The sequence below is a fragment of the Silene latifolia genome, chromosome 3, assembly GCF_048544455.1.
Source record: "Silene latifolia isolate original U9 population chromosome 3, ASM4854445v1, whole genome shotgun sequence".
In the NCBI taxonomy this organism is placed as follows: Eukaryota; Viridiplantae; Streptophyta; class Magnoliopsida; order Caryophyllales; family Caryophyllaceae; genus Silene; species Silene latifolia.
Genome location: NC_133528.1, coordinates 34,382,538 through 34,454,626, shown reverse-complemented (window position 1 = coordinate 34,454,626; position 72,089 = coordinate 34,382,538). Strand labels below are relative to the sequence as shown.

Genomic DNA, 72,089 nt, shown 5'->3' with positions numbered 1-72,089 from the left:
GGCCCATGGGCTTTTTTGGGCCAAAACTAAAGGCCCAAGCCCTTCAAAAAACCGGGCCGGGCCGGGTAGGGCCAATGGGCTTGGACCATTTGATCAGCTCTACCTCTTTTCGGTTTCTTGGCTCCGGTAGGTCTAGTATTGCTTGGACTTTCTCCGGATTGGCATCAATTCCCCTGGCGCTGACAAGCACGCCGAGGAACTTGCCGGCACGGACACCGAAGTTGCATTTCATTGGGTTAAGCTTCATCTTATATTTCCTTAGTGAACAAAATGTCTCGCTCAAATCGGCCAAGTGCTCGCTGTCAGACTTGCTTTTTACAATAGCATCGTCGACGTAAGCCTCGATGTTTCGCACTTTTTGATCTTGAAACACTTTGTCCACCAGCCTAATGTAAGTTGCGCCAGCGTTCTTCAAACCGAACGGCATCATTTTATACATGTATGTGCCGTTACCGGTGATGAATGCGCACTTAGGCATGTCTTCTTGACCATAAACACCGATGATACCCTGAGAAGGCGTCTAGCAGGCTTAGCATGGTGTAGCCTGCCGTTGCGTCAATTAAACTATCTATTCGAGGCAAGGGATAACAATCTTTAGGGCACGCTTTAATAAGATTGGTAAAATCAACACACATCCTCCACGCCCCTGACGATTTCCTCACCATTACAACATTGGCTAGCCACTCAGGGTAAGTACAAGGCATGATAAAGCCCGCCGCTAATTGTTTGTCTACTTCAGCTTTGATGGCCTCATCCTTCTCGGCCGAGGAGTTCCTCATCTTCTGCTTGACGGGCGGCGGTGGAGAGTACGTTCAACTTGTGAACGATCACCTCCCGGCTCACGCCTGGCATCTCGGCGGCTGAGTATGCGAAGACATCTTTGTTCTTCCTTAACAGGTCTAGGAGATCGGCTCTGAATTTTGGCTCCAGGCCGACACCGACAGTTACGGTGCGCCCTGGGTCAATTTCCACTTCCTCGGTCTCGGCTCCTTCGACCATGCCGACGTTTGTGTCCATCGATTCGCCCTCCTGCTGCAAGGATGGGCTCTTCCCTTTCTCTGATTTCTTCGCCACTTTGAGGGATTGCATGTTGCACCCCCTGGAAGATACTTGGACATTGACTATTTCGTCTCTTTCGTCCTTTGAGACGAGCTTTTGTGCTTCCGCCCGGTCTGAGGCGTACATCAAGGTCAGGGCCCGGATGGACATCACCGCATCGGCCTCGCTCAAAGTGACTCGGCTTATGAGAACATTGTAGGCAGACGAACCATCAATAACCACGAACTCAGACAAAACATTTTTGGCCGCATCTGCTTGGCCGAACATCACCGACAGTCTGATTGACCCCAGGGTAGAGCTGATCAAATGGTCCAAGCCCATTGGCCCTACCCGGCCCGACCCGGTTTTTTGAAGGGCTTGGGCCTTTAGTTTTGGCCCAAAAAAGCCCATAGGCCGGCCTAAAAAGGCCCAAAATATTTTGGGGCCGGGTTTGGGCCAAGCGTTTGGCACAAATTTTGGCCCGGCCCGGCCCATATTTATTAATAATGAATATTTTTTCTAATAAAATCTATTAAAGTAGCGTTAAAGTTATACTTAACTCTTTACAAACTCAAGTATATTTTTTTAGATTTATAAAACAAAGTATACATAACATAAATCATATCTAAAAATGCATGATTAAGCATTCTAAAGTGGCGATTTTTGTCATTATTTTACTTTAGAGAGCAATTAATATGCATTTCATTATATTTTGTGCAATTTTATACACTATGTATGTTTTAAAAGTTGTAACTGAAGGTATTACGCTAATTATTTCCTAGGGTAAGTCGTAAATTTTAGGGCCCGAAAAAGCCCATTTAGGCCCAAAAGCCCGCATTAGCCCATAAGGGCCGGGTTCGGGCTTGCTAAATAAGCCCACACATCTGGGCCGGCCCGGCCCAGCCCACACAAATGGGCCGCTTTTGTTAGAAGGACCCGGCCCAAGCCCGCATTGGCCCGGCCCATGATCACCTCTACCCCAGGGGTACCAGTCCGGCCCCAGAGAAGCTGTATAGCGGGTTAGCGCAGGGGCTCAGGTCTCCAATCTTCAGACCGAGATTAAGAAAGTACTCTCTGAACATGACGTTCGTGTAGGCGCCAGTGTCAATCAGGCACCTTTTGACCAAGTGGTTGGCTATGTCTAGGTGGACTACGAGCGGGTCGCTGTGCGGGGCGACGACTCCTTCGTAGTCCTTCTTTCCGATGGTTATATCGGGGATTGTGGAAGCGGGGATCGCTGTTTTGGGCACAAAGTTGATGACTTGGTATAGCTCATTCAGGTGTCGTTTGTGCCCGTTAGCTGACCCACCGTTCTCGTTCCCCCCGATGACAACCTGGATCACTCCCATCCGCTGGAATACTGATTTTCTATTCGCCCTGTCGGAGCTTGTTTCTGGGCCTCCAGCTACATACTTGCTGAGGGCCCCCTTTCGGATCGGCTCTTCGATGGCGTTCCTCGGATGCCGATTTGTCGGTCTTATGGCCGTCCGGCCGTGGTACTCGCAAAATCGGCTTGTGTCGCCGTCCCCCTCGCCTTGGGGGCCTTGCCCATTTCGCCCTTCGGTCTTGCTTAGGGTAAAGACCTCGGTTGATGATTTGACCGGGGGTGAGACTACTTTTGCACGCTTCGGGTGTATGGTCCCGAACTCCCCGCGCCCGCCGAGTTCATTTCCTATTAAATCTCTCAGGCCGTGACCTATTCGCGTCACGGCGTCCTTCATCTACGTTGTCCGGCGGCTCTTCCTCTCTCGGGTGCCCGGCTTCACGTGTGCCTACCCGTCTTGTGATAGTCCTCCACCTTTACGACTCGGTCGGCCATCTTTCTGGCGGTGTCTAGGTTGAGGTCCTCGCACTTGATCAGCTCGTTTTTGAACTCGCCTTTCGGGAGGCCTTTCATCAGTGCGAAGGCCGCCAGTTCGGTGTTTAGCTCTCGGATCTGCTGAACCTTAGCGTCGAACCTCTTCACGTAGCTTCGGAGGGACTCGTCCTCCCCCTGTCGGATAGTTAGGAGATCTGAGGTCTCCACGGCCCTTCTCTTGTTGCAAGCGTACTGGGCTACGAAATTGTCTCTTAGGTCGGCATAGCAGTATACCGAACCATTAGGTAGCCCCTTGTACCAACTCTGAGCCATCCCATGCAGGGTCGTTGGGAAGACTCGGCACCATACCTCATCAGGCTGCTCCCATACCGACATGTACGACTCGAAAGCCTCGGCATGGTCGGTTGGGTCGCTATCCCCTTTGTATGATAGGGCGGCAACTTGATTTAGTCGGCACGGGGACTTCGAGGACATAGGCACCGAGGGGGGTCGACCACGTGTCGAATGACACGCGGCGATCGGCTCCTCGCAACCTTAGTCCGGCTTCTCTCCCTCTGGCGGGAAGGGCTTCTTATTGTCCGACTTTGGAGAGTCGGACTTCTTTCATTCCTTCGGGGCGGGCCTCGTTGTTGCCGCGGCGACGCTGTCCTCCCGCGAGTGGGGGAAGGACTTAGGTCTGCCACTGGCACCATGGGCTCCGCCAGCGTCCTAGCATGGCCAGCTCCTTGTATCGCTCCGGACAAGTTGTTTGGAGTCACTTTATGGGCCCTGGTCACCTGTGGGTGCGCTGCCGTCACCGTCGTCGTGACAGGGGTGACCGGCGTACTACCCATCAGGTCCAAGAACAGCTTCAATTTCGCTGCATCGACCACATGTCCCATGACAAAGACTTGGCCGGTAGGCGTGGCGTTCGCTCTTTTGGCATCCCGTACACCGGTTCGATGACTCGGCGGTGGGAATCGCCGATTTCGAATTAGGGAACGTGTCATCCTGGAAGAATGCGGTTCCTTCACTCATAGTTTCTTGTCGCTTTGACATCTTCTTAGCTTGCTGAGTGGGTTTTTTTTTTTTTTTTGTAAGGGAGGTGACTAGCTTTTAGTATCTATCCCCACAGACGGCGCCAATTGTTCCGGGTGTAATTCCGGAGCAGGATTATGACCACTTAAGCTTGTAGAATGACGTCGTTGCTTGTCTCTTCCTTTAGCTCTCTCCTGTAAAGATGAACAAACTGAGGGCTCGGCTTGGTACCGAGCGTACTCACTCTGACGCTCAAGTCAGTAAACTTAAAGAGATAAGTTGTGTGTTAACTTGGCAAAGTATATTGTAGAGAGATAAGGGAGTTTATACCAGATTTTCGGTTAGTTTTGGGATCCTTTTCTCAATGAGAGAAGTGGAGTATTTATAGACTTTCACCTTTTGTCACGTAGTGGCCAAGTGGCTAGCAGGTGGAAAGACTATCTTACCCTCGGCCGAGGGACCCATGCCGGGCCGACAGGCCTGGTTGACTCCATGCCGAGGGGACTGGATGTGAGTACGCGGATATGTCTCTCGGCCGGCTAGTTGCCGAGACCGAGACCCAAGTGACAGGCCGACAGGCTATGTCGGTTAGGCTGTCTAATACGTTGACTTGCTGTCTTTTGGCTTTGACCTTGCTCAGTATGTTGACTCGGTCAGCGGGTGCAGAATATGCCCCATCAACTAGTTTTTGAACTCGTACACTACACGGGTGGTAATGAAAAGTATCATTAACAGTAAAAAACTTACGTATTTTCTTATTTCGTACGGAGTAAATAACTAAACTTTAGAAAAATTAATCACCCTTATTTGCCACACACTTTTATAAGTTTATATATGTTGCTTAATTTTATTCGAAGTGCTCTGTTTTTTTTTCTCTGAATATGAAAAATGAATATAAAATTAGTGTCGATTTCATATATGTTTATCACGCCCAACACATCAGACCACGAAGTCCCTCTCAACCTCTATCTCCGCAACCCCCTCCCCCCAACCCAACTAAACTAACCGCCCCTCTTCAATCCATATCCTACGTGTGTCCTCCAACTACGCCTACCCCATCTTGCCTCCACCATGTCCTAGCTTATGTCTTCTACCTTCAGCATAATCACCATTCCGCCCACACCCCATGCTTGACCCCTAACATTTCTCGTCACTGTATGCGACTCCGCACATGTTGTCTTTAAAATTAAATTATAAAAATAAATAGGCAATATTTTTAGTATGATTGTAGTCTTCCTAATTTATAGAAAAAATAACTCATTTTATGTAATTTTTTTTAATTGTTAATGAATGACGCTTAGTCAACTTAGCGGCTACTACTTCATACAAAAGAGGCGCCATTTCATATTCACATTTTCTAAATATCCTTTGTGATATTCGACACCAAATAATAATTTATATATTAACAGTTAATTAGGATGAATCTAGTACTTCGTAATAGTTACGTAACCATATGTATTGATGGCTAGGATTAATAGAGTAATAGTATAGTATAGTTGTTTTCGGTGCGTCTTGCTTCAGACGGTTGTTTCCCGTCTGAAATAAAACGGGTAACATGTTATCATTTTACAATAAAATGTTGTTATTTTCCGATAATATGTTACCATTACTTTTCAAATCATTTTAAGGGTAAAAAGTGACACCTGTAGTCATAACATTTTGTGGATTAAATGGTTACATTTTCTTAAAAAATGGCAACATTTTATCCGTCTGATTTCAGATGGGAAAATATCCCGTCTAAAATAAGAATTTGCATAGTTTGTGTGCTTCTTAATGTTATTTATTTTCCTTTTATTTAAATTTTCAATGGGGCAGTAGTGTAGTACAACAAACTACTGGGGGTGTTTGGTAAACGACATATTGACGATTTTTAGCATATTCAAGGGGTTTAACATGTTTGACCAATCAATATGCTAATTTTAGTGTTTGGTAAACAACATATTGAAACAACATATTTGGGGTCAATATGCTGTTTCACAATATGCTGCTTCCCCCAGCATATTGGTTAGCATATTCTAAAATAGGAAATTTTACAACATTTACAAAGAAAACTTACAATCTACTAATCGTAATATGTCAATTACCAAACACTCAAACTAATTCTGCTAATTATAATATGCTAGTCAAACCTGCTCATAAAATCTATCATTTATAATCTGCTTTTGCAATCTACTTATGCTGAAATTAATCCGCCGTTTACCAAACAGAGCATTAAGTACATTATTAGTTATTACTCCATTAGATTTTCAATGTTTCAGTAATTTACTAAAAAAATTAATTTTTACTATAAAAGTACGACGACATATGTACGTACATATACGTGCCCTTTTATAATTCATTAAAATACTAGTTATAAACCCGTGCAAAATTGCACGGGTATGTATTTGGGCCGGTATTAATGGTTTAAGATTTTGTACGGGTATGTATTTGGGCCGGTATTAATGGTTTAGGATGATCTTTTTTTTTTTTTGCATTTGTATTGTAATTATCTAGTTGTTATAAATCAGCGATCTACATAATTAATGTTTACACTTGTTTCAAATACGTGTTCACATGCAATTGTTTAAGAGGAAATAACATAATATACTATTGTAAATAAAATTTGCATACATAAAAATCCTTACACCCCGAAAAAAGAAATATAATTTAACAATCAACTTTAGCATATGCAAATTATTCTAAAAATTGAAAAATTTCATGATAGACTATATTAGTAGTCGTAGTAGAAATACGCATATCATTGTCACCTACCATTTTCGGTGTGCGCGGCTGATAGAAAAGTTGCGGAGTTTTTTACTGTAGTAAATATTCCGTCATGATTTTTTTTTAAAATATATCGAACTATCTAGTTTTTAAAAATTATGTAATTTATTCGCATTATATGTAATTCATTTCCATAATTAAATGTAATTTCTTTTCGTAATTATGTAATTTTATTATTACGTAAATTTTTTTAATTATGTAATTTATTCCGATTATTAGAAATTTGTTTCATTTATTTTGATTTGTAATTCATTCCGCTTATATGTAATTAATTTCATTTATTTTGAATGTAAAATTATTTCATAGTATTTTTGCTAAGACGGAAACTATCGCGTGTTTGTATTGGTGGACAATTTGAAGAAAGTAATACTTTGTACACCAACGGCTCCCACCATAACCTGAATTTCCAAAAAAAAAAAGTTGTATAAATGATGTGGCGCATCCTGGATTCAACATTGTCTGCTAAATTAATAAAGATAAGATAGTTTTAAGCCCGTTCAAAAGTGCATGGGTATGTATTTGGGGCGGTATTAATGTTTTAGGATGATTTTTTTTTTTTTTTTTGCATTTGTATTGTAATTATCTAGTTGGTCTAAATCAGCGATCTACATAATTAATGTTTACACTTGTTTCAAATACATGTTCACATGCAATGGTTTAAGAGAAAATAACGTAATATACTATTGTTAATAAAATTTGCATATATAAAAAACTTTACACCTCGAAAAAAGAAATATAATTTAATAATCAACTTTAGCATATGTAAATTATTCTAAAAATTGAAAATTTTCATGATAGACTAAATTATTAGTCGTAGTAGAAGTACGCATATCATTGTCACCTACTATTTTCGGTGTGCGCGGCTAATAGAAAAATTGCCGAGTTTTTTACTGTAAGTAAACACTCCGTCATGATTTTTTTTAAAATATATTGTACCATCGAGTTTTTAAAAATTATGCAAATTATGTAATTTATTCGCATTATATGTAATTCATTTCCATAATTAAATGTAATTTCTTCTCGCAATTATGTAATTTTATTATTATGTATTTTTTTTTTAATTATGTAATTCATTCCGATTATTAGTAATTAATTTCATTTATTCCGATTTGTAATTCATTCTGCTTATATGCAATTAATTTCATTTATTCCGAATGTAAAATTATTTCATAGCATTTTTGCTAAGACGGAAATTGTCGCATGTTTGTATTGGCGGACAATTTGAAGAAATTAATACTTTGCACACCAACGGGTCCCACCATAACCTAAATTTCCAAAAAAAAAAAAAGTTGTACAAATGACGTGGCGCATCCTGCATTCAGCATTATCTTCTGAATTAATAAAGATAAGATTTTTATTTCTTGTCTAAGTTAAAAGTCATTTATTGCATCAAATGAGCCCACCAGACCATAACCTAACACGTACTCCGTACCATTTTGGACAGAAATTACCTAGCTTGAAGACACGTTATGCTTTATTCGTGCACCATTATCCACTTTCTATATATCTCAAGTATAGACGACTTTGTGGCCTTGATTTATTGCTTTGTTATAGGATTTACTACGATATTGAACATCGAAATTTAAACGCCGTAAAAGCGATCTATCTCATTTACTTGAAAATAGATTAGTGGATACTTATTAAACCCAATAAATCTAACTAATGATGAAGCAAACATCTCAATCAACTACATCAAGTTAATGATTTGGCGACAATCATATCTTGTATCTAAATCCCACTTTATCAGAATATGTGACTCCCAGAATTTGAATATAAGATTTTGAACTCACTCGGTTATTTTGATACATCGGAAGACAGTTATCTCAATTAAAAGTCTTAGTTATTGATTATGATCAAATTAACAAAATTACATCTCAAATAATAATATATTCAATTTAATTTGACTAACAAATGCCAAAATTTAAAAACTGCAACCACATGAATTGATCGAGTCTAAATTATTACAAATAACCGATATTCAATAATCATAATTTATTAAAAGTTATTTTTTATATTAAAAACTCCAATAATTATCAACTCCATAATTATTTAATATTGATTTGTAACTCACCTGACCAATTTTTTATATCAGACTATTTCTTTCAATGAATGAATGACGATGCTCAAACCTCCCTTAGATTCCATCTTTGTCTCGAGACGATGAAGTGTCTGGTCACCGTGAATATCTATATTTTACCTGTCAGCAAAAATGTTATGTCAATGAACTAAAGTGATCGATGTTTCTGGTTCAATAGACAATATAAAAAGTAAACAAATGATTGAGACAAATAATAGAAAAAAAAAATTATTCTTCAAAAGCCATTATATGTACAATCATTAGGCCTCAAACTCGACTCTCAAACTACAACCCATACACTCGTAAATCAATCTACGAAGCAGCAATCAAATCGTCAAGTCCCTAGAAAATCGAATTATAAAGTAGATATTAGATGAAATATTTCAATCTACGAAGCAGTAATTGAATCGTCAAGTCCCTAGAAAATCGAATTATAAAGTAGATATTTGACGAAATATTTTAAAATAAAGTACGTAATATTAAAATCAAGAAAAATCATTTACCAAAGGGAATAAGATAGGGGGGGTTGAGATATTCTAATAGCAGAAGCTAGGTTAATAGATTAATTATGATCACACATTATATGAAAATTCCTTTACGCCTAAGATTGTAAATATTTGACTACATCTTGTTAAACTGGGTACTCATTTCAATTTTGAGAAAATTGATTTTATACTTTCCATGAATGACGGCTTAAATCTTGGATTTATTTATTATTTACATTTTTAAATAATTTTAACTAAAGATTTGTTATAACTGCCATAAATAGATTAAGTATTCAATGTAACTATTAAACTTGGAGTTGACACGTGGCAAAATTTCTCAGCAAATGACATGTGGCAGACTGGTTTCTGCTTTAATATAATATACTAGTTTTAGAACCCGTGCACTGCACGGGCAGTAACAGAAAGTATTACTCCCTCTGTTTTTTAATACTTCTCTCTTCAATATCTCTTAAAATATAAGACTAAATATTATAATATGTATACTCATATGAAATAGTTTTTCGTAAGGAATTTAATGGTACCATTTTTATATTTTTTGAACAAATATATTTTTGTAAATATTAAAGTCAAAGGCTTACCTCGTAAATGGAGGGACTATTAAAATAAAAAAAAATCTTACTTTGTTTACACACACTTTTGATAAGTTTATATTGCTTAATTTTGTTTACTTCACTTTTTTTTAATGAGTTTTTAACTTATGAGATGTGGAGTTGAAAAGTGAATATAAAATTATTATAAATTTCATAACCAGTTCATCTACGCAACATATAATTAATTTTACTCTATGTTGTACGATTTTTATCATATGACCCTTTTTTATTGTTCTTTTCTCAATTGTTTACCTTCTCTCTTATCTCATCTCCCACCTATAGTCGAGTGGACGTGCGAAAGCAGCGTTCTATCTCGTGACCCACCAACAGACCCTCCACCGTAGTGGTAAACGCACCCAACACCTCGGACCACGGCGTCCCTTCAACCTTTATCCCCCCCCCCCCCTAAACCAACCACCGCTTTGCAATCCATATCATATATACGTCCTCCAACTACCCTACCCCCTACGTCCTCCACCGTACCTCCGGCATAACTACCATCCTGGCCCATCCCGTGCGCGACCCCTAACCCTTCTCTTAACCTTATGCTACTTACCACCCCATCATTACGCACCTATCGCGACCCCTCCACTATCACGACCTCTTATCATTAACATCGCCCATTTATTTGCCTTTCTAGTCGCCAAATACTAATTTTTTTTCTTTTCTTTTGTTTATTGAGTTCAGGTTAACACTTGCCTCTAAATATTGTAAATCATTTTGTATGCAACACAGTTAATTAATGCTAATTTAAAATGGGAGATTGAACAAATAAAATTAAAATGGTTAGAATATTTTTTATACTAACACCTTATTTACTCATTACCTTTCAATGTCATCATGTTATGCTTTATAAATTGATTTTTTTTGTTAATTCTATATTATATATTGCTTATGACCTAACATATATTATGGAATTACTTTATAAATTTCAGCTAATTTATTATTTTTCTTATTTTTTATGCTTTCTAAAACTCAATATCAGAATAAAGTACGATTGTTTCAAGATAATGAAATATTATCATCAAAATAGCGGGTTTTTACCGAGAAACCAGAAATACATAGTAGGATATTATGGAGTAACTCTAATGCCAGTGTCGTTACGGGGTACCTCGTCGTTTATGGGAGCAATGAAGTAAACATAATCTACGTATATATTATATGGTACAAAACTACTACAAATTACAAAGTACTCCTGTTAGGTATGAGAATAGTTAGTTAGTCACCCGTCATCACCCTAACTCCCTAAGTACCTAAGACAATCTATTATGGCAATTAGGATCCTCTCGATTTATTTTCCTCTCTATTTCCTTTCATTACCTCTCAATGACCTAGATTTTATCCCGAAACGATCCAACGGTAAACTATTTGGTGACATAGAGAGTAAACAATGATTTAGGCCCTGTTCTTTTGGACCAAATTGTCCAATCGAATCAATCAATCAATCAATCAACTTAATGGAGTGAAATGAATCGAATCAACTTAATGGAGCTGAATCAATCAATCAATCAAATCGAATCGATCGAATCGAATCAATCAAATAATAATAAAAAGATTATATTATAATAATAATAATAATAATAATAATAATAATAATAATAATAATAATCTAATAAGATATATAAAAAATAAAATGGGTTAATATAATAATAAAATAATAATAATAATAATAATATATTAGTAATATAAATGATAACATTATTAATAATAATATAATATATTAATAATAATAACTAAAAAATAAATAATATAATAATAATAATAATAATAATAATAATAATAATAATAATAATAATAATAATAATAATAATAATAGGCCTAATATAATAACTTATTAACATAATACTATTAAATATTGATGGGACATATTCTGCACCCGCTGACCGAGTCAACATATTGAGCAAGGTCAAAGCTAAAAGACAGCAAGTCAACGTATTAGACAACCTAACCGACATAGCCTGTCGGCCTGTCACTTGGGTCTCGGTCTCGGCAACTAGCCAGCCGAGAGACATATCCGCGTACTCACATCCAAGTCCCCTCGGCATGGAGTCAACCAGGCCCGCCGGCCTGTTATGGGTCCCTCGGCCGAGGGTAAGACAGTCTTTCCACCTGCTAGCCACTTGGCCACTTGGCCACTACGTGACAAAAGGTGAAAGTCTATAAATACTCCACTTCTCTCATTGAGAAAAGGATCCGAAAATCATCTTAATCTGGTATAAAACTCCCTTATCTCTCTACAATATACATTGCCAAGTTAACACACAACTTATCTCTTTAAGTTTACTGACTTGAGCGTCGGAGTGAGTACGCTCGGTACCAAGCCGAGCCCTCAGTTTGTTCATCTTTACAGGAGAGAGCGAAAGGAAGAGACAAGCAAACGACGTCATTCTTCAAGCTTAAGTGGTCATAATCCTGCTCCGGAATTACACCCGGAACAATTGGCGCCGTCTGTGGGAATAGATACTAAAAGCTAGTCACCTCCCTTACAAAAAAAAAACCAAAAACAAAATCATTCAATGAGCTAAGAAGATGTCAAAGCAACAAGAAACTGTGAGTGAAGGAATGGCATTCTACCAGGATGACACGTTCCGTACTCGAGATCGGGCAAGCGATCCCCCACCGCCAAGTCACCGAGCCGGCGTACGGGATGCCAAAAGAGCCAGAAACACCGCTGCCTACCGGCCAAGTCACTGTCATGGGACATGTGGTCGATGCAGCTAAACTGAAGCTATTCCTGGACCTGATGGGTAGTACGCCGATCACCCCCTTCACGACGACGGTGACGGCAGCGCATCCACAGGTGACCAGGGCCCATAAAATGACTCCGAACAACTTGACCGGAGCGATACAAGGAGCTGGGCATGCTAGGACGCCGGCAGAGCCCGTGGTGCCAGTGACAGACCTAAGTCCTTCCCCCACTTGCGGGAGGACAGCGTCGCCGCGGCAACAACGAGGCCACCCCCGAAGAAATGAAAGAAGTCCGACTCTCCAAAGTCGGACAACAAGAAGCCCTTCCCGCCAGAGGGAGAGAAGCCGGACTAAGGTTGCGAGGAGCCGATCGCCGCGTGTCATTCGACACGTGGTCAGACAGCCCCTCAGTGCCTATGTCCTCGAAGTCTCTGTGCCGACTAAACTGAAGCTGCCGCCACTATCATACAAAGTGGATAGCGACCCAACCGACCATGCCGAGGCGTTCGAGTCGTACATGTCGGTATGGGAGCAGCCTGGTGAGGTATGGTGCCGAGTCTTCCCAACGACCCTGCATGGGATGGTCCAGAGTTGGTACAAGGGGCAACCTAATGGCTCGGTATACTGTTATGCCAACCTGAGGGATAATTTCATAGCCCAGTATGCTTGCAACAAGAGAAGGGCCGTGGAAACATCAGATCTCCTCACTATCCGACAGGGGGAGGACGAGTCCCTCCGAAGCTATGTGATGAGGTTCGACGCAAAAGTTCAGCAGATCCGTGACCTGAACACCGAACTGGCGGCCTTCGCACTGATGAAAGGCCTCCCGAAAGGCGAGTTCAAAAACGAGCTGATCAAGTGCGAGGACCTCAACCTAGACTCCGCCAGAAAGATGGCCGACCAAGCCGTAAAGGTGGAGGACTATCACAGGACCTGGGTAGGCCACAGTGAAGCTGGGCACCCAGAGAGGAAGAGCCGCCGGGACAACATTGATGAAGGTCGCCGTGACGTGAATAGGTCACGGCCTGAGAGATTTAATAGGAAACAGAACTCGGCGGGCGCCAGGGGGAGTTCGGGACCATACACCCAGAAGCGGTACAGTAGTCTCACCCCCCTGGTCAAATCACCAGCCGAGGTCTTTACCCTAAGCAAGAATGAAGGGCAGAAGTGGGCAAGGCCTTCCAAGGCGAGGGGGGACGGCGACACAAGCCAGTTTTGCGAGTACCACGGCCAGACCGGCCATAAGACCGACAACTGTCGGCATCTGAGGAACGCCATCGAGGAGCTGATCCGAAAGGGAGTCCTCAGCAAGTATGTAGCTGGAGGCCCAGAAACAAGCTCCGACGGGGCGAATAGAAAATCAGTATTCCAAAGGATGGGAGTGATCCGGGTTGTCATCGGGGGAAACGAGAACGGTGGGTCAGCTAATGGGCACAAACGGCACCTAAATGAATTGTACCAAGCCATCAACTTTGTGCCCAAAACAGCGATCCCCGCTTCCACCATCCCCGATATAACCATCGGAAAGAAGGACTACGAAGGAGTCGTTGCCCCGCACAGCGACCCGCTTGTAGTCCACCTGGATATAGCCAACCACTTGGTGAAAAGGTGCTTGATTGACACAGGCGCCTACACAAACATTATGTTCAGGGAGTGCTTTCTCAATCTCGGTCTGAAGATTGGAGACCTGAGCCCCTGCACTAACCCACTATACAGCTTCTCTGGGGCCGACCTGGTACCCCTGGGGTCAATCAGACTGCCGGTGATGTTCGGCGAAGCGGACGCGGCTAAAAATGTTTTATCGATTTCGTGGTTATTGATGGTTCGTCCGCCTACAATGTTCTCATAGGCCGGGTCACTTTGAGCGAGGCCGATCTTTGTGATGTCCATCCGGGCCCGACATTGATGTACGTCTCGGACGGGGAAGCACAAAAGCTCGTCTCAAAGGACGAGAGAGATGAAGTAGTCAACATCCAAGTGTCTGCCAGAGGGTGCAACATGCAATCCCTCAAAGTGGCGAAGAAATCGGAGAAGGGGAAGAGCCCATCCTTGCAAAAGGAGGGCGACCCGATGAATACCAATGTCGGCATGGTCGAAGGAGCCGAGACCGAGGAAGTGGAAATTGACCCAGAGCGCACCGTAACTGTCGGTGTCGGCCTGGAGCCAAAATTCAGAGCTGATCTCCTAGACCTGCTGAGGAAGAACAAAGATGTCTTCGCATACTCAGCCGCCGAGATGCCAGGCGTGAGCCGGGAGGTGATCGTTCACAAGCTGAACGTACTCTCCACCGCTCGCCCTATCAAGCAGAAGATGAGGAACTCCTCGGCCGAGAAGGATGAGGCCATCAAAGCCGAAGTAGACAAATTGTTAGAGGCGGGCTTTATCATGCCTTGTACTTACCCTGAGTGGCTAGCAAATGTTGTAATGGTGAGGAAGTCATCAGGGGCGTGGAGGATGTGTGTTGATTTTACCAATCTTAATAAAGCGTGCCCTAAAGATTGTTATCCCTTGTCTCGAATAGATAGTTTAATTGACGCAACGGCAGGCTACGCTATGCTAAGCCTGCTAGACGCCTTCTCAGGGTATCATCAGGTATTCATGGCTGAAGAAGACATGCCTAAGTGCGCATTCATCACCGGTAACGGCACATACATGTATAAAATGATGCCGTTCGGTTTGAAGAACGCTGGCGCAACTTACACTAGGTTGGTGGACAAAGTGTTTCAAGATAAAAAAGGGCGAAACATCGAGGCTTACGTCGACGATGCTATTGTAAAAAGCAAGTCTGACAGCGAGCACTTGGCCGATTTGAGCGAAACATTTTGTTCACTAAGGAAATATAAGATGAAGCTTAACCCAATGAAATGCAACTTCGGTGTCCGGGCCGACAAGTTCCTCGGCGTGCTTGTCAGCGCCAGGGGAATTGATGTCAATCCAGAGAAAGTCAAAGCGATCCTAGACCTACCGGAGCCGAGAAATCGAAAAGAGGTTATGATGCTGACCGGAAGGATGGCGGCTCTCGCCCGCTTCATCTCTCGGGTCGGCCGACAAGAGCACTCCTTTCTTTAAAGTGCTGAAAGGGAATAAAGACTTTAGCTGGGGGGAGGAACAGAGCACGGCTTTCAAGCAGCTGAAAGCCCACCTTCTAACACTTCCGACCCCGTCCGTGCCGACGCCGGGGAGACGCTATATCTATACTTAGCGATTACCTCGGCCACGGTCGGTGTCGTAATCGTCAAGGAAGAAAATAAGCGAACACCCAATTTACTTTATCGGCCCATACACTCTGGCGCCGAAAGAAATTACCCACTAATCGAAAAGGCAGCCCTCGCCGTCGTCGTTGCCGCAAGGAAACTGAAACCCTACTTCGGCGCGCATCCCGTGACGGTCTTAACCGACCAGCCATTGTAGAAAGCGTTAGAAAAATTCGAAAAATCCGGCAGACTTATCAAATGGGCGGTGGAGCTCTCCGGCTTTGGCATTCAGTACAAGTCGAGGCCCTCAATAAAGGGGCAAGCGCTTGTAGACTTCCTAGCTGAGTGCACATATCAAGAAGAATCACATCCCGGCGTGTGGGAAGTGTATACCGACGGGTCCTCCACGGCGAACAGCTCAGGAGCCGGCATCCTTATCACCAACCCTAACGGAGACGAGTTTGAGTATGCCTTGAAGTTTACCTTCTCGGCCTCAAATAACGAATCCGAATATGAGGCGGTGATAACTGGAGTCGAGTTAGCTAGAGCTGCCGGGGCGGAGCATATTGTGTTGAAAACAGACTCGCTCTTGGTGACTAATCAAATCAGAGGAGAGTATGAGACTCGAGACGATGGGATGGTAAGGTACCTGGAAAGGATAAAAGCTGACACCTCAAAATTGAAATCTTTCCAAATACAGTGCATCCCCAGGTCTGAGAACAACCGAGCCGACGCTCTCTCAAAACTTGCCAGTTCAAGCATCAAAAATGTCAGTCGAACCGTGCTGGTGGATATCAGGAATGCTAAAAGCATCACTGAGACCGTCGGCATGGTGGGCGACATTGAAGCCGAGACGACGTGGATGACTCCGAAAATGAAATACAAGCTAACAAAAGAGTTACCGGAGGACCGCAGTCTCTCTCAGAAGATAAGTAGGATCGCCGCAAGGTACTCGGTGTTCGAAGGAGAATTATACAGAAGGTCCGTGATAAGACCACTCTTGAAATGTGTCGACCCAGCCGACGCGGAGCTTATACTGACAGAGATTCACGAAGGCATCTGCGGACACCACATGGGGGCGAGAACGCTAGCCCACAAAGCTCTCCGAGCCGGCTACTTCTTGGCCTACCATGCTGAAAGATTCCAGGGCAAAAACCAAGAAGTGCAAGAATTGTCAGATGCATGCTCCGGTGATACATGCACCTTCCCGAGACTTGCAACCAGTACTTAGTCCCCTACCATTTGCACAATGGGGGATGGATTTACTAGGACCATTTCCGACGGCCTCCGGAGGAAGGAAGTACCTGATCGTCGCCGTTGACTACTTCACCAAATGGGTCGAGGCTGTCGCGGTACCTGCCAAGACAACGGCGGCCGTAAGAAAGGTGATTTGGGAGAACATCATAACTCGTTTTGGGTTACCCCAAGTCATTGTATTTGACCACGGCCGAGAGTTTTGGAGCGACATGGTGATGAATTGGTTGGAAGAGCTCGGTATCAAATTTGCATACTCCTCCGTCCGCCACCCTCGAGCAACGGGCGGGCGGAGGCGGCTAATAAGACAATACTTTGAACGGGTTGAAGAAGAAGGTTGAAGATCTAAAGGGAAGATGGGCTGATGAACTACCCGGCGTCCTGTGGTCACTTCGAACCACGGAAAAAGAAGCAACAGGTGCATCCATTCCACCTAGTCTATGAGTCCGAGGCCGTCCCGCGAATTGAAGCGGCGGTGCCAACATTCGAACGCAAACCTTTGACCCAGTCGAAAATGAGGAAGGCCTGAGAGCCTCCCTAGACCTGGTCGAAGAAAGTCGAGACACGGCACAGCTCAACTTGGCAGTCTATCAAAACCGAATGAGAAGAGCATACAACCGTAGGGTCCAAAAAAGGGACTTAAGAGTAGGAGATCTAGTCCTGAGAAAGTCGGCCGCGACCAACAAAGGAAACATCCATGGTAAAATGACGGCCAACTGGGAAGGACCCTACAAGGTGGTTGAAGAAATGAGGCCGGAGACATACCAGCTGACAGACATGGAGGGAGTGCCTCTAATGAGCCACTGGAACACAGACAACCTTAGGAAATATTTCATATAGCGGCGGAGGTGTCCGAGACCGTTGTGGGCACCCCAACGCGTGATTATATCTAATGAAGAGTGATCCAAGTTTTCCATCAAAATGAATAGTCCCCTCCGTAGTCATACCAAGGTAGACGCCACAGACAAAGCCGGGCAGTCACTAGTAGACGCCACGGCCAAAGCCGGGCAGTCACTACATCGGCAGTTGATACTCGCGAAAGCGACCAACATGCTTAGTAGACGCCAGCCGGGCAGTCACTACCAATGCAGTTGATACTCGCGAAAGCGACCAACATGCTTAAGAACGTATAAGTACAGTTGAGAACGCAAATCTGATCGCCCCGGCCAATCCGGGAGTGGCAGAGGAAGCGATCAATATGTCTATAGATACGAACGCTGTCGAGCCGTAACCCCGATTGCCTCGGCCAAAGCCGGGAGTGACGGGGAAACGACCGATACGCTAACATGTTCACAACAGCAGTTGGGAAGCGCAAATATGACCGCCCCGGCTAAGACCGGGAGTGGAGGAGGAAGCGACCGACATGCCAACATGTTTAAAAACGTTTAAGTACAGTTGAGATGCGCAATCTAACTGCCTCGGCCAAGCCGAAGGTAAAACGAAAAAGCGCTCAATATGTTAAAAACGTAAGAAGACAACTCAATGGAGGATGAGATCAAAGCCTCGGCCAAGCCGAAGGCAAATAAACAAACTTTATTAAAAATGTTTATAGGTGGGGCAAAACAAAGTCGACGGCCGTCCCCATAGGGATAGCCTAAACACAACCTACCAAAGTTTATCAAAAAAGAAGGTACAACAAAAGGTTACAAACATTAAGACTCGAAGCGCCAAAAGGATGGCAGGGAGGAAAGGCTCAATAGTTGGCCCCCGAACAGCTGAAGCTGTCAGAAGGGCCGGGTGAATCTGGTGACGACCGCCCGTCTCCCTATGCTTGTTCTTTGCTCGCCACGGCAAAGCAGAGATGCAAAGATCACCAACGGTGGGCAGCCCAGAGGAAAGCTTGGCAGCTTCACTCGCCTTTGCCCTCTCAGCCTCCTCTCTGGCCTCCTTCACCTTGGCATCCCGGGCCGCCTTCTCCGCAGCCTCCTGAGCGGCCTTCGCCGCCTTCGCCTCGTCCGCGGCCTTGGCCTCCGCAGCAGCCGCCTTCTCATCCAGAAGCCGGTCAAAATCTTGCCACGGGAAGGTGCCTTCAGGAAGGAGCTCTTTAATCGCATCCCTGGTAGCATCTTCAGCTTGGTCCCGGTACCGGGCACACATGTCAGGGATGATGACGGTTTTAAGCACCTCAATATCCTTCTCCCTCTAAGCAAGGATAGCCTTTGTGCCCTTGTGCTCCTTCGCCTCGGCCGAATGCAGGGACTTCCATCTATCCCTCTGCTCAACCATGGTCTTATAGCCGCCTTCAAATTTGGTTTTCTCCTCCCGCAGCTTAGCGGCATCAGCCAATGCAGCCTCAACCTTGGCTCTCTCGGCCAGGACCAGCTTCCAGCTTCCTCCTTAAGCTTTCGCTCAGCGAGGAAGTCCTTCATGGCGGCCTGGAAGTCTTTCTTCGTCCTCTCGGCCTCCTTCTTAGCAGCGGCAAGTTCGAGCCTAAGCCGTTCAAGCACAGGGGCAGTTTGAGCCATGATCTTTTCTTGCTCAACGAGATGAGTGCCGGCTAGTTCAGCCCACTTCACCAGCCTCTTGGCCAACCTTATGCCTTCCGCCCTGAGCTGAACGGGGGAAACCTTCTGGGATGAGGAGTCGGCGGTGACATTTTGATCGCCCGTATGCACAGGCTGCTTCTCCAATTGACGTTCGGTGAGAACGACAAAACGACACGATCTATAAAAACCCGCACAAAGCATCCATGTCAACATTCATTGACATATCAGAAAGCCTGTCATCAGGAACGCCTAAAGAACCTGCTAAATCCGAGCCATGGGTTAGATCCGTACCAGTCTTAGACTTCTTGGGCAGAGGGTCGGCTGACCCCTTTTCTTTCCCTGCCTCGGTAACAGCAGCAGCAGGCGTTGCTTCCTTCCTCTTATTTGAAGTAGGAGGACCCTCCAGAACGGTGACGTCCTCGTCGACATTGACGACCACCTAATCCTTTTGGACTGCGGGGATTGGAGATTGAGTGGGAGTTGGCGTCGTAGCCGCCGTAGACGTTGTTTTTGGTCTCCGGCGCGGCACGTTACCACCAATCTCCGCTTGAGTCGCCGCCACATCCATTGCCTTCATCGCCTGCTCCATAAGCTCGTGCGGGGCCGGTCTGCGATCACGTGGCGCGGCCTTAGGGTGCAGCTCAACAACTCTCCCGTCCTGGTCGAGTCCCAACTTGTTTAGAATAGAGACGGAGAGATCCCGGCCAAATCGATCTGCAAGAAACAAAATCAACAGTTAAGCAAAAGAAATAAACCAAGGCTCAAATACAGAAGCATAAAAGCAAAGGTGGGCCTCACACCGACCCCACTCATCCTGGCCGAGGGCCGGTATGAGGCCGACGTGGCAAAGCGGCTCGTCTTGAAGGACGATCTGCGTCGGGGGCATCCATCCCTTCGGCGTGCCATCCTTCTCAACCTCAAACAGGCTCATTGCCCGCACTTCGTCCTCCTTAAGATAGACCTTCTTGGCGTCCATCTTAATCTTATTCCGGGAGACATATCTGTCATGCTCCCCCTGACTCTCACACCGCAAATTGACGCGGCTCTGGAAGGACCGGGGCAGTGGATAGTCCTCCGGAACCTCGACATATACCCACCGCCCCTTCCAGTCTTTGCAAGATGTCAGCTTGGAAACGGTGACATAACCCGGCTCGGTCTGCACGCTGTACCACCCCGAGCCGCCTAGGGTAGTCTGCCGAAGATGGTGAAGCCGGCGGAAGAGGTTCACCGTTGGGGCCTCCCCTTTAAAAAGACATAACCATACAAAGCCAATAATAGTCCTAATGGCCAACGGATGCAGTTGCGCCACGGCGACATTCATGGCTTTGATTATAGCGGCAACGTGTTCATTAAGAGGAAATCGGAGCCCATACTCCAGATGTCTGATGTACACGCCGATACAACCTTCAGGAGGGCAACAGACTGCCTGATCACCCTCAGGGACAATGATTCTATACCCCCTGCCGAAGGAGTAATGGTTTTCAAAAAGATCAGGCTCGGAACAACTAGCGAACTTGTTCGTCCAAACACGATCAGGATTGATCGAGCAGGCTTCGCCGTGCCACGAATAATGCGGCCTCTCTGAGTCGGATTGGGTCTTTTCATCATCATCATCATAGAAACCCTCCAAGAATTTCTCATCAACTTCAGGAGAAGGCGACAAGCGCCCCCCGAACCCTATCGGGGTGACAACCAGTGGGTCCTGTTCATCAGGATGCGTTGGTTCGCCCCCCGGAGTAGAGGTACTAGGAAGAGCATCAGCAGCAGACATGGTGACAACAATTAATTAACAAGTAAAAAGTTGGGGAAAAATTTGTTTGTTTACCTTGGAAGAAAGTGTTACGCCGAGTAACGCTTCGAAAACTAGAGAGAAGTTTCTTCGAAAAAAAGCTAGAGAGAGGAAATTTTTTGAGAAAATGAAGTTTGATGGTCAAAATGAGGGCCACACTGCTCTATTTATAGAGCAAAGCCCATTCAGTGGACCAATCAGAGCGAAGCCCATGAAGCGTCCACCAATCAGCACCAAGCCACGTGTCAAGCATGCAGCCACGAAATGTCAATCGACATACAGTAACAAATCTTCTTTGACACGCTCCTTGGTATCTACTTGTTAACGGCCAGATGATCAACCAAGCTTGGCAGCACCGGCCGGGGGCAATCAAAAACAAACGGCACTCTCAACCTTGGTCTCGGCCAGCGCCATTTTCTTTTCCACATCGGATGTCCATTACACAACCATGTGGAGGGGGGATATGGTACGACCTGAACAGAACCAAGCCGAGGAAGAAGTTCAACATGCGCAGAATACGCTCAACACACATCGAAGATCCATACCACGGCATAGACTACGCTGGGGGCAAATTGATGGGGCATATTCTGCACCCGCTGAACGAGTCAACATACTGAGCAAGGTCAAAGCCAAAAGACAGCAAGTCAACGTATTTGACAGCCTAACCGACAAAGCCTGTCGGCCTGTCACTTGGGTCTCGGTCTCGGCAACTAGCCGGCCGAGAGGCATATCCGCGTACTCACATTCAGTCCCCTCGGCATGGAGTCAACTAGGCCTGCCGGCCCGGCATGGGTCCCTCGGCCGAGGGTAAGATAGTCTTTCCACCTGCTAGCCACTTGGCCACTAAGTGACAAAAAGTGAAAGTCTATAAATACTCCACTTCTCTCCTTGAGAAAAGGATCGAAAACGATCCCAAAAATCATCTAATAATCTGGTATAAACTCCCTTATCTCTCTACAATATACTTTGCCAAGTTAACACACAACTTATCTCTTTAAGTTTACTGACTTGAGCATCGGAGTGAGTACGCTCGGTACCAAGCCGAGCCCTCAGTTTGTTCATCTTTACAGGAGAGAGCGAAAGGAAGAGACAAGCAACGACGTCATTCTACAAGCTTAAGTGGTCATAATCCTGCTCCGGAATTACACCCGGAACAATTATAATAATAATAATAAATATGTTATTAATAATATTAATAATGAGTATATTAATAAAATAATAAATATTAAATAATAACTTATTAATATAATAATATTAAATATAATAATAATAATAAATATGTTATGAATAATATTAATAATAATAAATATATTAATAAAATAATAAATATAATATAATAATAATAATAATAATGATGATGATAATAATAATAATAATAATAATAAATGTATTAAATATAAATATAAATAATACGAATTAATTATTAATAAATATAATAGTAATATAATAAATATAAAAATAATATAATAATAATAATAATAATAATAATAATAATAACAATAGTAAATACATTAATATAAAAATAATAATAAGAATATCAATAAGAATAATAATAATAGTAATGTTGAAATGAACTGAACTGAACTGAACTGAACTGATCTGAACTGAACTGAACTGAATTGAGCTGAACTGAACTGAACTGAACTGAATGGAGCTGAACTGAACTGAACTGAACTGATTAGAACTGAAATTAAGTCCAAAAAAACAGGGCCTTAATATTGTTATATTAGAGGAAATGGAAAGAAATGGAGAGAAAGAAATGGAGAGGATCCATACTATAGGACACATGTGAAGTAATTTTCCGAAATACAAATGAGTTATAATGATAGGATATTGAAATCAACACAAAACCTACAACCTTGCACCAAAAGTTATCAATCAAGAGAAAATTCTCGACTAAAAAACACTTATCACTATTTGAACATTTTATCCACTTAATCCAAATTAAGACAATCGTATCAGAAACTAACCAATCACCATGCCCAACATTCAAAGTAAATATTTTCCTCTTTGTTAATTCATTCAACCGTAATTCTTATCGAAGCAACTACAAATATTATGAGAACCTAAAGCTCTCTTGTAATATTAATTTAACCATCCTAAATTGTAGGAGTATGGAATAATCAAATAACAGTGCCCATCAATTTAAAGCACCTCAGACGGCACATCTTGTATTCATATAAAAAACGATACATACGACTAAATACTTACAAACATACTCCGTTATAAACATACTACGAAGTACTAATTTCATAGTTAAATAGGCAATGAATCAAATTCAACCCCAATGATTGAAGGTTGTTTACAAACATACTACGGAGTGTTAATTTCATAGTTGAAAAGGCTAAAGTTATTTTAATTTAAGAGTATGTTTTTGATACTAAATGATTACCAAAATTAAAGAAATCAGACTTCATGTCTCCCGGGTTGATGCCAACAACTCGGGCATTCGACGTTCGATTTTTGAAGGGATTTTATTGATTGCCCGTTTAACCTTAGTACTTGATGACCTCGGTTTTGATGGCGGAGGCATACTATATGGCTCTTCTTGGGAAAATAATTAATTATTCTTCTATGTATTTAACAGTAAACAGCCTTAAAAGGGAATGAGATTTGGAGAAAATAGGAAGGCAGAAAGTAGAAATGGAATGAGCCAAAGATCACGCAGAATTAAACGCTGATGATTTGTAATACTCCGTTTATATGTTTAGAAAAACTTACCCCAAAATCAGTTCTTAGAATCATGGGTAAATTATTCTCTTAGTAATTTTTTCTTCAAATAACGTAATGAAGCTAAGATTACGTAGATTTGATATATGGTAACAAATCACTATATTATTCGGTTAGTTTATAGATGTGATTGCACATCTCATATATATTTTTTTTAAAAAAAATAGAGAATGACACGTGGCATTTAAAGGAGTTGTGACACGTGGCGTATGATGGAGTTGCCGGTTATTACTTTAGTATAATATATGATATGATGATAGTATGAATATATTATGAGTCAAGTCATTCTCAAATAATAACATCAATAAAAGATTTAGTAGTTTATAGTTTTATATTATTTATACTTTAATTACAATATTATAATTTAGTGTTTAGTGAAAATTATATAATTTGATGAAAAGATTAATTTTAGTGAAAAGAATTATATAATGAAATACATTATAATTATTAATTTACTTATTTAGTGAATACAATGAATTTATCAATAGCTTCCTTATTTAAAAAGATGCTTTTTGGAGGAAAAAATTGTGAGTTCACTTATTCTTCTAGTAGATTGGAGATTTTATTTATATTTAAATTAAGAGATTATAGTTTAGAGATTATTTAAATAATATAATTTGATAAAAATATTAATTTTAATGAAAATATAATAAATTAATGAAATAAAATATAATTAGTAGTTTCCTTATTTAGTGAATCTTATAAATTTTAATTTGTTTTTTATTTAATAAGATGCTTTTTTGGAGGGAAAAAATGAGAATACACCTATTCATTTAGTAAATAGGGAATGTGATTTAAATTCTAATAATTTATAATTTTATATGTGAAATAATTGAGATTGATTTTTTCATAAAAACTCAAATTAATGGAACAACTAGTTTTGGGACCCGTGAAAATCACGGGTTTTTTTGTTTTAAGTTTCTTTGTTGGGTTTCTTTCCTTAATCCTTTGTTTCGATTTTTCATTTTTCCCGTTTTTGTCCATTTTAGAGGCCCAATTAGTTTTATTTTTTTGTCGTTATTTTCTCCTTTTCTGTTTTTTGGTTGATTATGACTTATGAGAACTAACCCGATTTTGAATTTCCGCTTTCATTTTAAAATTTGGTTGTATCTCTGTCGGTGGAACCAACACAAAACAACAGTCGTTCTTCATTTTTGCTCTCTCTATTGTTAGTCCCGTTTTTTGCCTGAGTTGTAGATCTCGTTAAGGTTAAATTGTCGTCATTCGGATCCTTTGGTCAACCATTTTATGCTCTTCCCCACCATCCCCAGTTTAGATCATGGTATTTGTTGAGATGCATGAATAATTAATTAAAAGGTGAATACATTAATAATTTTGTATGTAATTATGTCAAAATTTATGAATACCAATTTATAACTACCAATAATTCATGAGACTTCTATATTATAAAATTGGTTTAATAGTGTTATTTAATTTGCTCCAAAGTTTAAATTGTAATAAACAAAGAGAAATGTAGTAAAATATGCATTTGTAACTCATCTAAGTTGGCAACAAAACTAATTCTTTTTTTTTTGTATATTCAGGGAAATTATTTTCTCTTACTTTTTCTATTTACAACAAACAATCTTAATATCAATGATTTACAACAATTGTGATTTGAGAATTTAAGTTGGGATAATAGAGAAAAATTAATTGTGAGAGGGTTAAAATTTCCAAAATTCATAAGGTACGAAATTGGCCTAATTTAATGCTCATATGATTACAAATATATGTCCATTGATAGAATATGAAAAGCTAATAAAAACAAACAACGATAAGGACTAATGTCCACCATATTTGTAGAGTAAGAGTCACCTTTTTTTATATATATCTATGAATGATAAACATATAAATATCAATTAATATCACGAAGTCAAGTTTACAACAAATCTCACCTTGATGAAAATTTAATCACCAATTTATGTTTCAAAACTTCATTAAAAATACAAATACTTTGACTTATATGGCAATACATTGTTTATAAAATTGAATATTTACATGAAATATATTAGAAAATTAAAAACCAAGTTAAAAGAATAGGAAACCATAAAGCTATAATAAACCAAATGTGTTAGATTGGAAGTCATGAATAAGGGAATGAAAGTTACAAGAGCATAAACCATTAGTTCATAGACTATACATCTGAGGTAGTACCTCTTATTGTTTATTTTCTGAGTTTTATTTTAAAGTTTTTGAGTTCTGCTTTAGTATAAAGTTTTTGAGCACATTTACTAAAACATTACACTAAAAAAATATAATATTGCTCAAAAACTATATTTATAAATGGTAATATGCTCAGAAAAAATGTGTATATGTTCAAAAACTACAAGGTCTGAGGTACTACCTCAGATGCGTAATCCTTTTTCTCATAAACCATCACCTAAATTAATTTCTCACATATATAATAAGAAAATACCCTTAGTTGATGTAGGTCATTTGTTATCATAGTTTGAGAATTGTTACACTTTCGCATTGTTACAAATGGAATTTTAAGTAGAACCTTAACATGAATGTATGCACATGTTTCTGCTTAAACGAAACTCACAAAATTTAGCATTTGTTTGTGGCAATCAAATTAATCAAACCAAAAATATTAACCTAATTGAGGGCCAAATGGATCAAATGCTTAGTTGCAAGTGTCGAAACTCTTGAGGCAAGTAAACCTGAAAATCCAAACACTTTTATTAGTAACTTAAAATCTCATATCTACAATACACCAATTAAAAAAAAAACTAATTAATACAAAAAAAATTATATATTGAACTGTAAAATAATACTATATTGAATATTAAAATATTTTAAATGATAAATATAACTTCGCCAACCTAAATTAGCATATGGAAATATAAACATATTAATTAAAAAAAAAACTAATAGACGAAAATATTGGCAAAGAGAATATGATATTGAAAGAAGCAGAAAACTTGTATATTTATAAATTTTTTAAGACATTAAAGTTTGGGTACGCCTCTTCCTCTTCCTCTTCCCCAATATTAAAACATAAAAATGAGTAAATTAATTATATGAATTTATGAGATTAAAATTTGTTAAATTAATATAAAGATTCTTTAACTATGTGATTAATGAGTTCTTAATTAGTTTTCCTTTCTCTTGAACTTCTACTAATGTAAATACATAATTAAACAATAGGTAAAGATGGAAGATGTAAGTTTATGTAGACATAAGTAAAAAGAGTTTAGTGCTAGCATGAGATCCGATGATGTCACATGTCCTTTAGTTAGATGCTCTACATACTTTTTTTTATATTATTGTATGTATAGATGAGTGAATTAAATTAATGTTGTGTCACAATAAATTATTTTCATGTCACATTGTGGCTGAATAGAATCCTAAACCAACGGCTGCGTCAAGGGGACTCTCTGAACTGGCTATCTTCGACAACTGTGTGAAGGTCAAATTGGGGGAAGATGATATTTTGGAGGTTGTGTAGGTAGTAAATTCATGTGGGTTGGCTAAAAGAAGCTAGATTAGAGGGGATTAAGAAGGTAAGAAAGGGGGTGTTAAGAAATGACAGACAAACATGGTATATGTCGATTGTGGGTAGGCAACGATAGCTAGGTCCACTGTAAGTGAAGGTGGTGACGTGAGATTTTTGTAATGCAAGGTGACATTTAGTCCATGTCTACGTGGCTTTTAAGGTGGTGACGTGGGATTTTCGTAATCCAAGATGGCATTTAGTCCAGGTCTACGTGGCCTTTAATGGTTACCCTTTTAATAATATTTATAGACGGTGTGAGTGGAAAACATGTCTGCGTGTCAATAGTTAGAGGCTGACGTTTACATAGAATGTCCTACGTGGCTTTTTACAAGCCTATGTGGCTTTATCTAGGTGGAGTTTATTACTCATTTTAGGGGAGACTTTTAATTATATTTTATAGATATATGTGGAATAATTTTTTCACAAAACCTTACCTTTGGCATTATCTAATCCAAACCTACTTTTAACTATATAGTGAGAATTATGTTTAAAGCAACTCTTTAGTGGGAATTAATCTGTGTTGTAGCCATATGTAGGGAAATCACTCGTTTACCCATTTTCATCTTACTCTTATGATTTCAACTAAATAACACAGGTTATAGGTATTGTTCGATATTGAACCACTATGTTTAGGTTGTTGCGTTTAAGCCGATAATGTAACACCCCCTCATACCAAGGTACCTTACCAGGACCACCCAAGTATGAAAGACTGTTACCATCTCGGTTGCCCGAGGATTAGTACATATCAAAAGCGTCTGAACTGAGCACATTTATTAAAGTAATGTAAAATGCAAAGTTTACAATATCCAAAACCAAATCCTGTCTAAAGAAATACAACTTCAAAGTCTTAATAATAAAAGAAAACTCGCTAAGACTCAGACAGTGATGCTATGACTCGTGGTGGCAAATCTCCCAAGATAATCCCCAAGCTCTCACTAGCAAAACCTGTCAAGCCTGCTCACCATCCCCGAATGGATCACCGCAGATTCCACAAACAACAACGGGGTCAGTATTATGCAACACACAAGACAAACAAATGCAATACTCGTCTGATCATCGTCAACTCCCAATCACCCTGTCTCACATAAGAATCGACTACACACTAAAGTGTGTAGCCCCGCTGCATTACCCATCGCAACAAGTAATCCTCGCCGCCAGTGGGTGACCGCAGCCGATCCCACCTAGTCCAGCTCCTCAACGAGCGACAATAATCCCTGTCCCTTAATGTGCACATCCCCTCCCGTGGCGGGTTCCACGGAGGGCGAACTAGGGTGTGAAGCCACTCCCGCAAGTGACTCCACCACAATCACAATCACATGACATTACTGTCATCTCAATCCCCTCACACCAACACTGTCACAACAATCTCCATATTACGATGATCAATAGACAACGATAAATACAATAATATGTCATGCAAAGCACAAAGAATCGAGTAGTAGGAAACCCTACCTTAGCAATCACAAAGAGATGCAAGCACGGACAATCAAAAAGGCTCCTCTACGAAGTCTTCTCCTATACAATGATCACACAACACAATTACACTTTGTACAATTCCCGACATTCCCTTCCCATATAAATGTACAGTAGCCCAAAAGATACAATAATTACAAAGATAGAACTTACCAACAATGCAACAAGAGTTTATACGGAATAATCACCGCAACTATCCACACAACTATGCTACGAAATGCTCAAGGAAGGGATTAGGGAATGATTTGGGTAGGATTAGGGTAACGTAGAAATGATAATGTGTGAAAAGTGATATTAGAAACTGACGCGGAAAATATAAAATACCCTAATCACTCTTTAATCAAACCGTCGAAATATAACTTCGCCAAACCGGACACTCGGTCGAGTGTGACGACACTCGGCCGAGTGGCCTACACTCGGTCGAGTATTCACTATACTCGGCCGAGTGTTCCTCGGCAGAACCGAAATAACTCACACAAAGAGCACTACTCGGCCGAGTAGGCTCTACTCGGTCGAGTAGGCTCCAAAGGAAATCCGTAGTGTTACAATCTTTCCCCCTAAAAAGAACTTCGTCCCGAAGTTCACACTCAACTACACACAAACACAACACCACTACACAAGACTCTAACAAACACATGAGACAACTCCAAGGAACTACACAAGCATCACAACAAGTTACCCCAAACACATCTCCCGACACGAATCAAACAAAGCAAAGAAAACACAAAACACAATTGCGACCATCTCCTACCCCCTTAAAAGACAACGGTTACGTCCCCGTAACCAAACATACCTGATCAAAAAGGTTAGGAAAGCGGTCTCGCATAGCTTCCTCGGGTTCCCATGTGGCTTCCTCCACATTATGATTAGACCACAGAACTTTGAGTAAGACCGTCTCACCCGTCCGGGTCTTACGAACCTTGCGATCAAGAATCTCTTTTGGAATTTCGGCATATGACAAGGATTCATCAAGTTCGATGTTCTCCATCTCGAGAATGTGTGACGGGTCACTCACATATTTCCGGAGTTGAGACACATGAAAAACATTGTGCACTCTATCCAAAGCTGGTGGTAAAGCTAACCTGTAGGCTACCTCGCCAATACGGTCCAGAATCTCATAAGGGCCTATAAACTTCTGGCTTAGCTTACCCTTTTTCCCAAACCTCATAACACCTCGCATAGGTGACACTTTCAAAAGTACTTTGTCCCCTACCGCGAACTCAATGTCACTGCATGGTGTAGGTCGGCGTAGCTCTTCCGCGATCTTGAGTCGCTCTCATCTTTTGGCGAATCAACTGGATCTGCTCAACCATATCTTGAACCAATTGTGGCCCTAAAACCACTGCCTCGGAACTGTCATCCCAACAAACTGGACTTCGGCATTTCCGGCCATACAAAGCTTCAAAAGGTGCCATCCCAATGCTTGTATGATAGCTATTATTGTATGAAAACTCGATCAAATCAAGTCTGTCTTCCCAACTGCCTCCAAAGTCCATAACACATGCCCTTAGCATGTCTTCTAAGGTCTTGATGGTCCGTTCTGTCTGACCATCGGTTGCCGGATGAAAAGCTGTACTCATCTTCAGCGTTGTGCCCATCAACTCTTGCAGTTCTTGCCAAAACTTTGATATGAACCTCGCATCACGATCTGAAACAATATCTTTCGGAATTCCATGTAACCGAACCACATGCTTTCTGTAGCCCAAAGCCAGCTGCATCTTAGACCAAGTATCTTTCATTGGAACAAAGTGGGCTGACTTGGTTAACCGATCAACAATCACCCAAATCATGTTGTTACCTTGTTGTGACCTAGGTAACCCCACAATAAAGTCCATAGAGATCGACTCCCACTTCCACTCGGGCACTGTCAGAGACTGAATCTTACCTTGAGGTCTCCTTTGTTCACCTTTGACCCTTTGGCAAGTCAAACACCTAGCCACAAACTCAGCTACATCCCTCTTCATGTTCGGCCACCAAAAAGTCTTCTTAAGGTCTCTGTAAAGCTTGTCACCACCCGGGTGAACTGAATAAGGAGTGCAATGAGCCTCAGACAAGATCATTCTCCTTAACTCTGCATCGTCTGGAACACACCATCTCCCATCAAAACGAACACTCCCATCTGGATATATAGAGAACCTGGAAGCTGCTCCACTCTCTACCTTTGACTTCCACTCCTGGATCTTAGGATCAAGCTCTTGCTTACTTTTGATGTTTTCATACAACTCTGGCTCGATCGTCAAATCCCCGATGGTATTCCCCTCTCGAATCATAAAGATCCCCAACCTAGACATCTCATCTCTCAACTTCAGCAAGGACATAGCTGTACAGAGCGAATGAACGCTCTTCCTACTCAAAGCATCTGCGACAACATTAGCTTTACCCTCGTGGTAGATGATCTCCATATCATAATCTCCAATCAGCTCCATCCACCGCCTCTGTCGCATGTTAAGCTCCTTCTGAGTGTAGATATACTTTAGACTCTTATGATCAGAGAACACCTTAAAAGTTGCGCCGTAAAGGTAGTGCCTCCAAATCTTAAGTGCGAAAACAACTGCACCCAGCTCCAAATCATGAGTAGGGTAATTTTCCTCATATTGCTTCAGCTGCCTCGAAGCATAGGCTATCACTCTTCCTCCCTGCATCAAGACACAACCCAAACCGTTATTTGAAGCGTCGGTATAAACCTCAAAGTTCTCACAACCCTCTGGCAAGGCTAGGATAGGAGCTGTGGTCAAGCGTTCTTTTAAGGTCTGAAACGCCGTTTCACAACTCTCATCCCAAACAAATCTGACTTCTTTCCTCATCAAGGATGTCATAGGCCGTGCTATGGTAGAGAAATCCTTCACAAATCTCCGGTAGTAGCCGGCAAGGCCTAAGAAACTCCGAATCTCAAGAAATTTCTTCGGCGATTCCCACTTGGTAACGGCCTCAATCTTACTAGGATCCACAGATACCCCCTTCTTGGATATTACATGGCCTAGAAAAGCCACTTCCTCTAACCAGAACTCACACTTGGATAACTTGGCATAGAGCTGATTTTCTCTCAAAGTCTGCAAAACTCTCCTCAAGTGTTCTTCGTGCTCTTCTTTAGTCTTGGAATATACTAGGATATCGTCGATGAAAACAACCACAAACTTATCCAAAAACGGTGTGAAGATCCGGTTCATCAAATCCATAAAAGCTGCTGGCGCATTAGTCAACCCAAAAGGCATCACTACATACTCGTAGTGACCATAGCGAGATCGGAATGCGTTTTAGGAATATCCTCGTCTGCTATCCTCAGCTGATGATACCCCGACCTCAGATCAATCTTAGAGAATACACCAGCTCCACTTAGCTGATCGAACAAATCATCAATCCTCGGCAACGGATACTTGTTCTTCACTGTAACCCGATTGAGCTCTCTGTAGTCAATGCACAATCTCATACTCCCATCTTTCTTCTTTACAAAAAGAACTGGAGCTCCCCACGGTGACACGCTAGGCCTGATATAACCCTTGTCTAACAACTCATGTAACTGCTTCTTCAACTCAGCCAACTCTTTAGGTGCCATACGATAAGGTGCTTTAGATATAGGACCCGTTCCCGGCTTAAGCTCCACGCTGAAATCGACATCCCTCTTGGGAGGCAAACTCGGTATCTCCTCAGGAAATACATCTTCAAATTCCTTCACCACGGAAATCTCAGAAGTTGTCGGCGGCTCTACTCGATGATCTCTCACATGACAAAGGATTAAGGGACACTTCTTCCTTAAACATGACTTTAAAGTCATAACTGCTATAAACCTACACTTAGGCTTTACCACAAACCCTCTATAGGACACTTTAACACCCTTGGGACTCTTTAAAGACACTCTCTTCTCGTCTACAATCTATCCCGGCATCATACCTACCCGGCCACCCATCCCGACAATCACCTCAAACCCATCCTTAGGAAACTCTAACAAAGGTTTCTTGGTAAATCTACCCTCCAATCACCATAGGTATACCCTTATATAACTTGAGACACGACACACGATTCCCCCAAGGTATGAACACATCATCTTTTACAACCTCAAACTTGCCCAAACCCATAGACACTGCATGACTCTTAGACACAAACGAATGTGTAGCCCCGGAATCAAACAAAACAAAAGACGGTACATTATTAACAAGAAAGGTACCGAACTACATGAGCATCATCCTGTGCTTCCCGCTTATCCATCATGAAGAGCTTTCCACTATTCTTCCGTCCTCCACCCCGAATCAAGCATTGGAGGTACTTGGCTTAGCTGCTTGAATCTGGGTGACACTCGTTATTCCGACGATAAGATCCACCACCACCGCGGTTGTAACCGCCCGGTTACCCCCGTCCACCTCTCGTTGCCCCATGAACCTCCCGGTCGGCTACTAGCAAAGCTCGAGTCGGCCCCGAGAGAAATTTCCCGATCGAGCTCCCCGAACCACCGCCGGCTTGTAGCTCGTGCATTCCCGCCTTTTGTGGCCTATACCACCACAGTTGAAACACGTAAGGTTGGTGTTGTCACTCACAGCCCGACCTCCGTTCTTTCCCCAACCACGAGAACCTCCTGAGAAACCAGCTCCACTAGAGAAAGCCTTGGCATGATTGAAATTCCCTTTCTTGTTGGTTGGCTGATTGTTGTTCCCACTATCAGCCTTCCTCTTTTCGGTAGCAGTCCTCTCCTCAATCTCCCTCGAGAGATCCACCATTCTCTCAGCTTGACCCGCTCTCAGATACACTTCCTTGAGGTCGAAGCAACCCCACCGGCATACGGCTCACAATCTTGCGAGACAAACCCCTCTCAAATCGGAGAGCCAAACCTCTCTGTCCGAGCTGCAAATCTTCCACATAACGAGATAGCTCCATAAACCGATGATAGTAATCAGTGACTGTCATCTCCTCAGACATAGTGAAAGATTCAAAGTCGGATCTCATCTTGTGTCGGATATGCTCCGGCACAAACTGTTCCCTCATAGCACTCTTCAACCCAGACCACGGAATAGCCCCTTCCTCCTGGTAGTAAGCTCTAGCATCATCCTTGACGTTCTGCCACCAAACTGCAGCTTCTCCTCTTAGGTAGTATACAACCTGTTCAACAATCATATCCTCGGGGCACTTAACCATTTCCATGAGAGCTTCAATCTCACGGTGCCACTTCTCGAGCAGCTTTGGTTCGCCTACCCCGTCATATGTGGGAGGGTGGAAACGAGCGATGTTGATGCTAAGCTGGGTTGCATCCACATTTCTCTCGTTTCCTTTTCCCACATTTTTGAGAGCTTCAAGGAGAGCCTGTTGTTGCTCAATCATGCGAGCAACCTCATCAACAGACATCTCCGAAGCTTGGATCTGCGCGGGAGTTCTTTTGGGCGGCATTTTGAGCTGGTAAGAATGAAAGAAACGTAAACACATGCTCAAAATATAACATCCCTCCGCCATAAGAACACTCGGCCGAGTATAAATCATACTCGGTCGAGTAAAGATCACTCGGTCGAGTATCCTCTCAGATACTCGGTCGAGTATCGACTCCAGAGACAAACATCAAAGCACAAAAAGAAGCACTCGGTCGAGTATAGCAACACTCGGCCGAGTGGACCATACTCGGTCGAGTGTACCCCCATGCTCGGTCGAGTTACTATAAACAGTAGCGATTGCTATCTTCCTTCAAACAACACTCGGTCGAGTTCCCGTATGCTCGGCCGAGTACTCAATACTCGGTCGAGTGCCTATCATGCTCGGCCGAGTAACACTATTTACAGGTTAACACTTTACAATCCCTTTATCATGCTCAGTATTCTCATAACAATACGTAAGAAAGCAAAAGCCATGTTATAAACATATCATCATGCAGTGCATATATCAAAATTTTAATGCCACATTGTAAACATATCAGCATACTATTCATGCTTATTCGATTTCTAACATAACAATCATTTACAATCCATTTCTTCCATCATTTCTCCCTTCATCACCTTCACAACTTTAACACACATATATATTCAACTATCAACTTTTACTAGCCTTCATCATCACATACATGTACATGCAAAACCTACTCTCACCACTTTTCCCCATGTTACCGGTTTGAGTTAGTGAGGGCCAAGTTGCGACTCCGGGACGTCTCCCGAGTCTTTGCGGTAGCTCCAAACTACTCTCCCCGGGTTCATTTTAGTTAGACTCCCTAGGTTCATTAAATTCATTCGTTTAGGTGCCGGAATCTTCGGCTCTGATACCACTTTGTAACACCCCCTCATACCAAGGTACCTTACCAGGACCACCCAAGTATGAAAGACTGTTACCATCTCGGTTGCCCGAGGATTAGTACATATCAAAAGCGTCTGAACTGAGCACATTTATTAAAGTAATGTAAAATGCAAAGTTTACAATATCCAAAACCAAATCCTGTCTAAAGAAATACAACTTCAAAGTCTTAATAATAAAAGAAAACTCGCTAAGACTCAGACAGTGATGCTATGACTCGTGGTGGCAAATCTCCCAAGATAATCCCCAAGCTCTCACTAGCAAAACCTGTCAAGCCTGCTCACCATCCCCGAATGGATCACCGCAGATTCCACAAACAACAACGGGGTCAGTATTATGCAACACACAAGACAAACAAATGCAATACTCGTCTGATCATCGTCAACTCCCAATCACCCTGTCTCACATAGTAACTGACTACACACTAAAGTGTGTAGCCCTGCCAGATTACCCATCGCAACAAGTAATCCTCGCCGCCAGTGGGTGACCGCAGCCGATCCCACCTAGTCCAGCTCCTCAACGAGCGACAATAATCCCTGTCCCTTAATGTGCACATCCCCTCCCGTGGCGGGTTCCACGGAGGGCGAACTAGGGTGTGAAGCCACTCCCGCAAGTGACTCCACCACAATCACAATCACATGACATTACTGTCATCTCAATCCCCTCACACCAACACTGTCACAACAATCTCCATATTACGATGATCAATAGACAACGATAAATACAATAATATGTCATGCAAAGCACAGCAACTGAGTAGGGAAACCCTACCTTAGCAATCACAGCAGTATGAAGCACGGACAATCAAAAAGGCTACTCTACGAAGTCTTCTCCTATACAATGATCACACAACACAATTACACTTTGTACAATTCCCGACATTCCCTTCCCATATAAATGTACAGTAGCCCAAAAGATACAATAATTACAAAGATAGAACTTACCAACAATGCAACAAGAGTTTATACGGAATAATCACCGCAACTATCCACACAACTATGCTACGAAATGCTCAAGGAAGGGATTAGGGAATGATTTGGGTAGGATTAGGGTAACGTAGAAATGATAATGTGTGAAAAGTGATATTAGAAACTGACGCGGAAAATATAAAATACCCTAATCACTCTTTAATCAAACCGTCGAAATATAACTTCGCCAAACCGGACACTCGGTCGAGTGTGACGACACTCGGCCGAGTATTCACTATACTCGGCCGAGTGTTCCTCGGCAGAACCGAAATAACTCACACAAAGAGCACTACTCGGCCGAGTAGGCTCTACTCGGTCGAGTAGGCTCCAAAGGAAATCCGTAGTGTTACAGATAATAATACTTCAATTAGCTATGAATGTCTTAGTTCAGTTTCTAAATCTAAGATCGAATTCAGAGGAATTTTTTTTGGCATAAATCACTCGAATATTGTCCCATCCTAACCTCGTGTCAAATAAACCACCAACACGACAACACAATAATTTGCTTGTTAGATAGAGAATTCGAACCTGAAACTTAATGTCCACCGCATCGATCTCCCTAGCCTTGTGCCTAGACCTGTCAAACGCGTCAGTCGGGTCGGGTCATGTAGGGTCGGGTCATTTCCGGTTACATGTCTGTTTCGGGTTTGTTGGTTAGGTCTGTTTCGGGTTAAACAGGTTGGGTCATTTTCGTATCGGGTAAGGTCAGGTCAATTGCGGATCACATTCAAGTGCTATAATTCGGGTCAATTTCAGACATCGGGTCAATATTTTCGAGTTGGATTGATTCTACGGAAAATTCACGTGGTGCCCTTGAATTTTGCCATTTTGTACGTGGTACCCAATTTTTTAAGTTTGTGCACAAAGTACTCTTGAGGTTTGATTTTCAAGCATGACGTGCCTTTTTTATCGTTCTTTAAAATTTTCAATTGAGCATAAATCATAGATCGGAAATCGGATTATGACAATTCTTTTTTTCAAATTGATTAACTTTTCGAGATCTATAATTTGACAAAACAGAAATGGTTATTCGGAATTTTAAGATCGAAGTTATGGTTGATTTGAGGTTTTCGTACAAAAACAAACCCGACAAAACGTCAATTGACATTCCCCCCCCCCCCCCCCAAATCTATCAATATATATATATATATATATATATATATATATATATATATATATATATATATATATATATATATATATATATATATATATATATATATATATATATATATATATATATATATATATATATATATATATATATATATATATATATATATATATATATATAAGAGAGTTTTTTCGAGCGATTCTAGGCTATCCACATCATCACAAATTAATTTAGGAAAGTTGTATAAATAATATTTTTGATGTAAAAAATAAAGTGGTAAATCTTTTAATTACTATAATAATATATATTTTCTATTTTATAGTCAAGCGATGTTTCTAATTTTTATATAAAAACTTTTACATTTTATTTGGCAAAATAATGTCGGTAAAAAAATTATGAAAATAATATAATCAGATTCGTGGTAAGAAATGCTATCATTAGAGTATATCTTTCATATAATTTGCACATATTTAAGATGTTGTACTTCTTAAGATGTTATATGTTCTACCTTGAACGTATAAATATTAGAATTCTCTCACATTGAAAGATTAACACAAGGTGAGCTAATCCTATGATTATAAATAGAAGACATCGTCCTTGAAACTCAGATATCAACCCAAAATCTTTTGAGTCTCTCAGGTATTGTCTTAGCAGAGTTCCTTAGAGTTAAGATTTTGTATCATTATCTCCATAATATGATATAAAAAATAATGTGGAGGATATTTTAATTGTTATAATATATATTTTTTATATTTTATATTATATTCAGTGATGTTTATAATTTTTATACAAAAACTTTTACATTTCATTTGCAAAAGTATCGTTAAAAAAATTATGAAAAATATATAATTAGATTTGTGATAAAGAAATGCTATCATTAGAGTAAAGATTTCTTATCATTTGCTCATATTTTAATTATGATAAAAAAAAGGGAAAAAAATCGTATGAACATAGTATATAGAATTCTCTGGTTGATCATACCTATCCAAGTAAAAATCGAATATCGAATATTAATCGGGTTGGATGTCGAACTAGGTGCGAAAAAAGATGATGTACTTCTTAATTCTTAGTATGTTATTTGTCCCACATTAATAATTTAGGTGTTGTTAATATATAATGTATAAATAGTAAAATTGTCCTACATCGAAAAATTACCATAAGATGGGGTGATCATATGATATGGTTAAAAAAAATTATGAAAATAATATAATTAGATTCATAGTAAAAAAAAATTGTCATTATTGGAGTATAGATTTCATATTATTTGCATATATTAAAGATGATATACTTCTTAGGAGTCGTTTGGTTCGAGATGAAGGAGTGAAATGGAACGGAGTATGATATCATAGATGTATAAGATTCCAACTCCATTCCATCTCAAAGTTGTTTGGTTAAATCTAAATAAGTAAGGGGAATAAATGAAGTTTATTGAAGGGGAAAAGGTGGATGTGAGTTTTCAAGGGATTGAGATGGAGTTAGAATCTATTGAGTATCCAATTCCTCCAAAATCACCCAACCAAACATTTGAATTATTCAATCCATTCCATTCAATTCCATACTAGCCAACCAGACATCCATAAGTATGTTATATGTCCCACATTGAACATATAAATAATAGGATTGTTCCATATCGAAAGATTAGCAAAAGGTGGGTGGAGATATGATTATAAATAGAAGGTATCCTTTGAACTTAGATATCAATCCAAAATCTTTTGAGTCTCTCAAATATTATCTTAGAGAGTTCTTAGGAGATTATATCATTATCTCCATAATATGAAATTAAAAATAATGCATGTGGAGAATGTTTTAATTATTATAACACATATTTCCTATATTATACTCAAGTGATAGTTTATAATTTTTATATAAAAGCTTTTTCATTTCATTTGACCAAAAAGTATCTTTTAGAAAATTATGAAAATTATATAATTAGATTTGTGGTAAAAAAAATATTACCATTAGAGTATATATTTCTTATCATTTACATGTATATTTATACATTATATATAATCTCTTTTTCAGGATGACTCCTATTTATAATTATATGATCACGCCACCTTATGTTAACTTTTCGATGTGGGACAATTTTATAATTTATATATGTAATATATTCATCACACTAGATTATGTTTCAATGTGAGACATATAACATATTAAGAACTACACAATTTTTTATATTAACAAATTATATGAAATAGATACTCTAATGATAGCATTTATTACCACAAATCAAATGAAATGTATAATTTTTTATTTAAAAATTAGAAATATCACTTGAATATAATATAATATAATAAATAATAAATTATAATAATTAAAAGATTCTACACTTTATTTCTTGCATCCAAAAATATTATTTATAATACTTTCCTAAATTAATGTTTAGAAAACTCCATCTTATTAATCATCTGAGATGGGACAATTCAACTATTTATATGTAGTATATTCACCACACCTACATTATTTTTCAATGTGGGACAAATAATATATTTAGAAAAAAACATCATATCAACATAGTATATTATTTTCTCATTATTAATCGGGTTGGATGTCGAACTGGATGCGAAAAAGATAGTGTATTTCTGACAATGTTATTTGTTCCATATTGAAAAATAATGTAGGTGGTGTTAATATATAATGTATAAATAGTCGAATTGTCCCACATCGGAAAATTACTAAAAGGTGGGGTGAACCTATGATTATAAATATGAGTCATCTTTGGAACTTAAATATCAACCAAATTTTTTTTGAGTCTCTTAAGTATTGTCTTATTAGAGATCTCTTATTAGAATTCTATTATTTTCTCTTTAATAGAAAATTTTTTATTTATTATTAATTTTTCTCGAATAATCAATAAACGGTAGAAGTGTATGTATTTATCATTTATTTTCTTTGAAAGAGATACTTTAATCATATGTAAACAAATGATTAGATGTAAACATTAAAGTTTTAGAACATTTTTTTCATTATAACCAAGTTAATTAACCCGTTGCAGCGCACGGGCTTTCAACCTAGTCATAGAGTATAACGAGATAATCATTTTAGGCTAAAAATTGGCCGATTCTGAATTCCGGTCTAGGAGTTATGCTCAATTGAATTTTTTATAGTGACAAAAAGGTATGTTATGTATGAAAATCAAACATAAATGTATTATGTACATCTACTTAAAATATTGAATACTATGTACAAAGTGGCAAAGTTCAGGGATACCACGTGAATTATCGGTTGATTTTATCGGATCCTGTATCATCTTAAAAACTTGAAAATTAGGCTAAACATGAAATTTAGGTGTGTAAGAATTTGTAACGGTAGAGTTGTGCCATCTTACAAGTCGGCTTAATCGAAACCCATAACTTGCCTTTCTTCTCCCACTTCCTTCTTCGTTCCCTCTTTTTCCTTCTCTCATCTCCCACCGCTGAAAATTCCCCAACTTTTTTCCCTCTTTTTAATTTCTATATACGTATACATATACACACACATACATATTCCAAAGATTCTACATTACTACTATTCTATAACTATTAATTTGTTATTATGCTGTCAATTTTACACCTTTATTTTTCCATTCGTTTTCTCTAATTCCAGGTACCTTTCTTTTATTCTGATTATTTATAGTAACTATTTTATTGTTTGAATGGTGAATTTGGGTCAATTTGTGTTGCCTTTTTAGTGGTAAAATTTTGGGTATTTGAATTTAGTATTGAACATGGTGTGTATTTTGATATACACCAATTCTTATTTAAGACCGTCTTAACTTAAGACGGATAATTAGCTAAGTGTAGGATTGTAGACATGAAGAAAATTCATGGGTTTTTATGTTTGTAGAAAAAGTAATTATGGGTAAGTCTTCAAATTGTTATAGAAGAGAAAATATGGAAGGAAATTGGATTGAATTAATTAGGAGAAATGAGGATAATTCTTGGAAATTATTAAGCTGCGTAATTAAAAGGGGTAATTATTTGATTGATTACAGTGAAATCAAATCTTTTGACTGAAGGTAGAAGAGGAAAGACTTTGTTTTCGAATATTTCTACCAAACTTGGGTAGACTAATGTATGTATAAAGGTGTAAACTTTGAACAAAGGGGCAGACTTTAGAGTAAAGAGATAAAAGGGTTTTAGAAAATTCAATGGTGGGTATTTTATCAATTCTCATATCTTATATCTCATTCATAGAAAGTTCTTCAATTTGAGTTATTGTAGCGGTGGCCGTGGGATCCGTAGTGGGTTGTTGTTGTTGTTGTGGTGGTGGTAGTGGCAGTTATTAATGTTGTGGGTGAGGTTGTATGAAGCGTGTTGAGCTGCCCGTAGGTACTGGAGAGTTAGGCCTCGTTTGGTTGCCCATCCAATTCATGGGAAAATTAAAATCCCATGAATTGTGAAAATGGGAGAGTGTTTGGTTGCGAATTTTTTGGCAAAATGTAGGCATTCAATATTCCAAGGAGTTTTGAATGTCTACATAATGGGGGAATTAAATTACCTAGCCCCCCTAGGTAGTTGTCAACTCCGGTGTAATTCAACTCTTACATGTGCAACCAAATGACTTCTCCGAATTCATGTGAATTTGTGTATGTGAAAATAATTCACATGAATTGGATTTTCCGGTGTCAATTAAACTCCTTGATCAACCAAACGATACCTTATTATGTATGCTAAAGAAACCTTTATATTAGGCCATTTTGAGTGTCTGACTTTCGCTCATTGTTTGCGAGAGGGAGGGAGGGGAAAATTTCCTATGTTTCCAAAGACGTTTAAGCTGATTTTTGTTGTGCTGGGGGTTTAGCTGTTGGAAAACATAATTGTTTTGTGTTTGTTTGTGGTTGGTGCTTCATGTTTGATTATATTGTGGTCACTTTGTTTTCATTAGGTGTGTGTGTCTAATCTCTTTGTTGATGGTTGGAAACTGGTTCTCTTTGTTTGCTGTATATGACGGTTTTTTTCCATTGATTTCCATGGCAAACTAAGATAGAGAAATCCAACCAAGATTTGCCATAACTGAGTTGCCAGTTACTGTATATGATGGTTGGAAACTGGTTCTCTTTGATTATTGATCGACGTAATTACCATCCTGTTCCCCTTTATAGGATTTATTTTCACTCAGACTTCTGTTATGACTTATGAGTATACACTAGTGGAGATTATGGCATTATGCTAAAGTTGTGGCACAATTATATGTCATTTACGCTCTATAAAAGCTTAAGCACGTACTGGCTGCCATCTCAGCCAGCGGTGATAGTAGAATTTGATAATTGAGTATTGTGTAACAGATGGGTTGCTCTTTTTTTTCAGCTATTAGTCATAATTGAGGTTTAGCTTTGCTGCGGTAATGGAAGAATCTAGTCAATTGAAACGAGCATTAATTGATTCGTCAGCCGGAGCAATCTCTGGTGCCATTTCTCGGACAGTCACATCTCCTTTAGATGTCATCAAGATTCGATTTCAGGTAGTTTGTAATTTGTATAACCATCTACATGTAAAATCTAAATTTTCTTTCCTTTCTAGCACAATGGTATTATCGTATTATTGCTATGACAAAAAATATGTTCTGAAAAGAAATTACATTTCTCTTGTTGGTAATGTGTATTGATTTATTTGAAGACCAGCTATTGTCATTAGTGACACTCATTTAAGCAACTAAGCCTGACTAAAACATCCATATGATGAACTATTAGCTTCAGTTTCAGTTGTCCAGTATGCCCATTTAATTACACTCTCGATGTCATGATCATATATCCGTTTCAGACATTGGCCTTCTTGTGAAGGTTTTCCTCAGTTCCTTATCTTCTCCATTGATTATCCTTCTAGTGAAGGAAGAATTATATCTTGTTCCTATATGGGTGACTCATTGTTGTCAATTATGTGAATGCTCTCTCAATGTCTGTTGTCAAGAGGGACTCATGAAGCCTCAACTATTCACTTTCTTACTCAGACTGTGGTGATAAATTTCATGTTCTTTCTCGTATTATATATCATGTACATGGAGTTCTTTCAAATATGATACGGCGTATGCACGAGAGCATTGACTATATTTGCATCTCTTAGAGGGAACTAAACATTCTATGGTTTTACTAATAATGCTTTACTGGCTCTTTATAGGAAAAAGAAAAAGAAACTATAGTGCCTTCGTGTAGGTCTTTTGATGTAATGGCAAGAAAAAAGAAATTTAATTTACTGCTGGACGTTTTTTTTTTTGAGGAAATACTCCCGTGTATGTTGTACACTAATATATTCATTAAAAAGACATTCAATATAGTGTTTAATTGACGTCCATTATTGTGCCCTTCTCGATTTAATAGATGTGTTGCTGACTTGCTGTTAAATCTTGACAGGTTCAACTCGAACCAACAACTTCATGGGCCTTACTCCGCAAAAATCTCTATGCATCATCCAAATACACTGGGATGCTACAAGCTACCAAAGATATCTTTAGAGAAGAAGGTCTACCGGTATTGGCATTATCTTTTATCTTGTTGTTTGACTGCATTTACTTAAGAAGTCACATTATTGCTTAATCAACAACATAATTAGATGTTCTTTTATAGCTCATCCTCTTTACAGTTCGCCTTGGTTTAAAATAGAAATTTGAGGGGGTTTGAGAAATAGCTGGTTTAAGATAACCAAGACCAGCATGTCTTTGTTGTGAATTTAATTGTCTGATTGTTTTACCCCCTCCCCTCTTTTTGTTTCTACTCTCTCTGTCCAAAGATTTCTAGTTAATTAGTACATTTGAAGTTCAAAACTTTACGCTGATTGCTTCTTAATTGAAGTTGTGCGAACTCATTATTTTCATGATAGTTGCAAGTGTAGTGATTGCTTCACTTTGACCACGTCCTATAGGTATCCCTTGTTTTGTCTTCATGTGTCCCAACTTAGAGATCTTGTGTTTGATTTCAGGGATTTTGGCGTGGGAATGTCCCAGCTCTTCTCATGGTTATGCCATATACATCCATTCAATTCACGGTCCTGCATAAGATCAAAACGTACATGTCTGGTTCTTCAAAGGCAGGTTTGTTGCATCTTCTCATCAAAGTATTTTAAGCACTGTGCTACATTAATATTATAGATAGATTGACTAAATTGCTGAAATAAGAAATAAGTTGATAATTGGCTTCAGTGGCAACACGATGTCCGCTGATTTGTTTTTTCGGTACATCAGATCTAATGTTGTCGGTTTGAGTAGAAGTCTGGAGACAAGGACAGGATGAAAAGTTGAAACCTTAGTTTCCTAACTTTTGAATGTCATGAGAGGGAAAGACTTTCGTCTAACTTTCCTTAGTGTTTAGCTTGCCTCGGTAAGGAAGGCTGTAACCCTCTCCACCTCACTCTGTTATTCTAATAAGCCCCTTCGCCTCTTTTTTTCCTATTTTTTGAAGGTCATGAGAGGGAAAGACTTTCCTATGTCTTTGTTTTTTGGGTAGCTAATGCATTGCAAGTCACTGAATATAAAAGGGTCAATTTTTTTATCAGGATAGTTAGTGATATATACAGAGGGTTATTGTTGTTTGTATGGCTGTCTACCTCTCTTGTTTTCATAGTGGTATCGTGTTGGTGGACTATTGGGGATAAATATGTTTAGTTTGTCATCGTTGGCAACTTCTCACGTTTTAGTTCACCTAGCCTAGACGGATAATTAGCTGTTTCCTGAAAGGGTGCCTTGGTGCTTGAGGTGTATACGTTATCAATAACTGTTGAGTTTGAATGGTGGGAAGTGAGGTGTGTGGTGATGTGTGCCATTGTGGGCTTGTGGCATTCTGGTGAAGCGACATGCATGATGCTCTAGGTGTTTTGAGGTATTGTTGCCTTGTTGGCTGAGTAGGTAATGTGCGTGAGAATCTTTCAGATGTGGAAAGTTGGAATATCTTCTGAAATCTCCATGTGAGCAGCATTGGGGTTCTGGAACAGGGTTGGCTGCTCTGAGAACCCATTGAACGCTTTTGGGTGAAAGAAATTAATAATTTTGCCAAACGCTCACAAAGAGAGTGTAATTTAACTATCAGTGAAAGGGTTCCTAGTTTTCAGTAGTCTATGTTGTTATTGGGTCAATTTTTTGTATATTGGTCCACTTTACTGATTTGTGTTTTATTTTACCCTTGTTCATCAAATCAGTCATCATGGGATTTGATTTTTGATTCTTATATTTCCTTGTGTCTATTACCAAAGAGAAGCTTTTCCATCAACTTCATAATGAATTAAGTAGATAGGGATAAGTTCATTAGCTTGTAGTCCACTTACAACGTGTGTGAATGTGTGATACTGGATACTGCCTCTATATGCATTTGAGCGGTACTATGTGAATCCTCGTCGAAGCATCTGTTGGCAACATGGATTTGACCATCTGTTTTGTATTCTTTCATTTGTCTCTTTCTTCTTTCTTTCCCTTTTGTCTCTTTTTGTCAACCTATTTCTGCATTCTTTATTCTTTGTTGATGGTTCATCACTTCTTTGTATCCTACCCAAATTCTTTTGGAAGTATGGCTCTGTTGACGACTTGACGTATGCGTTATGAATGAAGGAAGAAGCTGATCGCATTTGTACAATGTCCATTCTTCTATATCCCGTTCTCTAACTGTCGTCTTTTCATTTGCAGCTGACCACATTCATTTAAGTCCGTACTTGTCCTACGTCAGTGGTGCCCTGGCTGGATGTGCAGCCACTGTCGGGTCTTATCCATTTGATCTTGTACGCACTATATTAGCATCACAGGGTGAGCCAAAGGTATAGTTGTTGACGCGAATGTCATAAGCATATTTGAACAGCCTTGATTCTCTTACGTGCATTATTAGAGAACTCTTTTGGACTTCATGTTTATAAATAGCCTTGCTTACTGTTTGTTATTCGTTCAGAGTCTACTGTTATTCACTGAAAAACTTCTAAAGCTAATTGAGGCTCGAAAAAAAATGAATTTTGTTTTCCACTCCTATGTTTGTGTATGTGGGTTAGTTTGAAATAAAATTCCAGACATGGGAAATGATGATTTTAGATAAGACATAAAGTCTCAACTGTCTCCTTACATTCTGCAACTCTTGTAACTTTTTTTAGGCCATATCTGGCTCGCTGAAGTTTTAAAAGCTTCTCACTGCAGAACCACTATAGAACTAACTGTTTTTTTCCCTTCCTGCAAACGTATTTAGTCAAATTTAGCTTATTGCCAGGATCAATAATCTGCGCTCATTATTGTTATTTAGGTATATCCAAACATGCGGTCTGCGTTTGTTGGTATCTTCAATACACGTGGTTTACGAGGACTCTATGCGGGGTTATCACCTACACTGATTGAAATTATTCCATATGCTGGCCTTCAGTTCGGCACGTATGACACATTTAAGCGTCAGACCATGGTATGTTCTATTTACTCCTCTCTATATTTGGGAACTTTGATTGTACCTTTAAAGTTTTAAGCATCAAAATTACTCCCTCCGTCCCGATCAATTGTTGTCCTTTGGTTTTGGCACAAAGACCAAGGAAAGAGGAATGGGCCAATTACTAAATGACAAGTGGAACAAATTGAGTGTGAATGATCAAATTGTTCATCAAGTTCATTCTTAAAATAGAAATGACAACAACTCACTGAAACACCCTAATATGGAAAAGGACAACAAATGACCGGGACAGAGGGAGTATGTTTTTATATGGGATATTATGTTTAGTTATTTAGTTATATGCTGCCATACATTTGTAGTTTGTCCCTTTGTATTTCTTTCCGTACACTTGTGTGTTCTCATACCTTTGATATATTGGATATGTGCTTGTTGGATCAGTAGTAGTTTAAGGACTTGAGACTTTTGACAAGTTATAACTAGCTGCGGGCAATTTCCAACCAATGAGAACATATTTGAGCTGGAAACTTTGTTAGTACCGCATGGTAAATTGGTAATCACTTTAATTGCTGTCAAAGTTGTACTCCATTTCATCTGAATATCAGGTTGATGGAGAATGTAAGTTTGCAACACAATCTTTTGAGGTTTTTATTTTATTTTATTTTTATTTTTATTTTATATAAACAATTTATACCAATAAAGGAAATGTAGTGAATTGATTCTGTTGACCTAAAAATGAAACTGAAGTGAATCATAATGAATGAAGTGCAATAGTGAATAGTCCAGCGAGGAGCACAGAGAAACTATTGCGGTTTATTTAGAAAACTAAACATGTTGAGTTATATGGTCTGTTGTTATGGTCTACTGAATATCACTCCACATCATTGATGCATGATTAGGAATCTAGTTGACCGATCTAATCTTCTGCCAACATTCTTTATATTTGAATCGAGTAGTGTTCTGAATTCTAACTTGTTCCCTAAACCAAATAGAACACGGAAGAGGTAACATTGTTCCATATGGTTAACCTTGATCTGAAGTTTGAGTTAAAGTGCCCATGGAATTTTTTACTTTGACTATTTTTGTTGTACATTGAGGTAATATGGATTGTGGGTTTTTGCAGGCTTGGAACAAATCCAGACCTGGTGGGGGAAATAGTAGCCCTGATGGGAGTCTTTCGAGCTTCCAGCTTTTCCTTTGTGGGTTAGCAGCTGGTACTTGTGCTAAAGCTGTCTGTCATCCAATGGATGTCATCAAGAAGAGGTTCCAGGTACAACTCGATAACTTTTTTTTAAGTTAATAGGCTTCGTCTTTAATGAACTTCTTGTCACGAGAGACTTAAAAAGCAGAAAATAATTGGTTCCACCTACTCTGCACTTTAGGGTCATGTATGATATATGCAACCGAATACTGATTTAGGAAAGGCTAATTAATTCCTAGTCGAAAGTTGATCTGCCAAACATGTTCCATTTTAAATCTAACATTTCTCTTTTAGGAGCAGTTGCATTGTGTAGATTTGTCTTGTGTCCTGATTGTCGAGTTCACTTATTTCTGCCTCGAATATAGAAAAGGGGTTCTTACTGGTGGTAGTCTATGTTACTCCGACTCTTCTAATTTCCTCACGTACTCGTGTCCGACACTTGACACTCGGGCATGGGTATGACACTTGGACACCTCGTTTTAGACCAAAACATTCATATTTTTTTAAAAAAAATAGCAGAGTCCGACACTTGAACATGCACCCGTGTTGGATACTTCTAAACAAGTCTGAGTAACATAGCGGGTAGATACGAAATATTACTGATTGCTCCTTAATATTTAGTGATCTATCTGTATTTTTCGTTTTTTGAACTGTTCTATACTTACTCATGCCGCTCTCTTGACGTGAGAGCAACACAAACAATAATCCTGTCGGGATGGTTGAGAGTAGATATGGCAAAACTGTTTCGGAATCACCCGAATTTGAATCTGCGGATCCGTACCATCAGACTCAAAATGACCTATGAAATTACATGTTTATTTGCGCAGAAAATAACCATCTTAACAAATACAAACCTGAAACGCCTGATTAACCCCGAACAGTTGAACTAGAAATGACCTGATACAGAAATGATCTATGCAAGAATCCTCTAGATGAAGGACCCGGTAAACTGTACACTTGGTTTTCCCGTTATTGTTATCAAATGTCTCTTTAGGCTCTGATATTGTATCCATCCATCCTTCAAATTTTATTTCATGTTTACTGATTTATTCATCAAATTTCCTTGTTCCTACAGTCATTCCATACTCGCCCCTACCCTTGTATTCTGTTTACCCCTCTTGTCGATCGTCGTACTTCATTAGATTTTGGGTTGTAGAACATATTGGGTCAAGAAAATAAAATAAAATTGAGGCAGTCGTTAATAATTTAGTTTCAGTAATTGTCAATTCCAGAATATTTGTCTAGGCTATCGGTACAGGCAGCCTGGCTGATTTTAGTTATGCAAAATCGATTTGCACCCCCTTTATCTTCCTTTTTAAGGAATATATTTTAATATTCTTTCTAGGTTGAAGGATTACGGAGACATACACGCTATGGAGCGAGCGTAGAAGAAGGCGCATACAAGAATATGTACGACGCGTTTGTACGGATCCTTCAAGCAGAGGGATGGGGCGGTCTTTACAAAGGCATTGTACCATCTATTATCAAAGCTGCACCTGCTGGTGCTGTTACGTTTGTGGCTTATGAATTTTCTTCAGAATGGTTGGAGTCTCTTTTGACATGAAAGCCATGTTTTTGCCCTTTAACTTCATTTTAAATATTAGTCTATTAAGTATTTCAATTTTGTCACCTTTACTTTCGATTTCTGTATACATGAAGAGCCTAACAAGATGCTGCGGCCTTCTCCGTAGCATCTACGGAGTCCTAATTCTTTTTATATAGGCCAATTTTTTGTGGGTGAACGGGATAAGTGTACAAAGCATGAGGTTTACAAGTGCTGTGTAAGAGTTTTGATTGGTGGTATATTAATTTTTGCCACAAATATTAGCCTTGTCTTCATTCTTCGGTTATATATTTCTCAAAGGAAAAGTAGTAGTTATACTAAGTCGTACTAGTCCATTCAACTCCACTCTACCTATTTGTGTTTTGCACAAATATTAAGAAGGGTGGGGTTGGGTGGAATATATTGTAAATAAATAATGGGGTATGATGTAAATAAGTGGGGTATGAGTGGAAAAGAGTGAAGTTTGATGTAGAAGTAGTGGGGTATGAGTAGAGCTGGCAAAAGCTGACTCGACCCGAGGAACCCGACCCGACCCGCCCGAAACTCGGCCCGATACAACCCGAAAATTGGGTGAACCGAAACCGAACTGAACCGACCCGATAATAGCCTTATTTTCTCCAACCCGAACCCGACCTGAACCGACCCGACCCGACCCGTGACCCGATATTTTCTCAACCCAATAGATGGCCCGATAATGAACTAGCTTAATAATGGTTTAAATAACACCAAACTGACATTCATCTTAATTATTTTCACTTAAAACTACAATTAGTACACCTACCTATTATTTAAACATAAAATTACCATCCAAAACGAAATTTATAAGATAAAATATATGCTGATAACCTGACCCGACACTGACCCGCTAATGAACCGACCCGACTTGCCACCCATTGATGACCCGACCCAAAGACGACCTGACATGAACCGAACCGACCCGAACTCGTCACTGATCCGGCATAACCCGAACCCGATATGACCCGACCCGCTTTGACCCGACCCGTAACCGACCCGAGTGACCCGATTGCCACCTCTAGGTATGAGTGGCAAATATTGTAAATAAGTAATGGGGTATGAGGACAAAGTGGTCATTTGTCATTCTATTTTAGGAAATAGGTAGAGTGGAGTTGAATGGATGAAAAAGGAAATATGGTAGAGTGGAGTTGAATGGAGGAAGTATTAATAACCGTTTAATATCTCTGTCCATTTAGTATTTTTTTGTTCGTCTATATCCAATCCATATCCATTTAATATTTTTTTGGCATCCACTGGTATCATGATTTCCGAGGAAGGAGAAAGGTGAAAGCTCGCTTCGAGGAGCACAGAGACAGGGCGAGTTCTCACAGGCGGTCACTAGACTACTGATTTGAAGAGATACAACACGATGCGAGATGTCGCCTGATCGGTAGGGTAGAAATTGGAGCTGCGTGGCTCCAAATACCCTCCGACTGACCTGTTTGTTTTAGAATTTGCAAGTAAACAAACACTACAAATGGTACTACTACTAATATATTTTCAGTATGTACCAAAAAAAAAAAAAAAAACTAATATATTTTCGGTTATTATCCCTTCTAAATTATAGAACTGTTTTTCAAAATAATGTTCAACGTTTAAAAGATATTCCGAATTGAATTTTTAGTCTTTTTGTTGATGGATTGTAACAATATTCTTCTTTCATACCTAGTTTGATTGTGCGAGAAAGAAGAAAAACTATTGATATTTGATAATGATTCAATTTAGAATTAATTTGTATAGACGATGAGTAGGTTAATATTAGATACGGAGTAGATAAATTTTTTTAATTAGAGATTATAGTTTTAGTTGGAATTTTATTTTAATTCAATGCATATTAAAATTAATTATATCCCTAAGAATCATTGTTCATACCAAGTACTATGGGAACAACTAAGAATAAAACATAGATTGTTCAGAATAATTCAGGTTCGTCATGATCAGACATTCAGACCATACTCAGTCGGATTTCACAGATCCCCTCTTGAAAACTCGATAAAATAAAGAAATGAACCACTGCCAAAAGAGAATTAACCAGCTACTTCTCTCGGGTTTGGGTTCAGGTCTCGGTCCCAGTATTCCCTTGTACATCTCCTTTTGCTTCTGATAGATGGCCTTGTCTTGCTCAGCAAGCAATCGCAACTCCTTGACAATTGCTTTATCATCAGGAGCGTACTTACGGGCTTTAAGAAGGTCTTCTCTTGCTGGATCTATTTGACCGAGTTCTGCTTTTGCTTTTCCTCGTCTATATAATGCTTTAACATTGTTCTCATCCTCAGCCAGGACCTAACATCAAATCAACAGTCGGCTTATATATGAACTTCCACATATTTTGCCAAACTTTTGACATTACTACCACTGCCTCAACGTGGCTCCAGTTTGTAGGTGGGCAATGGAGCCAGTAGGCCATATTTTAACTACTACGGAGTACAATGAAAGAAAGAAAAAAACGAAAAGAAAAAAGGGCCATTTCTCCCTCCTCTGCCACCACTGCCACCTTCTCCTCACACTACTCTTCGTGCTATAACCTTATATATGGACCTTTGTAGAAGCTTTAATGTCCAGCAATGTTTTTGCTTGCTTCTCTCTGACTAATATTATGAACGTATATGAACAAACTAAATTCAATGTCTGATAAGAAAATACATACCGTACTGCACTGCATGATGGCATTGTCATATTGCTTGAGCTTTATGAAACATGCGGCCATGTTGAGATGACATGGGTTTTTGACGGCCAAAGCCATATCCCGATACTTTCCGAAAAGCTGGAACATGAAGTCATCTCCCATGTATGCTATAGCCTACAAAATTGGAAGAGAGATGAAACACGCGGCCATGTTGAGATGACATGGGTTTTTGACAGCTAAGGCCATATCCCGATACTTTCCGAAAAGCTGGAACATGAAGTCATCTCCCATGTATCCTATAGCCTACAAAATTGGAAGAGATACATAGAGGCTGAGACTTGATATGACGCCATTTTTACTTCGACTCTTATCTTATCTCCCATATCCATGTCCAATATTCAGACTTTGTATGATACTAGATTACTAGGTTGCATCATTCCAACACAACTATCTTATATATATATATATAAAACTGGGTTGAAACGCTGTGGATGCGCCACGTGCCTTATACAGCCTTAATGACAAGCATTAATTACAGCCTAGGTTGCACGAACACGGACACGACACGGACACGGGATACGGCACTCCGGATTTTTTAGGACACGGACACGACAAAAGAAAATTAATATACATATTAAAATAAAGGGAATTTGAAGCCTTTTATGACTACCCTCTAAACTTTGGTCATTTAAAAGCTACAAAGTCGTAAAAATGAGCAAACAAACACTAATGCATTATACATTCAAAATCAAACTTATCTTCAAAATTCTATATTACAAACATAACTTTAAATAAAATTTAAGTTTTATAAAATAAATAAGAAATACAACCACACAATCTCATATAGAGTAGCCACGTGCAAAGCATTATCATCAATTCTAATCTCATACACTTCAATACTTCATCACTACTTCAGCACAAAAACCAGTACACCACGACCCAGAATACAAACAAACAATAAATATCAAAACCCAACTTAATACTATAAACAAACAATCAAAGGAATCAATCCCTCAAGCCTTATTGTGCCGAAGTTGTTATGTTACAAATGAATTCATTCTCAAATCTGAAACAATCTAGTATCAAAATCATGAGTCCCTTAATTCTTCAATCATCAATTACTCACTAATTCCTTACTTTTATAAATCGAAACCCAAACCCTAAATTGTGAAATTGGGGAAAACTGAGAAACTAATGCACATATTCTCTACTCGTACATGGAATGTGGGCGGCGGTACGGAATAGCCGGCGGAAGGGTGTGGTCGGCGGCGAGGCGAGGCCGACGGTGAGACTAGGTGTCGTCATTGGATAAACAAGGAAGGGGTATTGGTTTGTATATAATTAGTTATGTAGTCAATTGAAATTGGGGATTTGTTTTGAACGCAAAAAGGCAAATCGGCGTGTCCCCTGAAAACGAACCGTGTCCGGCATGGTTGGACCGTGTCCGAAACGTTTCTGATTTAAATAAAAACCGAAGACACGGTTTTTGGCGTGTCGGAGACGTTTTCAGGCGTGTCCATGGTGTGTACGTGTCCGACACGCAAACGCTCAAATACCGGCGTGTCCGTGGCTCCGTGCAACCTAGATTTACAGCTAATCATTTAATATGAGCACAATAAATGCTGTATAAATCTCAGCAAAATATTACTTATAGTTTAATAAATTTATTATAAAATTATATAAATAAATTACGGTAGTTTGATTCTAAATTTAGTAAAAAATTATTTTGATAAAAATTCTAAAATGTAAATAATTACGTTCATTGTAAAAAATGCTTTCAATTGAGTATAATTTTGATTATATTTATTGAAATATTTTGATAGGTAGAGATAATTAAAGTGAGATAATTATGCTCTCAGAGTATTTTACATTTACGTAAAAAAACATTTTGAGAAAGTTATAAAACTTAGACTATTAAATCTGGTAAGAAAAATATATTCGGGAGAATCATTGTATTTATTAAAAATAGAACTTAAAGAAAACTACTAAGAGACAAGTTTTTATAGTGTGAGAATGAAAAAAATTATATTGCAAGAAATTGAATACATATGAGATTTTGATAAGTTTAAATAGTGTGATAAGAAGTATGTATGTATGTACACAGTAATACATTGATCGCGAGTACATTTAAATAATCAAAACAAAAGTAATGATTATTAAGTAATATAGTATTATAAACGATATGAAAAAGTAGAAAACACGTTATATTTTTCTTTAATATTTTCAATTAAATATGTATGCGTCAACTATAAAATATTGATTATGACTAACTAAATATTACTTTTAGTTAAATATTTTATATGTTATCTTTTAAATACTTTGAAGTTAAACCTCAAAAAAATAATATTTGAGGAAGTTGAACCTATTTTATTTACAAGTAATTTATTAAACATCATTGTAGAAAAATAATATAATTGATAGTTGTTTAAAAAAACAAAATGTGCAAATTTCTTATAGATATGTTTGACACATAACACTTGCAACACACAATCAAAAGAATTGAATAAGTTGAGTTTGGACGCTATCTGTTTGATACATAAATATCACAAGTTATACATAAAAAAAATATAAATTACATAAAATTTTATTCACATCATTTGAACAAATATTAACTGATTCGGGACATAATGTATCGTTACATAATATAATTTTAGAACTCAATGTTGATCGTTGCGTTATTCGAATAAATTTTATTTTAATTAATATGATATTAGATAAGTAACAAATCTATTTATAAAATGTTGATCATGCACAATTAATTATCACTTATTAGTTTTAATAATTAAAATTGTATGTATTTTATTTTAAAACATTGAAGTTAAACCTAAAAAAATTAAATTTGAGAAAAATTAATTTATTTTTGTTTATAAGTAAAAATATTAAAGATCATATATGAATTATATTATTTTTCTTCAATTATAATAATAAAATTTTAAAACAGGCCGCGCGAAGCGCGGAATACTACCTAGTTTTTCATAAAATAGCCGAGTTTGACAGCGGGATACAAATTGTGTAAGATATTTGAAATCTGAACCAAGTCTAAATTACACGGCATTCGCAAAATTGAAACTAAAAAAATGAGAAATGAAGGCAGGAAAACCAACCATCTCATACTGCTGTATAGCCTCTGCCAATTTGTCTTCCTTGAATAAAGCATTGCCATCCATCCTTCTGCGATCTGCCGTACTGATCCGTTCCTCAACTGTCATTTCACTACGTGCTTTACCCTACACACGGATTCTCAGATAAATTACTGTCTCACAAGAGAAACAATTAAATAACCATCTCTGGAGACGGCAATCTAATTGCTGAAAAATGAAAATAAAAAAGGATTGGAGGAAGAAAGATATGAACATGTCACAAGTAACAGATAATGTAGGAAGGGAGCACACCTCTCGGGTTTCATCGAAACCAATGAGTTCAACTTCATATACAATATCTGCCTTCGGTGGAACATTTGGAAAAGAGAAGTTTCCTTCTTCTCCATAGCCTAATTCCCAGCCAACATGAAGCAGTGCACGCTCCCCAGATCTCATGCAGGAAACGCCAATTGCTAAGCCTTCCATCTGTTTTTTCTCTGGAATTAAAATAAGAGTTTCAGCACTCAGCTTTGGTCAGAGGATACACTGCACAAAAAAACCATTATAACACAAAATTGACTCAATAAATACAAAAAAAAGGATAGTTTTCATTAGCTTCCTTGGAAAGAAAAAAGACTGATAAATTAATTATGGCTTTGTAGGTTCTGGAATTAAAATAAGAGTTTCAGCACTCAGCTTTGGTCAGAGAATACACTGCACAAAAAACCATTATAACACAATTTTGACTCAATAAATACAAAAAAAAAAAAAAGGATAGTTTTCATTAGCTACCTTGGAAAGAAAAAAGACTGATAAATTAATTATGGCTTTGTAGGTTTGCATTAAACATTCATTCACTTTTTATAACAAAAGAGATGATAAACCCAACGGGTTCACATAACAGCGTAGCTCCATAGCATCAGTTGAAGCTAAGCCCCTGCTTGAGGCACTAGGGTACTAGATTACTTAAATGATAGTCTCCCGCGGTTTTACAAAGAACATCTCATGCACTCATATGCCATCTGACTCTCTCACGTCAACTTAATTGAGGTCCAATAAAACAGAAACTAATGCTTATACTCTACTATCCTGTAAGTACTGTTTTGACCTTCTCAACAGCTACATTCTGAGAAAGAGACTAAAACAACATAAAATTGGTACATCACTTAACAAAAAAATTACTTTTGCCAAAAGAAAAGAGAAGGTTTGAACATTTCCAGACGGAAAATACCTTTGCCCAAAATAAGCTCAACTGGACGCTGCTCCTGCCATGTGTCTTCAAACTTGTGTAGTGTGCTCTCGGTCCATGCCTTATAGTGCACTTTCAGAAGAATTAAAAAAAAAATCACTTCAACAATCAGAGTATGATGCGAGAAAGTCCTATTGAATGTGAAATTCTTTTTTTTTTTTACTCGGGCAATGTTCATATGACCTTTAAGTAGCCATGTCCGACATTTGGACATGGGTGTGAGTCTATGGCACTTCAGCTAAGTTATTTGAAGTCGATTAGTAGTATCCATCAAGGGTGCATGTCCAAGTGTCGGTCTTGGCCACTGCATGAAAATTTCTCACATTTTTGGTCTAAAAATGGAGTGCCCAAGTGTCATATCCATGTCGGAGTGTCGAGTGTCGGACACAGGCACACGATGTAATATGAAGAGTCAGAATAACATAGCACTTGAGCGCTTTATTAAGCCAAAAAAATGGAGATTCATATAAATTAGCAGTCTCCCATTTCAGATACTAAATAAATGAGTCTTGGTAACATGGATAACAAGTCTCAAGAACAAAAGTAGGCTGTGGGGAATGTTGCTCACCGAAGCATGTTGAATATTTGGAAGGTTTCTCTCCATGACCTTCTTTGATAATTTGCTTGGTTACTTTATGGGGGAGCACCTCAACTTCAGAGTCCACTTTTGGAGGGGCATCACTATCTTGAATTGGTTCTCCAGTAACATATGAAGCTTCCTCTGTTACAATCTCACTCTCTCCACCTTCACCTACAGAAGATGCTGCTTAGATAGTAAACACACCACTGAATTCAAATATACATTACTGATTTCAAATATACATCACACAGCTTCTTCACACAGAATTAATGAGAAAACAAAACAAGAAACTGAAGCACACTGAAGCACACCGAACAAAATTTGTGATTCAAGAACAGTTATCAAAATAGTAGAGCAATTCCCCAAAGTGAAACAGAACTCCTGATCTACAGCAAAGATAATAGCAATCAATAACGTTCACGTTCAAAATAAGCATTTGAACACTCTACAAGTCAACAATATCCATCAAATTGTACCCTACACGTCAAAGTGGTGATGCAAAGCAAAAAAGTCTACACAAGTTATGACTTAATCATCGTGTTTTTTCAGCAACCACCAGCCCACCACCACCCATTGTGGGAACAACCCTTGAACCTAACGAGGGACCAGCAGGTAGGGTTTTTTATATAAATATTCTCCAAATGGCGAAATGACGGATTTAACGATTAAGTAAAAACTAAAAAACCACTAGAGGAAACTGCTGAAAAGTTCACAGTCTGAAAGCATTTAAAAAATTAAACTATCACCCTGCACCATCGTTGATTAGACCCGGCAAAAATTGATCCGACTCCATAATCCTTACTCGAGACCCGAAATAGACCAGAATAGAACATCCTGAAAAATGACCCAAACCTAATTAATACGACTCGACCACATCAGACGCAAACTTTGTTGGATACAACATTGACCCAACTCGAAATAGCCTGATCCGAAAATTACGCAAACGACTACACATAATATCACACTTAATATTGTCTACATTAAAATAAATGACAACTACCAAACACACCTATATGAATAGGTTATTATGCAAAACACTATTTGTAATCAAATTTTGTTGGCTAAATAATCTTTTAACTGCTGACCCACCCTAAATAATGAGCTGACCCAAAGTGCAATGCCCAAACGAATCCGAGAACAGCACACGATAAAGAGCACTCGAAAAATATGAAACAACCCAACCTGACCTGAAACGACCTGGCCTAAACACGACCGAACGATCTGTTTAAACTATTTCTCTTAAGACTAAAAGCAAATTTGTTGACAATCAAACTGTCTATCTCTTAAAAGGGTGAGCTACTCACCAAGCAAATGACTTTGATTTTCCTGAGCATCCTCCATATTCAAGAAACAAGCAGATATCTTCTACGCCACCTGTATAACAAACAAAGTTAAATTAAATTCGGTTAGATGTTCAATTCAATATGCAAGTTCTTCCCTTTGAATCAACCCATGAACAAAAAGTTGGGGAGAGAGACGGAAGGATGTGCATAACTGAAAGTACAAATTATAAATCATTGATTTGAAACTAGTGGTGACGTTGCAAGCTAAGGAGGCATATGGAAAGTAGGATTTTATTTCAAATCATTGATTTGAAATTTACAAATTGAAAATACAATTACAAATGCAAATTCTTTGTTTGGAAAAACAATAAATTTTGGACTTCTAGATTTTAAATACAATAAGGAATTTGGAAATCTACAAACTTATCATGCCGTAAGAAGTTAAAGACATTATCACAAAATATATTGTAACTTGTAAGTACACAAGAACGAAAAATTGAATGGTAGCACAAAAGGTACAAACGGGTTTTTATGCGATAAAGATATGCCCCAAGGATTAAAGGAAATTTTATCGCACGGCAATTAGGCCTGCCTTACTTTACGGTTCCGAGTGTTGGGCCGTGAAACATTGTCACGTTCAAAGATGAGTGTGGCGGAGATGCGTATGTTGAGGTGGATGTGCGGCCATACAAGGAAAGATCGATTAAGGAATGAGGTGATTAGGGAAAAGGTAAAAGTGGCGCCAATAGAGGACAAGATGATGGAAAATCGACTAAGATGGTTTGGCCATGTGAGAAGGAGACGTATGGACGCACCAGTTAGTAGGCTGGAGACTTGGAGAACTGAAAAGGTCCCTTGGGGTAGAGGGAGACCGAGACAGACATGGTTGAGAGTGATAAAGCACGATATGAGATTTTTGGGGCTTGAGGAGAGTATGGTGACGGAGAGGGCACAATGGAGGGAAAGGATATATGTGGATTTTAGTATTTGATGTTATTTGACAGATTTAGTGTTTTTCTTTAACTTTTAAAAAAAAAATTATTTGTTCTTCCCTCCTTTATTACACCTTTTAACCAACCACTTTCTTATATATTTTACTTGGTTTACTTTTAAGGTATTCCGGATCCTTAAATTCTACTTCGGTTTTCAAAATCGTTTTAATCTTTATTCTCGATCTAAATTTTAAGTTTTTCTAAAAGAAATCCGGAATTCGATTTTAAAACCTATAAGTTTACCTTGACTTTGTATTATGTTTCGCTCCTTTTTTGGCATTTCGAGGTGTGCGTTCACCCATGGACGGTTCTAAAGGATGATTCATGTCAGCCGACCCCAAATCATTTTGGGATTAAGGCTCTGATGTTGTTGCTGTTGTTGTTGTATGAACATTTCAGCAACTAAGACATGAATTTTTCATATTAACTCATAATTTCATACAACTGAACCTATGACATATATAATAATTCATAAAAATCTGATTTTTTTTTAAGCCTAATTATAATATCAACTTGAAACACATTTACTGAATATGCAGTGAAAACTGCACTTCAAGGCTAAAGAAACTAATGGCCGCACTAACAGGTTATGTGAGACCTGTCTATGCTTAAAAATAGACAAATCGTATTAATCTAACAAACTGCTAGGTACCTCATAACCCACACATCAGCCCAAAGGCTCCAAATAAAACCAATCGAACAACAAAAGAAACTAATACATTAATTTCAGAACTTACACGTTAAAAAACACTCGCACTGGTTTAGTATTCTAACAGCTGAAAATTACTTAAGGACATCTCCATATGAGTATCTGACTATAACATTATATCAATGGCATGATGCTGAGAATTAAGATACGACACAGACGTAGATGGGTGTTTTCTCTGTGGAAGAAGCGCTCAATGCAGAAATCAGGCAAGAGACCCAGATTATGTCCACTGATTGGAACTAGTCACATTTCACCAGTCCACTCCAACTTTATGTTGATAAGAAATTTAAACAAATGAAGTATCGTGGCGACAGTCAACAACTGTAGTTTATAACAATTTCACAGCTGAATACAAAGAGATCTCAATTCTCAAGCTAATCAATCAATTTTGTTAACTCATTAGAAATTCGTACGACCGCTTTCCTTTCAATCGAACAATCAAGGGGAGTAGGTGGGTAAAACCCTAGATAACAATTAGCAATCTGAAAAAAAATAAAAAGTATGGTTGTTGAAAGAAGCTAACGAAAACCTGCGGGTGAGGTGAGGCGGGGCGGGACTGTGGTGGATGCGTAGATTGAGCGTCGAGTGGCGATCTTGGAGTGGACTGGTGTGCGCAGGTCCAACTGTATTCAACTGATACTCTCAAGTCTCAACTGAGGGAATGGTTTATGTTAACTAGTATGGATCCCGCGCATACATGCGCGGTATTTATAGATCTTTTACTTTATGATTTATTATTTAAGATTTAAAATTGACGTATTATTAATTTTTCATATTTTAATATAAGGATAAAAAATTGAAATGATTATGGTAATGAGACTCTGAGGGTGATGGAAAAACAAGCTGCGCAATTGTATAAGGAGCTGGATAAGGCTAGGACTGAATTCCTAATTCAGAAATCTAAAACTGCTTGGTTAGAGGATGGAGATGACAACACCCATTACTTTCATAGTGCTATTAAGAGTAGGAGAATGATGAATAAGGTGTTGGCTATTAAAGATGTTCATGGTATACTTCATACGGACAGGCTGGGTATAGAGGAGGCTTTTTTGAAGTATTACAAGGGACTGTTGGGTACTAGTACACCAGTTACTAAGGTGCACTACTCCACAGTAAGGAGAGGGAAGGTCTTGACCGATGCTCATAGGTGGAGCTACTCAACCTTTGTTAGTGATGAAGAGATTAGAGTCGCTCTATTTTCTATTCCGTTGCTAAGTCTCCTGGACCCGATGGTTACACGAGTCAGTTCTTCAGAGATGCATATGGAGTTATTGGAGCTGATATTTGTCAAGCTGTCAAAGAGGTTTTTGAGAATGGTAAATTGCTGAAGCAGGTGAATGCAACTATTCTAACCCTGATACCTAAGAGGACTAGGCCTGAAAGTGTAGTAGATTTTAGACCTATAGCGTGTTGTAATGTACTGTACAAGTGCATTACTAAGCTGTTATGCTCTAGGGTTGCTGCTGTCATACCAGATATTATTAGCCCTAATCAGAGTGCGTTTATTAAAGGAAGGGATATAGTTGACAACATCCTTATTTGCCAGGATTTGGTAAGGTTATACAATAGGAAAGCTTGCTCTCCTCGAAGTATTATGAAGGTGGATTTAAGGAAGGCCTATGATTCAATTGAATGGCCATTTATAGAACATATTCTTAGGGCTTTGGGGTTCCCTGAGAAATTGATACAAATTATGATGGTGTGTATTTCTACTCCTACTTATACTTTGGCTATCAATGGTAGTTGTTTTGGATACTTGAAGGGAAAAGAGGGATAAGGCAGGGGGATCCTATGTCCCCTTTGATTTTTACCATTTGTATGGAATACTACTCACGAATTTTGGATGTTGTGGTGCAAAGAAGAGATTTCAGATACCATCCCATGTGTAGGATGCTCAAACTGTGTCATCTGTGTTTTGCGGATGACTTGCTTTTATTCTGCAGGGGGGATCTTAGGTCTGTCAAAATTATTCTCAGGGCTTTCCTTACTTTTTCAGATGCATCTGGGCTTACCATTAATAAGGAGAAATCTGAGCTCTATTGTAATGGGATTCAGGAGGAGGAGCTTCAGGGTATACTGAGGATCTCTGGTTTCCAACTAGGTCAGTTTCCCTTCTGATATCTTGGGATTCCTATTTCGTATAAAAGGATTGTTATAGGGGACTGCTCTAAATTGGTTGAAAGGATGGTGAGCAAAATTAAAGGATGGGGTACTAGAAAGTTGAGCTATGCAGGTAGAATGGTACTTGTTAAGGCTGTCCTATCTCAGTTGCACTCATATTGGGCCAGGATATTCATTATCCCTAAGACTATCATCCTGAAAATCAAGAGCATTTACAGGAACTACTTATGGGAAGGAACTGATGCTTACTCTAAGAGTCCTTCTGTTGCTTGGGAGGCTGTTTGTAATGCAAAGGATAAGGGTGGATTGGGAATCATTCATAGCTGTCATACCTTTTCTTTTGATGCTTATTGATCTAATAGATGTCTTCTCTTCTCAACAAACATGCATCCATAGCGTGAATTTGACCTTTTCCTATCCAAGAAATAAAGAAAACAAATTAAAGGTCAATGTTATTTGTTATACTTTATTAGCGCAGTTGTAGACAATTACTATAAACTACGGAGTACATACGTATCCTTGAGGAAGGACCGGGCTAGGTATATCCGTACATGGAAGTTTGTACTTGGCTACTTCAACTTGTCTTGTCTTGTACTACAACGCGTACGTATTGACTGGAATAAAAAATGGCAAAGTAACATGCTATTTACCTTCTTCCTCCTACCTTTTTTTTCAGACTTTCATCTTTTCTCTTTATCCTTTTACAATTAATTAAAATAAAATACGGAAAATTCACGTGATACTCTTAAACTTCGCCAATTTGTACGTGGTATCCAACTTTTTAAGTTTGTGCACAGGGTAACCTTAAGCTTTAATTTTCAAGTATAACGTGTCCTTTTTACCGTTCTTAAAATCTTCAATTGAGCATAAACCGTAGACCGGAAATCGGAATTGAATAATTTTTTTTCAAACTTGATTATCTCTTCGAGATCTATAATTTTATAAAACGAAAAACGGTCATTCGAAAATTTAAGATCGAAATTACGGTTGATTTAAGGTTGTCGGAAAAATAAAGCCCTATAAAATGCCCGTCGACAATTTTTTTATCTCAAATCGTAGATTATGAAAAGAAAATCATTTTAGGACAAAAAAAAGTCCGATTCCGAATTCCGATGTAGGAGTTACGCTCAATTGAAAGTTTTTGTAGCGACAAAAATGGCATTTTGTGCATGAAAATGAAATGTAAAGGGTACCGAGTACACAAACTTAAAATATTGGATACCATGTGAAAAGTGGTAAAGTTGAATGGTACCACGTGAATTTTTCAAATAATATATATTGTGTGAGGTCAGATAACAAGTAAAAGAGACCAAAAATACAATATTTTAACTGGTTATTAGAGGGAAAAAGTAGAAAAGAAAAAGTGGATAACAATTCTCGCAAAGTAATACACATGAGTATTGCTTAGTGCACTAAGGGATGTTTCATCTTTGTTACTCCCTCCGTCTTAGTCAATAGTTTACGTTTTTTTTCCCTCCATAAAATAAAGTAAACGTAAATTATTCATTGGGGCAAAAAAAGTACTTAGTTGGTATAATTGGTACTCCCTCCTATTCTAAATAACTCCCCCTTTCCTTATTCATCTATTCACAATACTCTCCCCCTTTTCTTTTTTTAGTAAAGTTTTATATTCACCTCACACCCACAACAATACACCACAATACCATACTTTATCTTATTTTAATCACCTCATCTCACCACAATACTTATTTTAATCACCCCACCCAACAATAATACCCCACAATACCTTCCCTCTCTCTCCAATTATCTCACTCTACCACAATACTTTAGCTTATTTAATTCAAACATCCTGAATTCCCCGACCACCCTCCAATGGGGAGAGTTATTCAGAATAGGAGGGAGTATTAGGGATGTTCACTTTCCGGTCTGGATCGAAAAACTAGACCATACCCGAACCGACAGGACCAGCACCGAAATTAAAAAATTTCGGTCCGTCCTGCGATCCAAACTTCTTAACAATTTCGGTTTCCGATTCATTCCGATTCGGACTGTAAAGATCATAATTTAGGTTTTTATTTTTTTCTTAGTTTACTTTATATACGATTTATAAATGTTGCTTAAATATGCTTAATTTGTCATTATTATACGATAATAATACTATTTTTTCATTTCTATAGGTATAACACTAATACATTATTTAAAAAGTTAACATAAACAAGCGAGTACAAATTGTAATACTACGTTTTTATGTGTTGTTGGGTATTCTATCGAGTAAGGCTTACTCTGTCGAGTAAGTGAGTTTTGCGTAAGAAACAATGTTTTGTCTGATGGGTACTCGATCGAGTAGGGGCAACTCAATCGAGTACCTCAGTTACTCGATCGAGTGCCTCGGGTTTTACGTGTTATTTTCCGGGTTTTGATAGCAACGCGAGAAGGATATAAAAACACTTTTCGTCAGTTCCTTTTCACTTTTACCCTATTCTAAGTTTCACAAAAGATAAAACAAAGTTACGTTGCTCTTCTCTTTCTCATTGCTATCAAATCCTAAGGCCCGAGTCGTCGGAATCCAGAGTTCTTTACGCCGTTGAGACCGTCGCGTTGTGGGTAAGATCCTAGTACAATTTTTATATTGTTTCGTTGATTTTGGTTTAAACTCTAATAGGGTAATTTGGGGGTTTTGGATGTATTGTTGGTTTATATGGTGATTGTATGATTGATAGGAGGTGATTTCGTAGAAGAACGTTTCTGATTCGCTGTTGTGACGATTATGGTGATTGCATTTCCAGGTAAGGTTTCCTACTCAGTTATTGTTTTATGTATATTGGATGGTTGATTGGTTGTTGATGATTGGTTATTGGTGGCATTTGTCTATATCGTATTTGAGTTGGTAATTGTTGATGTTGTAGTTGATTGTTGTTGTCTGTGATTCGCGAGGTATGCCCTCGGCTAAGTGGAGTCACTTGCGGGAGTGGCTTCACGCCCTTAATTTGCCCTTTGTGGAATCCGCCATAAGAGGGGATGTGCACATTAAGGAACATGAGTTTGCGCTCGTTATTGATGAGCAGGGCTTAGGTGCGAACGGCTGCGGTCCCCCACTGGCGGTGGGGATTACTAGTTGCGGCCTTAATCTGGCAGGACTAGACTTTCAGTCAGTAACTGACCCCGTTTAATTGTTTTAAAAACTGTGTTGATCCATTCGGGGATGGGGAGCAGTTATTGAGCAGGTATGATATGGATGCGCGAGGGGTAGCTGGGCTTGAGTCATCACGAGTCGTTTAGAAGTCTTCCGCTTATTTATTAAACTTTACATTTGCTTTAGTTGGTTTTTGGATTTGGAACAGTTGTATCACATTTTTACAGTTTTGGATTTTGTTATGTATCACTTTAAACTTATCTATTTAAGGTATGTTCTTGGATAGTCAATTTGATATACATTGCCTCGGGTAACCGAGATGGTAGCACTTTCATGCATTACGTGGTCTTGGTAAGACACCTTGGTGTGTAGGGATGTTACAAAGTGGTATCAGAGCGGTGATTTTGGAATATGTAACTAATGAATCTAATGAACATATGGAGTCAAACTAAAATGAACCCAAGTATGAGTTGTTAGGAGCTAATGCAAAGACTTGGGAGACGTCCTAAAGTCGCGAACTCGCCCTACAACTTTGAAGCGGACACTAAGGGGTGTCATGGAAACGCTAGTGTTTACTAATGTTATATGAAAATGTTGGATGAATTATTGTGGTGGAATGGAGAATGTGGTGGAAAAGGTGAAGTAGATTATATGATAATATGTTGTGGTTAAGCATGTTGCACGATGGATGATTTATAATGTGGCATAGTAGTAACATGTGAATAGGAATGTTGGTGTTGTATACGTGTATCTTTTGTTGTGAAAAGTTATAAAGTTAAAGGCATGCGGGTAGTTAGAAATGTAATCATGACTCGATCGAGTGGGGGTAACTCGATCGAGTAAGATGGACTCGATCGAGTGGGTATATGGCAACGTTGGGCATTAGTTGCTGTTTTGGGCAACTCGATCGAGTAAGAGGAATACTCGATCGAGTATGTAGGTGACTCGATCGAGTGCGTTTTAGTGCCAGTTCTGGTTAGGTTTTGGAGTTGAGGTACTCGATCGAGTAAGTGGGCAACCTGATCGAGTGACCTCTACTCGATCGAGTGGGCGTAGTTACTCGATCGAGCAAGTGTTGTACATGTCGTATATGCTTTGATCCGTAGGCTATGTGCTTAATTTTATCTCTCCTCTTATAGCTCAAAGATATGCCACCAAAGAGGTCTGCCATGTATGCTAGGGCTCAGGAGATGAGTGTAGACGATATTGCCAAGATGCTTGAGCATCAAGATGCGCTTACCGAGGCCCTAAAGAGGTTTGGGAAAGACAAAGATGTCGGGGTAGACTTTGCCAAGATGAGCACTACGATATCCCCCTTCAACCCAAAGAAATATATGGGTATTGGTGCGCCAATTTCGCTCGACAATTGGCATAGGGAGATGGAGAATATCTTGGGAGTAGTTCATTGTCGCGAAGATTTTAAGGTGGAACAAGCGGCGTTCTACTTGAGAGATGCTGCGGAGAATGGTGGGACAAGGTGAGAGAGAGTGCCCGAGATCTTTATCTGAAGTAGGGTAAGTCAGCTATACCATGGGTTGAGTTCAAGAGAGCTATGCGCAGGGAGCTTGTTCGAGAACATGTTCGTAGTAAGCTGAGGGAGGAGTTCGATTCTTTCAAGATCACTTTGGATATGACTGTGGCTGAGTATTACCACAAGTTTAATAAGAAATCAAGATATACAGAGGACATGGGGCTGAGTTAGGAGAACTTGGCACTTCAGTTTGAGAAGAGGTTGACCTATCATATCATAGAGAAGTTACCGGTTGGGGTCCTTACTGATGTTAAGGAAGTGTATCAGAGGGTAGGACAAGCTGAGCGGTTGGCCGAGATGGCCAAAGAGAACAAAGAGAGGGGTCCTGAAAAGATAAAGGCTGAGAGTGAGGGTGGTGGTCAGTCTAGCTACAAGAGGGGTAATTGATGTGAACATTATTTGCGCACATTTAGTCCCCTAATTGAGCCTATTTTGCATACTATTATAACATTCTATGGCCATTTTATCCGTCAAAACCTTCCTATTTGCTTTTCTATCGCATTTCATATGTTTTGTAGAAAAGGAGATAATAAGGCGGAAATTCCCGTCTTTCGTGCATATTTGGAAGCTTATTGATGATATTAGATGAACTAGTATGAAGAGGAGGCAAGAATGATGACCAATGACGTAAGAATAAAGATTATATAGAAGGGTCATAAGGTTTAAAGCAAGGAGGAAAAGCAAGGAAGCCATTCATGAAGAAAATTGCTCGGAACGCAAACCAAGAGTTGCTCCTTTGGCTCTGAAAATATGCTAGATGGAACGGCGTCGAAAAAACAAGCGATCTAGGCTTTTGAATCACTCCAATAGGAGTCCGGATGAGAAAATGACGTCCGTTTTACAATCCGAGCTCAAACAAAGAAGTTGTACAGGAATCCGCGCGTCCCGCGCTGAAGACGCTCGGATTGTCCCAAATCCGCTCGGATTGCTCCAAATCCGTTCGGATTCCTCCCTTGCTACAATCCGAGCGTCTTGCTCCAAATCCGCTCGGATTCCCTTGCTACAATCCGCCCGTCCCGACACCAATCCGCCCGGATTCCAGTCCAGCGCAAATTCGTTCTTCAAGCTTTCAAGAAAGACTCCCTTCCTCCGAAAAATACCGGCTCCTCCCTGCTCTAAACTCAAAAGTGTAATTACTAGTTTATCCCTTAGTTAACCCTAATGCATCCACCTAATTTCCACTATAAATACCCCATTTGTAATAATCAAACCATGAAGTTTTTAGTGTAGAAAATCCTTCTTTAGATTAGATTAGGAGTAGATTAGAATAGATTACTCTTTAATCATTCCAGAAATTACACATTAATCTCTCTTTAATTATTGTTCAAGTTTATTATTCAAGTTCATTATTGGGTAATTGAAGATTATTGGGTTATTATTGGGAGATTGACAACCTTCCATCAATCATCAATTTCTTCTATTATTCTTTGCATTATTATTTTGGAATCTCCATAGGTATAACTCTCTTAATCCTTGTTTTAATTATTGTTAATCTTTCTTACTTGTTCATCATGTTTTACCTTGTTAATATGATTGACAACCTTGTTAGCATGTTAAACTTGATAATGAGTGAGTAGTCTCTTGCTAGGATTAGTGGGTAATTAGGGGAAACCAACATGGGAATGATTCATGCTTAAATTAATATGCTTTCATGGTTTATTTGCTTGCTTGTTTTGATCTCAACTCATGCACATGTTATGTTTGATGAAATGCTAAGCCTATGAATCCTTGCATTTACTACCATCTTCTATCTTTTCAATGAGACTTGTAAGACATAAACCAACTCGAGTCTCATTAGACCATGCATGTTGTTGAGTAGGGAAGATTAAGTCGACTTGTAGGTGTTGTACAATCTAATCGATTCGGCTCCGAGACCCAAACTTTCCTAGGATTGTAAGATATAACCCAACTCAATCCATCACAACAATAATTGCTTGCTTATAATTTGAGAACATGTTTGTATGATCAATTCCCATGATTCCCCTATGACCCCATGATATCCTAGTGCTTTTTAATCAATTGTTTACATCTTTCCTTTTGTTGCTTGTTTATTGCCTTTATTAGATTAGAATCATCAACCCATTATAATTGTGACAACCCCAAGCATAACCATAATTAGATTGAATAATTTGAGTAACCACCGTCCCATGGATCGACCTCGACTTACCACTAGCTAGTTGTATGTTGAGTATTATAAATGTGTTTGATTGGATGAGTGACGACATCACCCACATCAAAATGGCGCCGTTGCCGGGGACGGTGTTGTTTATTTGAATTGTTCTTTTGTCTAGTTTTAGTTGTGCTTCTTTTTCTTGAGTTTTATTGTACTTGTTCTATTTCACATGCTCAACATGTCTACATTCAATTTTTGGCAATATGAAAATGAGTCATTTGATAAATATGTTGCAAGATTTGAAGATTATATGACTCATGCTTGGCATCATGGTTTTACTATTTCAAATTATGAAGCATGTTGTGTTGTTTATAATGGCATGAACCTTGAAACCCGCAACTTGGCATTTCACTTGAGTGGTGGTAGGATATGTGAGATAAGTTGTGAGGAATTTTGGGAATTTGTTGAGTTCATGACCATTCATTGTCTTAAGCAAATTATACATGACATCTTTGAGAGTGCCAAGGAAGGTATGGAAGTGATAAAGGCCACATTTCAAAAATTCATTGAGGAAAACTATGATGAAAATGAGATTTGTGAGGATGAGAAACCTTCCTATAACCTTGAGTCAACCCACTTTGTCCACAAAATTACCCCACCTTGGGAAGATGGAGTGCTAGATGAGGAGAGTGATGATGAGGAGGAGTACATTCTTGATTGTGAAACTAATGCTTGGATGCCGTCATCCTACTCTTCTTGTGTTTCAATGAAATCAACCTCCATGGAATTTGATGTTAATGGGCAAAGTGATATGGATGTGAACTTGAGTGAAAACTCACCCTTTGAGGATGACATATTTGAGGGAGACAATTGTGTTGAGCTTGGTGAGCCTTGCTATGACAACCCCTTTGATAATGGACCTTGTTGGGATGAGGAATATGATGAGGACATTTGGGAACCTCAAATAGACACCCTTAAAATCACCTTGGATGATAATGAGAGTACTTGCATTGAATGTGGTGATTTTGACTATTTGGAGGAAGAGTTGAGTGAATTGCCAACCAACTACCTATTTCATGTTCCTACCATCCATCATTTCTCTTATGATTTTTGTCATGATACTCTTGATATGCCTGTTCGGTCTTTTACTTGGGCATTTTTCAATTGCATAATCTTGTATTGCTATGCATGCCTATTCATGTCCTACTCCCAAGAATTTGACCGACTTCTACGTGCTTTGAGTGCTAGTGATGATTTTCCATGAAATTGTTAATTGATAATCTTTGGTTTGATGGAGTCCCTTAAAAACCATTAAATTGTATATATGCAATTAGTATAGTTTGGATTGTAATATATCTCACATGATTCATGTAGATAGTTGCATATAGACTAGAATTCATGCATAATCACTAATGACCAATCCTATTCTTTTCTACACTAGGAATAGTGTTTAAATCGGTTTGGGGAGGTTTGATCATAGGTGACCATAGTTTACTAGAAATCATGCATCACATAGTATAGTTTAGATTGCATTCATTTGTCATATAGAATTGCATTTAGTTAGAGCATGCATTCATTCATATCATACCATTGCATTTGTACTTGATTTCCATAACATCAAAAAATTCAAAAAAAAAAAATGTATTTCCTTTTTATTCCTACTCCTACATGTACATTGAGGACAATGTCCAAAATAAAGTGGGGGATGGGAATTTATATTCCAAAAATGCATAAAAATTGAAAAATTTCGAAAAATCACAAAAATATGTTCTTTAATTTCATAAAAACAAAAACCATAAAAATTTGAAAAATTTAAAAATCCAAAAACAAGTTCATTTCCTTTGTAGTGTAGTCTTGTATATATTGTTTTGTATATATTGTGTTTGTTCATCCTTTTTCACATTGATTGACTACGCCACATCCGAGACATGAGGATATTGAAGACCGCATGGTATGATCTTTCCAATCTCCTTTTTCCTCTTTATGTTAATGACTATGTGGCTTTATTTTGATTAATGCGGTAAAAACAATGTGAATTTAGGATTGCATTTAGTTTATTTGGCATATTAGTTGGTAGAATCATATGCATTAGGATGTTTATATGTTAGTTGCATCATGGCATGTAGTTGCATGTTAGAAAAATTTTGCGAAACCGTCTACTTGGGAAGCTTGACAAGTGTATATAGGCCCTAGTAGATGCTTTTTCTTCTTAAGACTTTGCTTGTTAGAATACTTGTAAAACACCCTAGGATGTGTCATGCTAGTATCCTTTGACCCATGGTTTAAGGCCTAGTCAAGAGTACCTTGTGGTGTGATAACTCCTTGGCTACCGTTTATTCCAAGGTGACCCTTGAAACCATGCATGCAACCATCATCCATCCATGTTCTACCACATTTTTGTCATCAAAGGGAATGGGCACAAAAAGAAATTGATTTGAGTTCAATGAAATGAAAAGTGAAAGAAAGTTTGCAAAAATGCATCAAATGAAAAGAGGAGCAAAAATAGAACTCCTAAAGCTTCAAATATAAGCCACCCTCGTTACTAATTGGGGTGACTTTGAAAATGTTCAAAAGAAATGCAAAAAGTTGTCAAGTATTGAAATGCCAAAAATCAAAAGAAATGGCAAGAAAGTGTTCTCAAAATGTTATATGCCACATGAAATTGGGGGGAAAAACAAACAACAAAGCAAACTCCCAAAGTGAAACTCAAATAGCTATCGATCCCTTTATCCATTGTATCCATTTTTGTGCATGGTAGAGAGGGGACGACCCTTCTTCTTGTCTAGGCAAGATGGGGAATTCCGCGATCCTCCAGTGTTTCTAACACCATAAGGAGTCCACTCTTGACAAAAGCATTTAACGATTGAGGACAAAGGTACCCTAGCTTGCAGTGGCGGAGCCAGGATTTGAACTTAGGGGGGGCGAAAAATTTTAGGGGGGGGCGAACGACTAATTTCATAAGGCACCCCGAAAAAATTTCGAAAAATTTAACTAAAAATTTCAAAAATTTCACCCGCCAGGGGGGGCGACCGCCCCTGCTAGCCCCCCTAGCTCCACCACTGCTAGCTTGACACAATTTGGAGGTGATTTATTGGCATCCTTCTAGGCTTAGTAGTTTGAAGAAATTGCATCTATGAAGGAGTGTGTACCCTTGAATTGCTTCCCTTGTAGATAATTTCCGCCACTTAGATGAGAAAAGTGGCTATTCTTTTGTAGATGCATCCATTACTTGATTTTGTGTGCTTAATGATTGGATGTGTCGCCATTTTGGCAAGACCCACCTTGCCTTGCAAGAAGGCATCCTACCTCATGGTTGTCTTGTTGTGAGTTGAAGGGGCGGAGTGAGACCCGC

At 39.0% G+C, this 72,089-nt stretch overlaps 2 protein-coding genes across 6 annotated transcripts; one reads left to right on the top strand and one right to left on the bottom strand.

Annotated features, from left to right (window-relative positions):
* The first annotated feature begins 40,645 nt into the window (after positions 1-40,645).
* Positions 40,646-49,671, top strand: LOC141647539 (mitochondrial thiamine diphosphate carrier 2-like). 2 transcript variants are annotated; one of them, XM_074455755.1, is made up of 8 exons: positions 40,646-40,848; positions 42,552-42,705; positions 43,592-43,708; positions 44,157-44,268; positions 45,850-45,977; positions 46,448-46,600; positions 47,703-47,849; positions 49,126-49,671. In XM_074455755.1, the coding sequence occupies exons 2-8, from the start codon at positions 42,589-42,591 to the stop codon at positions 49,342-49,344; spliced, it is 993 nt and encodes a 330-aa protein (XP_074311856.1). In that variant the 5' UTR covers positions 40,646-40,848; positions 42,552-42,588; the 3' UTR covers positions 49,345-49,671. The 2 variants fall into 2 exon arrangements, with proteins under 2 accessions (XP_074311856.1, XP_074311857.1); XM_074455756.1 differs by having other exon boundaries at positions 40,760-40,848; positions 42,587-42,705.
* Positions 49,672-51,171: 1,500 nt separating this feature from the next.
* On the bottom strand, positions 51,172-60,555 carry LOC141647540 (peptidyl-prolyl cis-trans isomerase FKBP42). Of its 4 annotated transcripts, none has more exons than XM_074455759.1 (8): positions 60,408-60,555; positions 58,199-58,268; positions 56,883-57,065; positions 56,297-56,386; positions 55,378-55,562; positions 55,090-55,212; positions 52,007-52,159; positions 51,172-51,642 (listed from the first exon to the last, which is right to left on the bottom strand). In XM_074455759.1, the coding sequence occupies exons 2-8, from the start codon at positions 58,233-58,235 to the stop codon at positions 51,316-51,318; spliced, it is 1,098 nt and encodes a 365-aa protein (XP_074311860.1). In that variant the 5' UTR covers positions 58,236-58,268; positions 60,408-60,555; the 3' UTR covers positions 51,172-51,315. The 4 variants fall into 4 exon arrangements, with proteins under 4 accessions (XP_074311860.1, XP_074311858.1, XP_074311859.1 ...); XM_074455757.1 differs by having other exon boundaries at positions 56,883-57,077; positions 60,408-60,553; XM_074455758.1 differs by lacking the exon at positions 60,408-60,555 and adding an exon at positions 59,907-59,935 and having other exon boundaries at positions 56,883-57,077.
* Between the last annotated feature and the right edge of the window lie 11,534 nt (positions 60,556-72,089).

What these genes read in the sequence shown, in the direction of transcription:
- LOC141647539 (XM_074455755.1), top strand. Translation starts at nt 42,589, where the DNA reads ATGGAAGAATCTAGTCAATTGAAACGAGCATTAATTGATTCGTCAGCC. An exon ending in GTCTGGTTCTTCAAAGGCAG is followed by an intron (nt 44,269 to 45,849) that starts GTTTGTTGCATC and finishes TTTCATTTGCAG; the next exon opens with CTGACCACATTCATTTAAGT. An exon ending in CATTTAAGCGTCAGACCATG is followed by an intron (nt 46,601 to 47,702) that starts GTATGTTCTATT and finishes GGGTTTTTGCAG; the next exon opens with GCTTGGAACAAATCCAGACC.
- LOC141647540 (XM_074455757.1), bottom strand. Translation starts at nt 58,235, where the DNA reads ATGGAGGATGCTCAGGAAAATCAAAGTCATTTGCTTG. An exon ending in GTTTCGATGAAACCCGAGAG is followed by an intron (nt 55,213 to 55,377) that starts GTGTGCTCCCTT and finishes ATCCGTGTGTAG; the next exon opens with GGTAAAGCACGTAGTGAAAT. An exon ending in CTATACAGCAGTATGAGATG is followed by an intron (nt 52,160 to 55,089) that starts GTTGGTTTTCCT and finishes CCAATTTTGTAG; the next exon opens with GCTATAGCATACATGGGAGA.